Below are 60,948 nucleotides of genomic sequence, written 5' to 3'. Positions count from 1 at the left end.
ATGATAACCTACGACGAAGGGCTTCTGCATGGCGACTGGCTCAATCCACAAAGCAATTGAAATTCGCAGTGTAGTTCGCGCTACAGGACGGTATGCGGCAGCACATAGCAATGGAGCAAGAAGTGGTGCAGAGACGTTGCTGACTAACTCTAGTGTTTATGAGGCGCTTTGTTTATTGCTAAGGTAAACATGGTCCGAGTTATGGGAACAAGGTGAAATATGCAATTGAAACAAACACACAGTTGTTAACGTCTATACTTATGATGTTAAAATTCTTATAATGTACTAATCTCACTCACACAGAATGACACAAGAGCGTGGTCACTCGTCAGGACGAACGCTGTTTGCTGCGTTACAGCGGCTGACGAGTGGGTGTACACCAGTGTTGGAGAATATTTCAGTCGTATAATAAGCTTGCTGTGCGGGCAACATACGCAGAAAGCACACACTTGTGTCGAAGCAGATAACCATAGCTAGTAGCAGCGGAAATGAAACGCGATTATTTAATTCAAAGTATGAGGCGAGAGTATATAGCATATAAACCGATTCTATTTCTAAGAAAGCCTATACCAGTAGACGGAGGGGAAAAAACAACAATGTTTCAAAAACTCACTTACTATCTTATATACTTATACTCGTATCGTTATAATAAGTTGCTTCCGAATCTGCTACGAAAGGCTCGTGATTGATAAAAAAAAACAACAAAACATATAAGCGGAAAACAACAACAACAACAAAAAATAATGGACACAAGATGGAAAAGCCCAGAAAAAATATTTCATGCACCGAACATTACCAACATGCAACAACAACTTTCGGTAAATAGCCTTTATGACGGAAGGGCAAAACAACCAAATTGGTGCATTAGATAAAGCAAGTAAAAGTGAAAGCTTAAGCAAATATATAGTTACACAAAACAACAATCACACTGTGACCACAAAACCAGCAGAACGTTAACATAAAAACACACAACTCACCATGTAACAACTTCAGGTCGCCTCCACTGTTCTGTCACGCTGTTTTCTGTTTTTGTCACTAGCGTACTATTGAAAGCAATCTAAAAACGGTGCAGCATATCATCATTAGTTAGGTTTTAAGCAATTTGTACAGTGAAGGCTTTTTAATGGTTTGCAATTGTTTCTGTTAAGGTTGGCACGGGTGCGAATTGGTGGATTTGTTTACACGATCTTTCTAATCGGTCTGATTGTTCTTTCGCAAACACTTTCGATAAGTTTCCTCGAACAGTTTTAACCGCTCTCAGCACCTTCACGTACGAGCAAATCGGAAAATGCGACCGGGAAAATTAACAAACAAACAAACACACGCAGACAGACAAACACTCGACAGAATACTATTAAAAACCAATTGCTCACCCCGGGGCGTGCGTGCGTGCATTGGTGGACAAAATCGTGCTCATGTAAAGTTAAAAGTTTATATTTCTATCCGACCGATACCTACAGAAACCGAATTCAAGGGAAAACCCAAAGAACATGTTAAATAAGCTGATAAGCAAGCATACCTATATATATACGGCTAAGTGGCGGTGGTGATACAAGCTGATAGAAACGCAAAATCAAACGTAGCGAGCGATCGGAACGGAAAACCCGTTTTTTGCCAATCTCAGAATAGCCGAGCAATGCAGCCTAAAGTGATTTTTACAAGCATCAAGCTAAATGAGCCATAATATCGATTAGTTAGATAGATACAAAGTAGCGTTAAGAGGATGCGATCGAGGTGGCGCGATCGGATGGAGTTACGGGAGGGAAGTGGCCTAGTTGCGTTAGAGTTACTTATTTCCTTCTTTCTTGTGGAACGCGAGCCATCGTTCTGTGCGAGTCAACAGTACTTTGAAGTTTGATCGGGATTGTAAGGCAACAAGGAGGGATTGTTCGAGTGATTGTTCTACGACACGACAACCGGTAGCCCAACAATTGGTGCTTTATTGCTTATAAAGGCATACGAGTACGACGCTTCAGGCAAAGGCAACATAAGGTGCAGGTCAATAACGGCAACGCTATTTGCAGTAAAAGGTGCGTTTTTATTTTTGGTAATCGAGCCATGTAGCAATAAGTGAAACGATCGGCAAAATCAAGAACATTAACATTACAAAACAATGCATTTTATGCAGTGCAACATTCACACACACATACATACACACCAAGGCCAGTTCTTGCGCCAAGGGAAATCAAAACAGTGGAAATGCATCCGTCGTCAGCATAGCAACTGAAGAAAGTTGAACAAATATTCCATCCTGATCAAGCCGTAGCTCCTAATGCTCGATAATATGTAGCTAGAGTCGGGCTCAGTTTTTTTCCTCACTGTTTATAGCGTATGCACCAACAACAGTTTACTTAACCGTTTAGGGAATGGAAAAGGCAAGTAAAGGATAACTATTTCAGTACAATATAATTAAACAAAAGCGAAACAAAACCAACAACAAAAAAAGCAACATAGTACTAAGCAAGCACCCACAACTAAATCGAATCGTAGGTAGAGCAAGTTGCGCATAAACTTGAAGCTGGCCGCCTCGTAAGCGATGAACGCAGCATTGATGCACCGTATTAAACTACATATAAATGCAACTAAACGTACTATCTCATACGCTGGGAACTGCGCTATAGGGATTTGATGGAAGCCGGAAGAGGGCGGGTCACCGAAGTAGGGGTAACAATTTTTTGCAATATCATTCTAATAGCAATGTAGAATTAACTAAGTTTAAATGAATATCCCCCCCCCCCCCTCCCCCCCCCCCCTCCCTATTTGCCCTTCCCAAAAATCACCCTGTCCACTTGAGTGACAACAGGGATGGGAGCAGCAAAGTCGTTGCGAAACGAATTTCGACAAGCAGAACAAAACTCGAGAATTATATATTTAATGAATAGTGTATACATCTTATAACAAAAGAATGAAGAAGCAAATAACAAAAAAATTAAAGCAAACAAACAATAATTTTACTATCTTCAGCTCTGCCAAAAGTGCATCTTTTAGAATAATTATAAATCAAAACCAACTACCCAAAAGCGGAACCATAATGAATTCTATAATGGATGTGAACGGAACGGGAGTCTCCCTGGTGGGAACTTTAGAAAAGTTCCACCGAACCGTCGAGTGCAGGTATCGGCGTAACACAGTACACGAGCACAGCATCATACAAACACACAAACACACACACCCGGCAACACCATCTTAGGGCACTTACTAAGGCTGCTTTGGGTCACGATATGAATGACAAACAATAAGAAAAATCCGGAATCTTGCTCTACTAGGAAATGATTGTACTACTTTTGGTAAATTCATGTGGAAAACGGGATATGCATCCAGCACAGCACATTCACTCCTCAATAGGACGAGGGAGTGAAACCATCGATAAGCAAACGCAACACGCAAGTAGATAAAGCAACCGATTTAGTAAACGCTAACCTAAGTACAGGCACCTGTAGAGCAAAAGTGCGGCGATACGCGATCCGCAGCCGCATGCGTAGTAGTTTGTAAGGAGTTTGGCCGGCCGGGTGCAGTAATGGCACGTGATCATGCAAAAGCAAACGCAAAAGCAAAACCCAAACCACAAACAACAAATAAAGACACACTCACACGCATAAGCGATTAGTAGCAAAAAGTAAGTAAAAACAAAACTAACGACACCAATCGTAGCAATTCGAAGTGTTCGAACTCGGTTAAGATGAACACACGGTGTAGTATGCCGACGGAACAATATAGCAAGAGCAGTAAACAAGAGCAACTACAGAAAAAAAATATGCACACAAGGGACAGCATTACTGCATAGTAGGACAGCTAACAAGGCGGACAATTGTTTACTATGTTGCAAGCCTTCCTATAATGTAAAGTGGGCGGGTTCATGAAGCGGCCTGTTAGACGACGAAATCATCTATATACTAACTACTAATGTTTTGTTAAACATAAAACAAACAAACAAACAAAAACTACAACATTGTTACGACGGAGTCGCTAAATAGCTAGCTTTCTTTAGATAGCATATTTTATGAGTTTTGCTTTGAGCACTTCTACTACGAGCCTGTCGATATTAGTGATTTTTCAAAAACACGTTGCAACTATAAATTTAAAACAAATGATTCAATATTTTCTCACAGCCAAACCCGGCTGTAAACATAGATGGTAGCGAGATTATCTATACAAATAATGTGCAAAATAACACACACACAAAAGGAAAGAAACAACACGAAAAGAATTATGGGAGGCTTGTCCCGTGCTTGTCTCTCACGGATTAGTAGGATCGCCAAGCTACATCCACAAAGATCCTGCAGCCAGCAGGTGTGGACTAACGAATAACGTTTTGACTAGCTAATGCCAATGCAAATTTTCAAACATCCATACTTATTACACGAACATCGCTGGACGACAACAAAAAAGCAAAACCAGCGAAAAAAAAAACACTCAAAGAACCGCTAGTTACATACCATTTCAAATTTTTCTTCTCATGTATAAGAGGGTTTAAATCTTCGCAACAATGCGTACTAATAAACAACACTTAACAATTGTGATAAAGAAACAAAAAGAACACTACAAACTTGCTTGTACATCGTAATATAACATTTACTAATTATTGCACACCAAGAAACAACAAAACACAACCAAGAATATACGCGGGAGAAGCAATACAAACCAACAAACAAACAAAAAAAGACACCTAACTCGTTAGTATATTTCTAACAAAACTTCAACGAATGAAAGCAGACCATTTGGTAAACCTTTTCCCGGGGAGTTGCTCCTATCTTCTCCACACACTAGTTTTGGTAGATTTCCTTTTTGCGTTTCCATCTCCTCTGCATCTAAGCGGCTTAGCACGACGAGTAAGTGCTTATGTGAGTGTGTGTGTGTGCATGCGTGTGAACAAAATAAAAAAAAGCTGAGGAAAAATGGAAAAAACTTCAAACCAAATTGTAATGTACATACACGCTACATGTCCATCTGACCAACGATAAAAATGTTTGAATATTGGCAACCAATCACGTGCAATAGAGCGTTACGGAGCGTTACGAAACCCAATCCTCCGGACCGTTACGTTCCTACGGCTTGATTCGCTCGTGCACTACACAGTGACACACACGTACACTCCAAAGCCTTCTTTCTTCTAAGCCCTTCTTTTTCAACAGATATTGCTTTTCATGCATGACTTCGATCAAGTAAAACAAAAAAAAAATGAAACAAAAACACAGCCATTAAACTATTGTAGTGCGAACTGTTCAGCACGTAGATCGGAACCGACGAGGAAAAAGGATCGCTAGTAACTAAATTCGGTATCCATAGTAACGATAAAGAAACGAAAGAATCCTGACGATTGTAAACCAGAGTCAAGGTAGGATATTTATCAAAAAAAAAAACAAACAAACAAACAAACAAAAGTGTATATGTATACAATCGCATATATACCTATGCATATATAAATTCCAGATATAGAAAGTTTCTTCTTGAATCCGAGTTTTCTAAGTTGAACGAAAAAGTTTTAGAATACCAATTATGACATCCTATTACTGCTTTAAACTTGTTGAAAATAATAAAAACCCACTTAAATGATAAAACTGCTTATATCAGTACTTGGACTATATATGTGTGTGTTTGTTGATATTATATGTTCTTCTTCTTGGCCGAACCACATCGACAGGTTCGACAGGGATGTCTCCCTTTAATCCAGGCTTCACGCGGTCACTGTGCTTCTTTACACCTTGTGCCGAACTGTTCGATGACGATCACCTTCTTGATAAGGTCATGAGTTTAGCATCTTCAACACGTGCGTATCAACATCAGCTCAGCTCAGCGAATTCTTAGGTCTCCATAATTTTCCACATGTCCTACTCACAAATACCTCCCAAAATAGTCCGAAAATAGCCAAAACGTTTGGAGTTTGTAATGCGTATAATAAGCAGGATTCTTCATAACAATGTGCCTCCGCGATTCGCATAACGATCGTACCAAGATAACAAAACTCCTCTCATACCTCGAGATTGTCGCCTAATATTCTGCGCGAGCCGTATGACGGCCATATTAGAGTCTCGGGCAAACTGGTAGTTTGTTTTTGTCACGTTCACCATAAATCCAATCGTCATAGTCCCTTGTTTTGTCGGGTGTACACTTCATACAGCGGGCGGCCCGGTTGCATGATGGTAGCGTCGCTGGTCTTCACACGAAAGTAACGGACCAAAATCCCATCCGGACCAATCCATGGTACGTGGTAAAATAAGTCTAGTAAGCCAGAAATGGCATACATGACCTAGTAGGTCGTTTATGCCAAAAAGAGAGATAGAAAGAGAGAGAGTGAGAGAGAGAGAGAAAGAGAGAGAGAGAGAGAGAGAGAGAGAGAGAGAGAGACTTCATACACCGCCACAGATATACTTATTCTTATTTGTATTGAATCTGAATCGATCGAAATTTCCGGCACACCAGAGACACCTAGGCAAGCCCTAGAAGCAGTTAGAGTCCGATTTAAAGAAGCGTTCCAACACCTATAGCAGAACACCTGCTTAACTTCAACAGGAACGTATAGACTGCTCTTGCACAAGTGAAAACGCAGGTCACGACATCGAATTATACAATTTATCGCAAGCAAAGGCGTATGAGTCTCTTCATAATCACAATTATATCTGCTCAGAAAGATGCGTGGAATGCATCTCATCTTATCCAACTTGTTCAACAGTCATACTGTTGCATGAAGTGGCTCTGGAAGAGCTCAAAGACCATGAACAATACGGGCGGCACATTTTGCCACAATTTTCCTTGTTGCCATGAATCGCACCCACTTCATGCAGATAGATTCTAGTTGCAAGCCATATAGTAAGGCATTTCGATGATGTCAATTTCGTCCACGAAACCAAGGATTTGTTGAGAGCGAATTAGAATCAAGCCTCCAATTTTGGCGACCGCACTTTGCATGACACCTTCCAGAGCTATGTTGAACAACAAGCAGGAGTATGCCTCGAGAAATACGAACGGTTCCGACAGCATGAACGAAACTCTAGCTTTGCGCCCTGATATTGTATGTATTGTTGACTATTTATTTCACAGTGGCTACCTGTTGCTTGGGTTGGTTTGGATCGTATTGCACGTGTTCTACATTGTGAGCACACACGTGATCATCAACCAACCATCGCCATTGCTCTAGTCAGCCGCCATAGGTTCTATCGAACCCACCACTCGAATGACAGCATCTCACACGTCATGTCAAAAACACACGCACAACTACTAAATTTGCTCACCTCTATGCAACAGTTTCACTACAATAGAAAAAAAAACAGCTGAGACGAGTGGACGGCATGCGATTGATGAGCAAATAAAAAAAGAACCCCACGCGTACGTTCACACGAGTTTGTCGCTGGTATCACGTTTATTTTTATCTCTACGGGACATGCACCTACGTCATCAAAATCATTCAAAACAAATCACAACTACCTTTGCCACTGGTAGCTATCGTAGCAACCATGTCCGATGTATCCTTCAAATTTGCACAGCGTTGGCAAAGAAAACGAGTGAGTCTTTCCGGTTGGGTTAGTAATTGGCGTGGTCGTCGTGTGCACGGCTTCACCATTAAGAGATGGTATTATCTCGCATGATCGCCCCTTTGCCAAAACGATCGTTTTCAATGTTTAAGTTCACGGTTTACGGTTTGGACAGTCACCGTAGTGCTGATGATCCTCACAACGATCGTGTCGACTTTCTGGTGCGGGAACGAGCGAATGCGATGAACCGTGATTGTTGTGCTTGTTGGTGAAATTATACTCGATACCTCAATTATTGCGCTTAATAGAGTGAACTCGGGTTTGTTATAAGCCGCCGTCATAATTTTGGCAAAATATTTCCCTTTCGCGCGTATTTCCTCGAAAAAACGAGCGAAACTCAAATGTCGGCATTTGCGCAATGGATTAAACGTTATCCTGTCGCTCGGGGCATGATCACGTACAGTTTGCTATGGCCAACGGGATGTTTTATTCAGCAAAAGCTGTCTGGTAAAAAGTTAAGTAAGTGATCGTATTGATTAGTGAAAACGGACGATCCCTAATTCTTGAATTTGTCCGTCAAATGTCCCAGGTGAAATCGATTGGAAAAAGTGTTGGCGATTCTTCTTTTACGGTGGTTTCATTGTTGCACCGTCGCTGTACTGTTGGATACGGGTGGCTTCCATCATGTGGCCAAGGCAGAATCTAAAATCAGCCATTGCCAAGGTCAGTAGCTTTCCTCGCAGTGGTGCTCGCGAACACTGTCGATCATCGTGCGATCTTGCGTTGTGTGAATTCCGTTCCATTCCCTGTTATCTGACTATCCACTCTTATCTTATAGGCGTTAACGGAGCAAATAAGCTACACACCAATGGCGATGACGGCGTTCTACTTCAGCATGAGCCTTCTGGAGGCAAAATCGGTCGAAGAATCACTGAACGAAGTGCGAGTGAAGCTGTTTCCAACGTACAAGGTTAGTTAGCTGCATTTATCACGGTTATACAGTATTTCAAATAAGTCTATCTTGTACCACCTCGTAGGTTGCATTGTGTATCTGGCCATTCGTACAAACATTCAACTTTTCCGTGGTGCCGGAGAAAAATCGCGTGCCCTTCGTCAGTATGTGCAGTCTACTGTGGACCATATTTTTAGCATACATGAAGCAAAAAGAACAAAAAGAGCTCGAGGGTGGAATATTTGTAAAATAAATTTTAAGTACGTTATTCATAGCGATATACATAGAAATATTTTGATAGCAAAGTATATATTACAAAGCATAGTAGTATATTTCAGAGTAGAGCTATTTGAAATGTAGAGTTCTGCGGAAAGATCTATGAGAATTTATTAATTGTTAGCGTCTTTCAATTTGTTAGCGGTAGTGTAACAATGTCCCACCACAACTTTTACATATTATGATACAATAAAATTCAAGAAGAATGACAGTAAGCATGAAGGAATAACCCCACGGGCAAAAGCTTCGTTAAGCATGGTTGCTTTGAGGCTGCTTAGTGTTGTTAAGCAGCCTTAAAGCAACCATCCTACCACACACGCATTTTGCGTATGTGTTAGTGCGATGCTTGTGTCATGCACATGTGTGTGTGTATGTTTTATGCATAGCACAGTGGGATTTCTCAATGCATCAAAAAGGACACGAAATAAAATTTAATTTTATAATTTATTGAAGTCATTCATGTTATAATGTACTTACTCCCGTATATGTCTTTTTAATTGTCACGTGTACGAATGCATTTTGATACTGCTGGAGCAATATATATAATGAATGAATTTATTCCTCCCAAATTGCTGTATTTGTCATGCCCCTCAGATGATCTTGCACCATCGAAATTAGTACTATCATCTGAATCTTCAACACAATCCTGTACTCTAAACTGCACTTCTTCTACACTAATACTGCTACTGAATTCCGCATTCCCTCCAGCTATGTTAGTATTATTAGATATTAATTTACTTACATGAACATCACCGTCACTACATGCTACCATACCGTAATCTATATTTCCACCACCAACGTTAATTGTATTAGATGCAGCAGTATCTAAAAATAAAAAGCATAACAGAATCATAAGGATTACATTCACCCTTAATGAAACTGTACTTACCGAAGTGTCTAAGAGGCCAAGGGAAATTTTCAGCACCTCCGTCCTCATACAACGTAGGCCCCAAAATTCGCCACTCTTCTTCAATAGCTTGATCCAATTCCCTTTCAAGTTGATCATTTCGTTCGGAAAATTGATGATCGTTTGAATTGAAAGCCATTTTAATTAATTTAATGGTCACAAATAAAAATCTGTTTGGTTCGATCGAAATCAAAACAACAAATGAAAGCCACAACATCGGGCTGTCAAGATGATTTTGTACACACACAAACACAAAGCAATCGAAGAGCTGCGTGTACATACAGCATGCAGAATGAGATAACTATATTTGAAGCATGGAAAAAACAAAGAAGGCTATACTTTGGCACCGCGTACGTCACGAAGTATAGGCCAACCAGGGTTGGAAGTGAGTGAAACGCAGGGAACTTTCGTTAAATTTGCCCGCGGGGAATATTTGTGATTTTACGAGCGGTAAACTATTAACTGCATGAGATATCCGTGTGATGGGTGTGCATTTACTGCCATCTATGTGTGACATTAAAAAACTAGCGCAATCCATTGAACTCTCAAGGGTTAACATCGTGACGTGACCGTACCGGAAGTGTAGTTGTTGCTGTCAGCGCTCGTTTTGACAGTGCGCAAGCTGTCAGTGTTTCTGTTCCCTACACTCTCTCTTTCCGGCATCTATACGATCCGTGCGTGAACACACTTTTTGGAGTGTTCAATAATTTTGATTTCGTCGCGTTTCTGAACCTTCCAAAATGCCGCCGAAGTTTGATCCGAACGAGATTAAGCACGGTACGTGTTGTGAAGTATTATTCAATGGGGTATATCGACCGCAAGGCAGGATTTTAAAGAACTCTTCTGGAGGCATTGTGTATACCCGTGTGCGGTGAAATACCACGTATCAGCAGCTTCTATTTGTGAAAATTGTTGTATATTCCCGATTGTGAACTGAAGCGAGCTCGTCTAGTGAAACAATTTACGTTCCGCAAGCACGCTGTTAATTGTGTCTCTTTCTGTTTCTACGTCTGTTTACAGTCTACCTCCGATGCGTTGGTGGAGAAGTAGGTGCTACTTCGTCCCTCGCCCCCAAGATTGGTCCGCTGGGTCTGGTAAGTAGATGTGATGGGTCTTGCATGCATATCAATAGCTGCTATGGTACTAACATTGATGTTAATTATGTTTAAATATTTGCAGTCTCCGAAGAAGATTGGTGACGATATTGCCAAGGCAACCGGCGACTGGAAGGGTCTGAAGATCACCGTTTGTCTGACGATTCAGAATCGACAGGCTGCAATTTCGGTTGTACCATCGGCTGCATCTCTCATTGTAAAAGCCCTGAAGGAACCGCCACGAGACCGCAAGAAGGTGAAGAACAGTAAGTATCCCTTGGTAGTGTACAAACATATTGCACAGGCATATTGAGAGATCGGTATTAATGCGGATGTGGTTGTTTGTTTATCTTTTGCGCAACAGTTAAACACAATGGTAACATCACCTTCGACGAAGTGATCAGCATCGCTCGCGTCATGAGACCCCGATCGATGGCCCGGGAGCTGTCCGGAACGTGCAAGGAAGTGCTAGGAACGGCACAGAGCGTTGGCTGCACCATCGATGGACGTTCTCCGCACGACGTGATCGATGACATCACGAGCGGTGCTATTGAGGTCCCTTCGGAGTAAGCCTGCCCTGTGCGTCGTCGTTAAATACGCGCATCGTGTCTACAGTCGCGACACACGATGGTTCATCTTTCGGCGAACGTGTTAAATAAAACATTAATATGTAACAACAAACAAACAGAGTGGCAAATTTTCGAGCTACGATTCCGATTTATTAGAGCAATTTATGATGCTACTCGGCTTCAGCACACCAAGCGATAGGAGATGTAGCGACCGGCAGTTTCCGATGGGCGAATAATTTTTACGACCTGGCCACGCTTTAGTCCGAAATATCGTGCAACCGGATCGCCCGCCTGTATCCTCATCAGCATGTTTTCCTTCAGCTTGTAACGAGCCAGCAGCTCCTGTTTCTCTTCTGGTGTCATCACGACGTGTTCCGGGACTAGCTCGTGCTCGGTTATGTTGATCAGCAGCTCGGACTCGAGGAACTGCTCGAGAATGTATTTCGGTGCCATATCGACGAGCGATTGCTTTGCCGACGGAGTCATACCGGCTTGCACAACGACAATAGCACGGTGAATGTTTTCCTCCTGCATTCGGGTACAGTACGTTTTGATTGTCTTGATGCCAATCTTGGGTTCGTCCGGGAAAAACACAAACATTTGATCGGTTGGATCATCGTTATGCGCTACCAATACGATAAGGTCGGACCGTGCAGGTCGTTTTTCGCTGCAAATAACATAAGACAACGTAAGCGATGGTACGGTAAAGTAAACACATATAACATACAACGCGGCATTGTGCTACCAACCTGGGTTTGTCTCCGAATTGTTCCTTGAATTGCTCTAGCGTTTGATCCAGTTCATCCTGCGTCACCAAGTAGCCTCGATCGTGGCTTAGTTGCATTACCGTTTTACGAATGCGCCACAATTTGTACGTTTCAGCATCGTCATCCATCGTTTTTCGATAGTTTGGTAGTTGTTCCTTGCTCTACAACACAATGCTCAACAACGCCGCACGCGCCCTTAGCGGCCTAAACAAAACTCCCTGTCGAAATATGAGCGAGCAAGAGGCTGTGCCATCTCACGAAAACTGACAGCTTAACAAAATCAATCGACCGATTGACAGATGAGGGACGAATAACTTCAACTGTGGTAATTGTTTCGTCTCGGACGCCAGTCTGTCATTATTTCGTTTTCCGTGGAACTTTGTTTACGCAAAGCATCAACAAAGGTTTTGCGTTTGGCAAGTTGTCTCCGATATTCTCCCTCCCGAATAGTGGGTTGCTGTGTAGTGTAGCTACTTCCGAATCGGAAATACTTCTAAAAATGGTCAGCACGCAGTCCCTATCACTGCGATGGAACGATTATTCATCATACATTGCAGGTGCATTCGAATCGCTTCGGTATGAAGAGGATCTTGTAGATGTAACGCTTTGTTGCGAGGGTCGCAAAATACGCGCCCACAAAATGCTGTTATCGGCTTGCAGCAACTACTTTAAGGACGTTTTTAAAGAAAATCCAAGCCAACATCCCATTATCATCTTTAATAACGTCAAGTTTACGGATCTGCACTTATTGATAGAATTCATGTACAAGGGAGAGGTGAATGTGCTGCAGGAATCCTTGCCATCCTTTCTCCAAACGGCAAATATACTGTCGATTCGTGGTCTATCTGAACCATTTTCCGATCAGCAGAATCTACCCACAATTGTGCAGGATCTACCAAGGTCTATGCTGGCACAGAAAATACTTCAAACGCAATCGCAAAACATGAACAGTGCAACGATCACAACGGATGAAGTTTACTATGCGCTAACGACACCAGAATCGACCTTCTCGCCACAGATAAAGACAGAACTACAGCCTACCATGTCGCAACAGTTTATCGGGAAAGTGGTGCTAAAACCAACCAACGAGCTCACCGTTCCGAACGATCTTGGTGACTCGATTATCCCCCAGATGCAGCCACAACAACAGCAAAACAACTCGATTACAAATCTACCACATCAATCAACTGCCGCCTCCCAAGCTCCAAAGAAACGTGGAAAACAACGGCGTTGGCAAACAAATGGATCGAAGCCAGCTATGACATCTATGGATGACCAAATCATTGCGCAGAGTTCAACTTCCAAACCAGATGAAAGCAAGCAATCACTTCAAGAGCTGGTTAATTGCGTATTACCCACGTCACGACCGTTAAGAATAGCGCACATACTCCAGCAAAACGATGCAACTAACAAAGAAGCGGTAACGACGAAAACGACATCACCGACGGTTCCAGAGACACCAACCAACGGTTCGGAAATGTACAACGCGACGACGGCGCAAAGTGAAGACATATCCGAGTTCATCAACGTTGGCGAAAGTTTGGGTACGACCTGCGGCGATAGTAGTGCATACACGCAACCAGCAGACTTCAAAATAGTGTGTGAAAACATTACAAATCAGTCGCAATCGGAGGAACCCATGGAACAACAGAGCGGCTTCGAAATGCATATCGTCGATATGGGTGTGGATAACGCGTTTATGGACGAAGACAAGGCTGTGGTCTTGCATACGGCCATGGACGATACTGGAAAAACACAGATGAAACTGTACAAGTGTAACTCGTGTGACAAAAGCTTCGTCACTTGGAAATCACTCGCCATGCATAGACACATTCATAGTGGCCGCACCAAATGTAACATCTGCGGCGCGGTCCTGTCGCGCACTGCCAATTTGAAGAGGCACATGAAGCTAAAGCATGAACCATAAACGCAACGGCGAATATCCATTAACCGCTAGTACATAAGACGCTGGCATCTTTCAGATATATATATTTATCTGAAACCTGCATGCCAACATAGTTACTAGTTCCGTATTCATAGATTGTCCCATTGTTGAATCTATTTGCATTTAAACATAAAACTTTGTTTTTTTACTACTAACTCCATGTTGTCACCTATTGGGAAAGCCCCATAGCAAATTAATTACATGGCGTAGTTTTGTTTATGCGAAAAAAGTACAAAAACGACGTTTGAATCTACTTGCTGTTGTACATATTCGTTACTTTAAACATAAGCGAGATATAATAAACTGAATTTAGATGTGGAACAATTGAATGTATGTTAATAACTTTGTTTGTTTGAATTGTTTCATTCACGTTGGACGTTGTTTAGCGAGTTTTATTTTTTTTCAGAAGATTTAAAAGAAGTATACTGAACTACGTAACTACAAACTATGTACATTGATAATCTAGATTGATGTTCGACAAACAAGGTGTAATCAAGAGTAATTCCTTACCTACTTACTTGTGAGGCACTGCAACCTTGGTCTTACCCTGCAACAGGCGCAGTCCTCCAAACCACCCACTGTGAGCGCCGTGGGCGTATCCAGTTTTCCGATCTTTGTGGCGTATGCATCAACATTGCACCGACTCCTCTATTATCTTACTTTGACATAGTTAACAGGAGCAGGAAGGACATGGGACACCGGACGACCTTGCCCGTAAAGTCCTTTTAGGTCGTCCACATGGATTTGAGTTGGAATAATGGCGTTAAAGCGTCCGCCAGCGCGCAAGACCGAGAGTGAGAGGTTTAGAGGACTTCTGCAGCAGGCACAAAACCGACAGGCACCTGATAAGTAAGTCATACATATATCAGTTTTTGCTTTAGAGATCGCAACTTTCGGTAATAAGTCGTTGAAAAAAAAACAGGTACGATATTGTTGTATGCATTTATTTTAATCATTTATTTATTCCTGTTTGTTTGACTTATTTGGCTGTATAGGTGTTCGCCGTGCAGTCTTCTCTGTTTCGTAACACGCGCCAGAACACACAAGCTTTTGAATATTTTCTATTATGCAGCCACGATACATATTCTACTAGTTTTCCATAAGTTTCCTAATTTGTTAATTCAAGTATGTTTTACCAGTCCTGAGATTTTCTTACACTCTCAACATTTAAGCCACAAACTTCTTCCCGCATCTATCGTCTAGCTTTTTAGTTGTTGACCGCTGCTCTGTATTGGCGTATTTTACGGTTTGTTGGGTTGTCTTTCTGTCTGGTTGGGAACAGGGAAGAGACCTCATAGTTGCGGTTTGACTTTCGCACACTTTCGCTGTACCACAAAAACACACGGCGCGGCCTTATCATTATGTTCTACGTTAGGATCAAATTTCTTAGCCTTAGTTAAGCCAAGTTCAAGCTTTTACTGATGTATTTATCGTTATCATATTATCATTATATTACTGCGTGATTATTACCATCATTGCTATTTGTTAGTTAGTTACTTTTTTAGACCACGTTGTTGTGGAAAGCAGGAAACGATATTCACCATCATCACACACACCACCCTTTGCAGAACTCGGTTTACGCCGAATTCTGGCGAAACGCGCTACGCAGCAGCAGCAAACGATGCATTAAAATTAGAGTTAGAAGCAAAACTTTTCGCAAGTATTGCGATGTGTGTGTGTATAGAATGTTGCTTTAGTCTTTCTTGATTGCAGCCGCGTTTGCAAATGTTTGTAATCTATTACACCGCCACTGCTTTCTGCTTTCGTATTAACAAGTTTAAATAACTTTGCCTGCGGTTTGTGTTAACTGATAAGCCAATTCTTCTATTGTCTATCTATACTAGTTGCGTCTTTGCGTAATACTGATAAAAAACATGTTTAGTATACAATGTTGTTGCTTAAACAATACATTTTGCACGAAAAAAAGGAATATAAAAGGTCGTGGTTTGAATTATTTCTTTATCATAGACTTTTGCAAATGGCTCTGGTTTGAAAACCGTTGCCTCATTTTATAGCCTTTCTTATGCTTGTTTTAAATGAATTAATAATTTTAAGCTAATCGAATGACACTGCATATGTTTTCGCGTAAAGGGTTTTGCTTATAATGATTCTTTGCCGGGAGCCTTATGCTTATATGCTATAATTGTTTTCTCTTTTTGTTTGACTACGGAACGGATTTAGTTTTTAATAAGATTTGTTACAAATGCTTCTATATCACTAGGAGGTAGATACAAAATCATAATATTAATTTCACACCAGTGAAACGCATACACTAAAAACAATAGAAAACTACAAACCAATACCAAGTACAAAGGGCCAACGAAAAAAATATCAAAAAACAGCACCCTGCATACATTTAACGTTCATTACTAATTTTATAACAAAATCTCACTGCATTAATCTCTCTGAATCCTTGTCTTTCCATTCATTCCCGTGCTCAAATATCATCTCGCTCTTTCCTTTTATACAAAATCATTCAAAGCCGTCCTATACACAATATTGTTTTACTGGGATTGTTTTCTTTGTGGCACGTAAACATAAATGCGATATATTTGGGATTAATCGTCTAACTTGCGTACCTCTTATCGGTTCGCTAAACATATGTATGTGTTAGTTTTGTTTTGTCTGTGTCTAACTGTCCTAACTGATGTCTTCCCGTTTTTATTACACTTTCCTATTGGGACTTTTAAAGGATGTGATTAATTTGAAGTGTGGATTAATGTAGGCAACTGGCACATTTCAGTTGCAACACAACCAGCCGACTGCTTCTTGTTGCGCTATTATTTGCGCCTTATTGTTTATTTGGTTTTTTGGCAATCCTGTTTCGGTTCACTAGTTGCTATTCAACTGTTCGCTCTTTCTATTATTATTTCCTATCGAATTGGCATATATATATATATTGTTTCATTCACTCGATTCACAAAGATTCGCGAATGGTGGTAGAATAATTATCTATTTCTTTGTATCTGTAGTTTGGGAAAATTGTAGCTTCTTCATTAAACAAGCTATAAAGCCCGTGCATTAAAATTTTTATACACATTTTAACCAATCGGCAATCAAGAACGGGTCTTACCAACGGCGATCGGACACTGGGGAACATTGCTTAAACTGTGGCGTTTTATGCAATAAGTTGAGATCGATTCCGAAAAGAGTTCAATTTGTGCGTATAAATCATTGTGTGACAAAATTCGGACGAAAAGTAATGGTTTATACCATAAAGATAGCCTTTCGGTGTCGGCGTGCATGGACCTATGCAACCCGATAGTGAGCTAATGAAATGCAGAGCATGACCAGAAGAAGACATAGTCAGAAACCCAGATGAAATAAAAAGAGAGCATACAACGAGAGAGAAACAGGAAACATAATGGAGCCAAAAGCTCAAAGCCACTATACAAATAAACAACGTACATAATGTGAAAAACTGACAAAGTAAAAGCATACGTTTTGTGTGGAACAAAACGATTTTGGAAGAAAAGCTAACATTTACATAACAAAATAAACCAACACGAAAGCACAATAAGCACAAGATTACAAAACATAAAGAACAATATACGAGGAGCTGTAGAAGAGCAAAGCAAAAAAAAAAGATAATCATTTAACATTATAATACTGCTATAATCATTGTCTCATTGTCTAGTCTTATCGCCTACTAACATCGGGAACTAGTTAGGTAATATGTGGGGCAGGAAGATTGGTTTACACACGAAATCTACTTTAAATCCAACACAACGGTACGGTGGATCGACCTTGCTCACATTGCAAAATGGAAATTATGGTATTACTAAAGAATGCTAACGCAAAACGAAGCGCAAGATGCAACAAAAGATGCATCGTAATTCATTACCCTAGCTAATAGAATATTAATCACTTGATATTGAAAGTTGCCGAAAACGAACCAAAATGATGATGGCGCATTTGTTTGCGTGGTGTCAACGCACGCTCGGTATTTGTTTGTTTCGTTTTAGACAAACTGAAAGCGTTGTCGAACTTGCCGAACCAGCTTTTTCTTGCCCTTGTAGGCTATTGTAATGTTTTCGATTAGCCGCGAAAAATGGGCCGGTCCATCGCGCGCTAGCATAAATGTGTCGCGCGCTTTGCTGAGGAAGTCAATGAAATCACTATAATGGCGCGGTGAGATGTGGGATAATCTGTGGAAAAGAAAAAGAATGTATGCATTAATGACGCCACCCATTTCTAATTTCGTTTCCCACAAGTACCTTGAATGCGTAGTATTGACATATGCCGAAACGGCTGCTTCCAGTAACTGATTTAACGGCTCACGATCATAGCTTAACTTGATGCATTGTCTCAAATTATTACCTGCAGATTGAAGATCGATAATATTTTATCTTCCCCTTGTTGAACAAATCGAAAATCCGCTTTGATTCCATTCTTACCTCTAGCTCCGTGTGCGCCAAAATTGTGCAACCCAGGTGTGGGAACGCTACAGCGTCTCAGTATATCCGATAGCACTGTTGCACATTGCACGTTCTTTATCACTAGCGGTATCATCTTCGATAGTTCTGTCTTGCCAAGCGAATGAGATAATGCGCACGCCCAGTGTATATCGTTGATAGCGGGATGCGTGTCTTGATTATATGCTAGTTGAACGTTTTTCATGGCTAGCATAGCCAAATTGTATGCGCGTGCTGGATATCCCCGGTGTTCCATATATCTGTATCCACAAACGAGCAAGCGAATGAAATTGTTATGAATAAAAGTTGTGAAATGAAAATGATCGGTAGCTGATCGTTACATACCGTGCAATAGTGAACAGTTGACTAGAGGTCATGATGTGAGTCGCTGCATCTATTACTATATGATATGCTGTTTCGAAGGCTATTGCGTCGTTCTCGCATAACGTTAGCGCATTGAGGGCACAGTTCGGTGGATCTTTTGTGGCACACTGTAGTGCCAACGTACGGGCACAGTTAGACAAATCGTCCTGCTGGCGGAAGCTAAGATTCAGTCTCATGATCGTCGAATGTGACATGATAGTTGTTGCAACTGGCCCCGTTGCTTCCGTTGGCGTAAATAGGTGAAACCTAGTTTGCAGAACAAAACGAGAAAAAGGGAAAAGCGTAATTTTAAAACATATACAAAACGAAACGAGCCGGACAAGTCTTTGCGATTGCTTACCAATTTTGCATGATGGACATTAGCGCGTCAATGCCGACATGCGACGCACAGGTTACCAACCACCGAACCATTTCACGGCGGCGCCAATTTAGGCACGTGAGTGTCATGCGCATTACCTGAAGGCCCAATTCAAATGCCACACCGAGCAGAGTTTGACTGCGTGGACCGTTTTCTGGTGTAGCAAAGCGGAACGCATCTTGAGCGAGCTAAATAAAAGACAAAAAAAAACGAGTTCACAGAGGCCATTCCATTCACGCATTGAAATTAAGACTGCTTACTTTAAACAGATGGGACGAACTGTGTATGTTTCGTCGGGCATTCTGTAGCACAGCAGATAGACGCTTCGTATCACCCTTAGCCGCACTCAGCATCGTTGAACTGAGCGAACACTGTTGCGTCTCCAAGTGTCCCAGGGTCCACCAACGCGGATACGGTGAATGCATAAAGTTGTTATGCTGTAGCTCTATACCGTTCACAGAAGCACCTTCGTTGATATTCTCCAGTATTGGGAAGCGCATTGCGCGCAGTCCTATCTCGAACGCCAATTCTGAATGTTGATTCAGCAACGAGGCAAACAGAAAGCGGGCCAACGTGTGCATCGGCACCGACTCGGGATGTATCATCTCGCCCAAACCACTCGTGGGACCACCATCTAGCAGTTGTACGCTAAGTTTTCGCAGTATGCCTACTAACACTGAATCCAGATCGATGCTTCGTAGGCGCTGTATCAGCTGATCCTGCTGCTTACAGATCACATGCTGCGCATACAGTCCGTGTGGCATAATACGTTGCTTACTTAACGCCAAAATGGCCGCTTCAAATGCGAGTGTTAAATATGTCTCGTGTCTGTCGGCTGAATCCGCTATAGGAAGGTGCCGATACTTCGGAGCGATGATGTTAACATCCTCCGGTGCAGCAGTTCCAGCACCATTGCCACCGGGACCACCGGCTACACCACCGTTACCGGCATCATACGCCATGCGGCTCATTTCATTCATCTGGACAGTACCCGCCTCCGGTATTAGAGATGCCTCCGTCAGACAATCGAAAATGCACGCAATGGCGTCAAGCGGAAACTCTACCTCACATCCCACGCTGCAATCGATGCATTTCGAAAGACAGTTTGGCTTACGGTTCACTTTTATCGGCTCCAGTAAAGCAGATGATGTTATCGTGGAACTTGAAGATCCGCCCGAAGCACTTGATCGGCTCGGACCAGCCGGTGAAGCATTAACAGAGCTGTTGGTACAGCTACTATGACTTCCTGAACCGGTACCACCTGCTCCACCAGCAGCGGGTATGGCATTTTTATGCTTTCCAAGCGCCATAGGACAATCGTCCTTATGTTGATGATGCTGAACGGACATCATATCGCAATCGGTACCACTGAACGAACCCATGATTGATCGATCAAAGGATTTCGTCATCGAACTTGAAGCCATCGGTTGTGCATGATGACCGTGTCCGGATGAAACAGACGACGAAGAGGAAGGTCCGGGCATACCATACATTGCATTGTTATATATAGCGGATTGTGGTCCACTGGCATGCATTGCACATCCGCCACACGTCGATGACATTCCCGTAGACGGAACGTAGGATGGTCCAGGTAATGGGGGTTGCGGTTTATGTTGGGAATGATGCTGAGCCATTGCCAAAGAGCAACACATGGGCTTCACGCAGCATGACACCGATGTACTCATAGACGGTAGTCCAACATTGGCATCCTGCGGTGGATGACATGGTGGTGGTGCTTTGGAGTGGCTTTGGGTCGGTGGTGGTGGTGGTGGTGGCAATGTATCCTCCTTGTGAATTGGACAATTGCACTTTGCTTGAAATGATGAAGACGAAGCAGCGGAGGAAGACTTCGATGTTGAAGCAGATGTCGAAGCAGATGTCGAAGCAGAGGTTACAATTGAACCAGCAGCATTGGAGCTACCGGATATGGTGTGTGAGGAGACCGTCGTCACTGTTACCGATGACTGTGTGCTCGTGGCGGACATCGATGAATCTGAAGGCACGACTGCGCCGTGCGCTCGAGATGTCGATGGGCCCGGTACTGGACATGCAGGAGGAGGAGGATGACGAATCCCCACAGGAACGATCATTCCTGCTCCCGTAGATGCGTGGTGCTGGTTTTGAAGTTGTTGCTGCTGGTGATGATGATGATGATGGTGTTGCTGATGATGATGGTTGTGATGGTGGTGTTGATGGTTTGGTGGAACATTTGGGAACTTCATGTACCGAAAATCGCGACTGCAGTGAGGTTGTTGGGCCTGTTGCGAAGAGCTTGTAGAGCAATGCGGTATTTTACGATATAGGTCATGTGGAGCTGGCTGAATTATACCAGGACCATTCGGACCAGTGGCAATGAAATGATTGCATTTCGCCGAGCTGCATATCATCCCACTTGAGTTACGATGCATTCGTTGCTGCTGGGAAACCGCACTCGATGCCGAAGACATTGGCGGTGCTGGAGGAGCCGGAGGATGATGGCTGTGATGGGTATTGTTGACACTGGCGTGCGAGGGACCAGCCATCGGTGGACCATTATGCTTCAGTGAAGATCCACCAGAACCCACCGATTCGTAGTAACATTTAATTTGAATGCACTTGGAACAATCCTTTTTCATTGCCGGCACTGGGGGCGCATGGGATGCATGTAGATCTGGCGGCATCATTGGCGCAGGCGGTGGAAGCGGAAAGTGGGGTGTTGAGCTTTGTGACTGATGACGGTGTGACTGGCACTGGCATCCAGCCTTTATTCCAGAGGATGTGGATGCCTGTGGTTGGTGTTGCTGTTGCAACAAATGCTGATGCTGATGATGATGCTGACTTGGATGTTGCTGGTGCTGTTGATGTTGCTGCATAATTTGCTGCTGCTGAATTGAAGCGGATGAAGATGATGGTAACGGTGGCGGAGGCGGAGGTAACAGGGAATGGTGCATATGTTTCGTGGCGCTGGACTCTTTTCTGCACGATGACGACTCTGCTGGTGTAACCTTCGAAGGCCCACAATTACAGCGAGGCCCTGCCGCGTTTGAAGAACCTGCACCGGAATTGGAAGGTCCCGGAACGGGCTGTTCCACATTGCTTGCTTGAGTGGGAGGTAACTTTGGTTTGTGACGAAGCCATAGTGCTTGCGCTTCGCGCTGAATTTCACGCATCGTTCGTACAACGCTGACCGACAGTCTGAGTGCGGCTTCCATGTGACCATGCGAACGCAACGAATCGATTCTAGCTGCCGTCATAGAAATCTTCTCGTGCCATAACGGCTGACCGTTTGCATTGAAGTTAGACTTTACGCTCGGGTGGTTCGCTACCGGGGCCTTACTAGAACCGGCAATTTGCACCGAATTGCGACTGGAAAGCTTATAACTGTCGGACTCTAGGATGCGTTTCAGGTGTTCATTTTCCCACGACATGTTCACTGCATCGAGCGCTTTATGGAAAATGGTACGAGGTGTTTTGTTTCCATTTTTGCTCACCCACGAACCATTGTTTAGCTTGAGACGCTTACATGGACGTCCGCTACCAGCCGCGTTTCCATCACCAACATTTACCGGCTTAACGCGCGCTTCCACGGATGCATTGCCGTTCAAACCCGAACCACCGGCCACCGCTGATCCGTCGTCCGTGCTAATGCGCCTTGAGCTGGGTCCAGCTTCCGGGTCCAGATCCATTTCATCCACATCATCCTTTGCTGTTGATTCCTTTGCTTTCTTAACCGCATGGGAAGAAGAAATCGTGCTGGGTCCCGCTTCATAATCGTCTTCGGTTGCTTTTTTGCACACGGGTTTGTTTTTGTCTTGTTCTTCACATTCATCGCAATCATCGTGTGCCAGACGGGTAGCATCGTTATTTAAAGCTGAGTTGGAAGACATTCCAGAAGGGGGATTCGTTTCTACCTCTAAAGGATCGATACGGCGATGATTCAATCCCGATGGTCCGGGTTTCTCAAAGTCCAGCTCTACCTCTTTCTGGTGATCATCAACCATCGACGAATTGGAGGAGGAAGAGGATGAGGACGAGGACGAGAAAGAAGTTCCGGCAATCGTTTCGATTGCTTCATCGCTCGACCGCAGCTTCAATGTACCAACGGTAGACGTTCCACTCGTTACCGCCATATCGATATCCTTCGATAGCTCAATGCAATCCTGATTGGCATCTTCGTTCACATCGAAATTACGCGCACCGACACTGGTCGCTATTGATACACTGCTACCACCAGCCGCTGCGACACAGTCGAAGAATTTCTTCGGCTTGATATCGTCCAAAAATACTGGCCGATTGCATTCGCATTTATCCTCCCCACAGATGCACGGACTCTGGAAGAAACCCACATTTCCTGTTCCAGATTTGGAGCTACCACCAGCACCACCACTACTGACGGTTCCAGTTACTCTACCGACGACGCCACTGGACGACGAAGTACCGATACCAGCCCCATCAACATCCATCGATTCTCGTGAGCTATCGTCATTTTCTGGCATCATTTCTGGCAACCGATGTTCTTCTTCCTGAACATTCATCAGGTTGAGGTTCATGAAATCGCGTACCTCTCTATCTTCGTCCCGATGCTCCCTACTCGGACCCGGCTCCGCTCCATCGGCAAAGTTAATGTCCTGTAGAATATTATGCACTTGATCGACTACATCTTCCTCCATACCGTTTTCGTCTTCTCTGCGCCTATCCGCTTCGTCATCCTCATGATGGTGGTCGTCTTCGTCATCATGATCATTGATTGCCCCGCCATTCTCATTGCCGTCTTCCTCTTCGTCCTGCCCATTGTTACCAGCACCCTCATCCTCGTTCGCATCATCCATCTCATCATCGGAATCGGAATCCGTCTCGGAGCTATCGTACTGGTCGTTGTGATGATTATTGCCACCTCGGTTCGCATTATCTCCATTGCGATGCTTCATGGCACCGTAGCGATGATTGTAGTGATTGCGATTCGGATTGTCGTGACCACCTCCACCGTTAGGTTGATTATTGTGCTGCTGTTGGTGCTGGTGTGGCTGATGGTGGTGATTGTAGTACATCATATTGCGTAGATTATTCTCGCGAAAGAATCTGTTTCGATCGCGCTCCCTTTCTCGATTCGATCTATCGCGTACGCTCTCACGGCTGGATGAGGGAGACGTCCGCAAGTCCGGGTCCTCTTGTGGGCACACATCACTTTTGGACCACTTCTCTAGCAGCGATTTCCAGTGCATTCGTTCTCCGTGTGATGATTTCGGGTTCAACACTATGCACACCCACAAGGCACCGAGTTGATCCCACAGTTGGCGACATTTTTCCGTCATTGGTGTGCCATGGTTTTTCCACAACACCAGTCGTGGATCGCTTAGGAACTGCTCCGTAATCAGTGTCAGCATACGGGCACCATTCGAGTCTTGCGCACGTAACATTTCTCGTACCTTGCCGAACAATGAATTCAAATGCTTGCTGCTGTAGTAGTAGCTACCCTGGCCAAGATACGTCTTGACCGCTTCGCAAACCTGCGTTTCATCCAGATGCCACGAATGGTCATCATCCTTGGAAGCACCGGCGGTAGGGTCTGGTGCACCACAGATGGAATTGATTTCCGAGCGTTGCTGCAAAATCTCGTCCGCCAACCGCTGTGCCGTCGGCAACACCTCCGTGTGATGTTCGGCGATCAGGTATTGGATGAACTTTTGTAACTGTTGCCGGTTCATCTGGAGCAGCGTCTCGGAAATAGGAACTCGTAGTTTCACCGAATCAGCGTTTCGTATTCGGTACAGGGCTAAGGCGACCACGTGATGGCACCAAAATATATCCTTTGTATCGCAGCTGCATGTCACGGATGTTATTTTGCATCTGTAATAGATAATGGAAATTTTAATCTAAACTCAATGAATGATTTGTGTGCGCTAACATCGCTCATAATACCTACCGATCGAAACTAACGGATACTTTGAATTTCTTATTTTCTTCCATTCCTGTCCCATTGGAAGCTCCCTGTCCACCGATCGTGATGTTATTAAATGCATCGCGATGATCCATATTGGCACCGTTGAAAGGCTGCTGCCCATTTGGAGGCAGTTGCTGAGCGGCAGCCATACCGATTGGCGGTTGTGCTACCACCACCATATGTGCGCCACCCGGGGGCGGTGGCACGCCAGCAGCCGCGGCCGCGGCTGCCGCAGCTGCTACAGCTGCAGCAGCCGCCACCTGGATACCAACACCCGGTCCCGGCCCACCACCCCCCGCTGCACCACCCTGTGGTTGCACTTGATGCACCATAGCCGGTGCCGGCGGTGGTGGGGACAGTGGCGGAGCATGATGGTTTGGGTGTGGATGGTGCTGTTGCTGCTGGTGGTGATGGTGGGCAGGATGATGCTGATGTGCATGATGATGATGCGGCTGCTGATGATGATTATGATGATGGTAATTGTTGTATATATTCTGGTTTGCCGGTGGCAGTGGATAGCCTAGCTCATTATTGCGGCTTCCGGAAGACGAGCCGGCTACGTTGTGTCCGCTGATGTGACGTTCGATTTGGTTCGGTGGGTGTGACCACACGATTCCGCTTAGATGGAAGCCCACCTGAAGGACGTTCTCCACACAGCCCGTTTCAACCAACTTCAATCCGGTACAGAAGCTAAGGCTTTGCGATTCCACCGAGTTAATGGAAGAAACCCTACAGAGAAAAGCAATTAGTTGATCGTCACCCTATGTTCATTTGCAACAATCTCACCTTGACAGGGAACTGTACATGCAGATGTCCTTTTCATTGCGTGGAAAGGACCAAAACACAATGCGCCTTTGAACCGGTTCCGGGATCCGGTCGTACCGTTCCTCGATCTTCTGGAATGGTTCATTCTGGGCGACGATTCGGGCAGTAATGTCCAGTAGCGAGTATGGTTGGTGATAGGGTCCATGAGACTTTGCCGAAGTGCTGCTACTTTTACTACAGTTGGACGCTTTGGCAGGATCTCGGCTGCAGTAAAACATTATTTAGCTCCTGTTTTGTAGCGGCACCACGACACGGAACGAAACAGCAGAGGTTTCGGGCAGGATTTTCACTGATTTTAAGTGTCGCTTCTGCACCGAATGCGTTCTACTAGAACCACACCAAAATGATGCCAATCTTCGAAATCTGCAACTTCTAGGTACTTGACCTATACAACCTCGAAGACCAACGGTCTAACGGGTACCGGGCGATCTTCATCCTGTTGGTACGTATTCTTGTTTAATCGACTCCAAGAGAGTGTTGATCTTACTTTCCCCCGTATAATTTGATCTGTTCACGGTAGAGGAAAGAAAGAAAAGGTTGATTAGTACAAATATTCCATATGATAATTAAATACATATAATCAATCAAACAGTCTTCAATGGTTCAGCTACACGGACGGATTTGGGGTAATACGTTTATTTGAATCACTCATTTCAACTTCGCCAAGGCAACACTAATTCAAAACTTCTCTAAAAGAGGATTAAAAAAAACTAACGAAACGTCCGGCTGTAGTATTTTGGTAGTATTCAATGTTCGATTAACCATTAGGCCATCGATTTGATTCATGAGAAAATGTAAAATCTCATACTTGCCGGGGCATTGTATCAGCAGAAATGTTTGATTAGAAAAGAACGAATAAATGGTTGATATAAATCCCATTATGTACAACATTTCCCAGGCATTATGTCCGTATTCCAAGGCAAATTATGGCTACACCACACCGTTCCGAGCGTCTTTCAGAATGCGAATTGAACATTTGGAGTGTTCCGAAGCAATGTTCAACACATTTCAATATTCACTTTCAGTTTGTTCGTACAAGTCAAATTTGTTCATACCTTTTTGCCGGGTTTTCTTTCCTCCCAAAAAACTACAAAGTATATCCGCCTGAACACACCGATACCTGATCCTACAGGGGGGGGGTATATATATTGGTAAGCTAAAATCGATCTACTAAAAACCGAGACCAGCTGAAAGTGGAGGAAATTGAGCACTGTGAGATATGATTATCGTCGTTTTTACTGCCACCCAGACCCCGGCATGTGTTGGTGGTGTCGCGTGACGAGGTCCACTCACTATCTGGAGTGTCATTTCGGAGCAGAAAACGGGTATGGAGGAAAACAACACTTCGGCACTTGGACGGCTCCCACCCCGACCGTCGAGAATTGGTTGTGGGAGAGGGTTTTCAAATTTTATTGATAGTCACAGGGTACAGCACAAGCCATTTCCATCTGTTGGGGCCACTCCAATCTCCTCTGGGAACGAGGTGTATGTGTGCGGACCAGGCAACCAAAAATGTCACTCTCCACGTGCCACGAAGAAGAAGGGCATTATATTCGAATGGTGTCGGTGCGCACATGTAATACTATTATGGTTTTTAATTGTAATAAAGCACGTACATTTATAACGCAATGAACTGAATGGTCTGTCCGATTGCGTGTTCCTGCGACACGCGTTGCAACACGGGTTCGCCCTGCTAGTAAAGCTGCCACCAGAAGGTACCTCCCCAGCAAAGTATTCTCTCCATGCAAGACAGTCCAACTGACTGACTATAGGCAGGCATGCACGGGTTCGAGAAAAAACCCCATGTGAGCCATAATCGAGCAGCAGCCATGCCACACAAAAATAATAATCCCGGTCGGTTCGGTTCTTCCCATCATCCTACGGAAACACACATCTAAAGTAGTCATCGTAATCGTTCAAGTCCAGTGGTGGTCTCTTCTCTTTCACTCGTGCTTTGATTACTCTTCCCATCCAACACATCAGATGAGTCTGTACGCCGTCGTATTCGGAAGGGGCTTCTTTTTTATGCTCGATTCTGCCGATTCAATTTCCACTTGTACCGTCGTAGCGCCTATGTAGTTGTGCGAACACCGTCGAACCGTCATCGTCATCATCAGCATCATCATCATCCTTTCGCCAGTTGGAATGCTGGCATCCATGGTGTGTGCGGCGCGCACAGGACCATCGCGGTAAGAATCCCCTCCTGGACGATATATGTGTGCGAGCTACACATAGCTTCTTCCGCTGTCATTCATTCTAGGCACTCACCACAGCAGCCTTTGGGCTTTGCCGTACACCCCTGAACCTCTGTAGGCTAGGAGGCATATTACTTTTTATGAGCTCTCGTGAGGTTGAGGAAGAAGTTGAGCCGAAATCCGGCTCCTGAGGCGGCTCTGCCTGCACATCGAGTAGGCGGCGACGTGAGCATTGGGAGACGCATTCACACACGTTCTCCTTCCCTTTTTGGCCATATGGTTCGAGGCGGACGGTAAGTGGAATAAGGAAAGCGAAATAGCCCGCCGTGCGGTGGGAAGGATGGATCGAAAAGAATCGGTACGGATGGATCCGCGAGAGCATTTATAGACGGCGTTCAAATTGCATTGCGACGGCGCAGTTGATGTTTACATGGGAAACTTAGTGAAAACAAGCGCGTTGTTTCTTTTTTCGTCTTTGGTCGGTACCACGCTACAGAGTGCGAAGAGAGTTGGCACACTACGGAGCAACGTAAAACCCATTTAAGCCAACAAATGTTATTTGATGAACAATCGATTTGGATGTTGCTTTAGGACTCGGTGGCGTACCCTTGTTCTTCGTCCAAATATCCAAGCAGAATATCCAATTGTTTGGTTTTGCCCAGGGATTTTACTTTCGTACGGAAAACTTAACGCATTCGTTTGATTAACTTAGGCCACAGTTTGTTATTCTATATTGGATCGAATGTTACTAACTTTAATATTGCGACCAACATCATTCCGCTCGAGAGCGGTAGCAAAAGAAAAGGTAAACGTCAGTTTTCGATGATTCGGCTAATCGACATAAATACCGACCAGTCCCCGACGGGCTGGAGAAATAAGGAAAGAAAAAAAGGTGATGGCAGGAAAGAACCTATCATCATCGTCATCTTCATCTACGAGGGCTTTTCCCTACCGTCCGCAGGATCATGCTGGGCACTACTTTTTTATGCTCTTCCTGCTGATCCCAAACCTTACGCGAACGGCTGTTGTTAGCCACGGAGCGATGGAGGTTCGTTCGTTCGTGGGCATTGTAAACACATGTTCTTCTCATCCCCTTCCTCGTCCGCAACCCCTTCCCCTGCCCTATCGTTCCACTTTTCCGACTGTTTGCACTAGGCCGTCTCGCTGTTGTAGAGCCTTCGAGAGTTTTGTTCTGAAAAAAAGCAATCGGTGAGCGAAAGAAGGAGAGCTAAGGTATACAGCCGCGCATTATTGCGAGCGAGAAAATCCATCGCAGCATGCTGCTAACTAAACAACCAACATCGCCCTGTAACCAAGGGTGTGTGCGTGTGTGTGTTTGTGTGTAGCGAAAGGGAAATAAAAACCCATTTGTGTATGTCAAAGATTAAAAGCTATCATTTGATCGCACCACAAAACCTTGCGCCGTTTGCGAGAGAGTGAGGTGTGTGGAAATTGAGTCGATTCTTTACCGTTCAAGAAGAACTAACTTGAAATAAAATGTTTCATTTATGCGTTTAGAACGGTTCAATATCCCAGACACCAAAAGGAACATCTCATCGACAATCCTGATACGAATTTTGGGTGGTTCGTATCCAATTCCTTTTTGGTGACGTCCAGATAAACGCAATGCTGGAAGTATCCAATGGTGGCACCATAAAAGAACTACGTACTGCATAAGCGTATGTGCTATCCTCTTTGCTGGACAAGGGCAAGCCGTCCGACTAGCAACAACATAGCATAACATAGGAGCCCAAAAAGTATGCAATACAAGCCGGGGTCTGCTGCGCGATAATAGATTCCCCGTCGCAGCCTTCAAATGTTCTTAGCCAGCTTCCTCCGTCCACAGATGGCACCAAACAACAGACTTTGGAGGTAAGGTACACCACCGGTGAAACAGTTGTCGAATGCGTCGATGTGTTGGTGAAAAGCATAAGAGCAAACATTGCTCTCTCACGCTCTCTCTCTCTCGCACTCTCTTTCTCTCTTTCTTAATCTGTCTCATTCTAACGCTCGAGTGGTTTGGTCGCTATCACCTGCGACTGGCGATGGACCCATCGGTTTTTGGGACGCAGGTGGCTTTCCAGACCGTGTGCGCCGATCGTTATTCTTGAATTTATCTCAATCATTGCATGAAATGGGTTTGGTCGAGAAATGGAACCAAAATGGTCGACCGAAACCCCGGTATATCTGGTCAGAGGGGGGAAGGTTTGAGATCGTTAAATTAACGTACCGTGTATTATTAAAAAATAAATCCTCATGCAATCGGTTACAGCCACTTTTTTCGGGTGCGTTCGTTCGTTCGTTCGTTAGTCTTTGCAGGAGATGTGCCTTTGGATCATGTTCCACAAGCAGAAAGAAAAAAGAGTCATTTGGCCGTTTCACAAAACATTTTCCAAAAGTCCACCCGGGGAATTGAAGGCTTTCCGTTTTCGTCTTCCAGTTCGTTCACTGAGACCTGAGAAGCAAACGAATCAGTCTCCACACGCCATGCTTACGAGGGTATAACACTCCCAGACACGCCTAGGAAAAAGCATACATAATTGAATTTGAAATTTTGAATTCAATTTATTCTCTATTGTTGGCCAACTTCAAAGCAATTAATATCTGTCAAGTCGGATATTATTGGGACATGCGCAGTGCGGCCCGGTGAACGTTATTGGGACATAATAACACGGTTGCTGCGGTAGGACCTTTTTTTTGCTTGTTAATGCCAAAACTGGGGAAGAAAAATAGGTTGCGATAGCTCCGGTGCAACGAATCCAGGTTTTTCGATGGCCACACCAACTACAGATCGACCCTCGTTGGGGATCGAGTGGGATGGGGTAAAAGGGGATGGGGGGTAGTTGCATCTGACTCTGGTCTTAATCATTGACAAACAAACAAATGAAAACAACCCGCTGGTTGACAGACAATCGAGAAAAGTGACATTCGACGCATCCACACACGCATAGAATAGTATCCGTCGGGTTTTTTGAGCATAGGAAATTCTCTCATATTTCATTGTGCTGTGTGCGTTGGTATGGGTACAAAATTAATGCTCTCTACCCATCTCGTTCCGCTCGTTAAGCTTGAAACCGACAGAAGGAAAGAAAGAAAAAACAACGAGATACCATTTCATTCTTCTGCTCTCTCATTCTAACCGCATGAAAAGAGCCGAGCCCGGTGTGTTATTTTACTATCGCAAGTCACGCATACCACACACCATCCCATCTCAACCATGCGCTACGTTTTCGCCCCCGTCCTTTTCGCACTAACCGAAAACGAGACCTGTGTTTATGTCACCTACACCAGTGCAAGCGGTATTATACGATTATAGCCGTCCCCAGCGCAGGCCAGTGTGTACGGTGCGCTAATAAAACCTTCCTTTTTATACACGCATTCGTTTACCTGACGCAGGAACGAACGAGACGTCTGCCCCACATCACGGACAGGCGCGCTCGCTCGCACACACGCATCCCAAGTGCTTTGAAACGTGCAATAAAGAATTATTTACATAAATTAAAAAATAAAACACTGATCAAATAATCATAAATTTTTCCCCATTGCTACGCTGCTCGAACATTCGGGAAAGGATCTATTTTTCGAAACGGGATATATGCATAGAGACGGGACCGAAGCAGACACAAGCCGGAGAACATAATAATGAACGGAAAGGCGAGTTTCCTTTCCAGAAAAGCAAAACGAGGAGAAAAAAATGCGTTTAACAAATTCTTCACGTTCGCCAACACAGCCGAAACAATCGAGCTGGTACGTCGGTTGACGGCGAAATAGAATATCAATTGAGCTCCAGAGAGAGCCAAAAGGGAAAAAGTTTTCATCCATTTTATCCACACTGCATTCATTAGTTTTTGGGAGAGATGGGTGTTTTTTTTCTTTGGCCTCACTTTCCGGGCTGTACCAAAAACGATTGCGTCCTCATTCTGAAAAGGACCGACGGCTTCGGGTGTGTACTGCGGGGAGGGGCGGTTTTACGAGGCTACAGGGCCATTTATCAAGTGTTTTTACGGCAATTGGTATCCTTTGCCGGAGCAGCAGCGGTCGGTGTGTGCGAAGAGGCGCAGCATTTGCCCACTTGGATAAATTATAGTCGTATATATCTCGCAAGTCGTACGTACCTGGGACTTTGGCGTGATTGTTTGCAGAATGTACAACCTGCTTGGAGTTCGTGTTTTACTAACTTTTTGTGTCAGCAAATGCACCAGAGAATTAACGAATTCTGTTCACCGCACTACGCAGAGCGGCCCGGAATCATGACATAATCAATAACATTTTCTTTCGAATCCCATTAATCGTCGGGGTACTTAAATAGCCTGCGATTAATCTCTTCCAGATGAATAATGCACCGACAGCTCCATTTGTTGTCGTTTTTTTGCACTATCTATTTCACACCACACAATCGCGGGGGTCTCACTCATGCATTCACCTTGCATACACACAATACGCGTGTGGTACGGTGCGCGTATTCTTTACCATCGAGGTACCGTGGGTTTGGGTCCGGAAACTATTCTCGGCCCATCGTACCATTCTTTCCCGAACACATACCACCACAATACACTAAACGGAATATTTACGACACAATGAGATAACAACGAGACTGATTGAATCGATTCACGGGGTTTTTTTTATTTCTTCACCAAACCACTGATTTGTAGCCAATCTGCATTTTGACTGCAGAGAAGTCCTTCTTCGTTCTTGCTCTCCGATTGAATCACTACTACTGCGTTCTCCCACTTGGAACTTCGCTGCAAGCTGTGTGCGTACTGCGTGCGTATGGCGGTGTGTTTGCCTTGATGTTTTGAATGTTTATTTTCCTTTCTTGTCAGAGTGTTTTCATTGCCTTGTTGAATACTGTGTTGGATCATTTTGTTTCGCTCTTCGCCCAAAATATTCACGATGTAAAAGTGAAATTATAACGTTAAATATACCAATTCATCGGTATGGTGTGTTTTTTATTATTTTGCGCAGGTAACCAAGTGTATAAATAATCCTTGATTTTTCTACTTGGAGAAGGTTTATTAAAAAAAGACAAACCAAAAAATGCCACTCTTGCGGTCATAACATATGATTCAAAAATGTTAATATTCCGTTCGTTACAATACATACATGCAATGCATTATTTCAACAAGATAAATTATTCTAGTTTTCTAATTAATTACGAAACGAAATTCTCGTTGTTTGAAATGTCGTCGAAAGATCCACACCAAAACAAGGCGTCCTAACGTTGTGCATTGTTGTCATTTTCTACTGACGTCTTCCTTTTCTGCCTGTTTTTGTACATTTTGTGAACGAGAAATTCACGGATTTTACGAACTAAAACAGTAGTTCGTAGCAGGAAAATGTATCGCCAATGTCGATAAAGTTTGCTTCGTTTCGTTACCGTTACCATCGTTTGTTCTAAGGAATTGCGGATTCAGTGAGCTATTCTTTTGACCAATCAGCCTCTCAAAGATGTACTTCTCAATAGGCTGGCCACGGGTGCTCAATAGTGGACCGCATCGCACTATTTGCAAAGTTGTATGTGATCGGGTGAAAATTTTGTTTGCTGTCCTGGCAGAAGATGCCATCGCTATCTGGTACTCGAAGGTAAGCAGTTCATTCCATGTGCTGATGATGATGAACTTAATACGAGTTATGATTTGTGTGTTGCAGCCCTGTGTTCTAATTACGTCCAAACTAAGAAACTCGGAATGTTTGGAAAAGTACGGTACGAACACGAATGTGGAATGGAAACCAGATTCCAGTATGCTGTTAGTGACTACTGGCGGAACGACGCAAGGTGGTACCTTGTTTATGTACACGCTTATCGTGAACGATACCCCAAAAGGTGTCTACAACCAAAATGATTCACCGTTTGCCAACTTGCGCCGGGACAGTGCCGAGTTGTTTTTAAAAGAAACCATTCCTTGCTTGAAGCTTTCTTTGGTAAGAAAAGGAACTATGTAATTTCCTTTGGAACTATTTTATAACATCTTAACCCATTTCTTGTTGTATTTCGCAGACACACCGTATTTGTCTTTACGTTCCCATTTGTTGTGTGTCGTGCATTAATGTAAATCAAATTGTGATTGCCACTCAAGAAGGTCGAATCATCCGCCTTAACTGGGAGGGCGTTGAAGAACGTGATTATGCGCTCGACCTTAAACGAATCCCGTTTAGCGTTAACCAGCAAGTTAGTTATGGTAAGCAAGCACTTTCATTCATTTAAGGATATGATATTAAGCAATGATGATTCTCTTTCAGCCGTCCCAATCTTGGAGAAGAATGTGTATGTTTCCTCGATTGATTATTCACCTCTGCTGTGCGGATTCGGCATTACTTTAAATGATGGTCGTGCCGCATTTCTCACCGCAAACAACACAAAGTTTGACCCCAACGTAAGTAACAGCTCTAGCTTATTCGCATTGCAGAGATGCAAAATTTTGTTTGCTTCCTTATTCATTCAGCAAGTACAAGGAATCTGGTGCCAAAATGTGGATGATGCGACGTGTACCGTCATCAATCACAAGTATCGTCTGATAGCGTTCGGGCGAAGGAACTCTCAAACTAACATGTACGTTATCGATGATCTAACCGGTGGACTGGAGCTGTCACATAAACTCTCATTGAGTGCTAAAGACTTCCCGGGATCGCCAGGGTACGTGCGTGACATGAAGTGGACTCCCGATGGGTGTGCTATCATAGTGGCCTGGGGCAACGGAGGAATATCCTTGTGGAGCACCTTTGGTTCACTGTTGCTCTGCTCACTAGCCTGGGACTATGGGCTTCATGTGGATTTGTCCAAGAACGATCCCTTTAACGTAATTAGTATGGTAAGTTTATTGCAGAACCAAATATACTTAGTGTCGCGAAGAAAATTGGTAACCGAACGTGGATTTGTTACAGGATTGGTCTACTGAAGGTTATCAACTTCTCATGGTACGACAGACAAACGAACACACTGCTACACTAAATAATGGAACAAACGAGGCTGCTGAAACATCCAACGTGCCAATATCCATTCCGGCCACAGTATTGGTACAATTAGACTTTGTCAAGAGCATTCTAACGATCAATCCCTGCATGGTGTGTAGTGCTAGTGTCGTCGCATGACGTATAAATCTTGATCTACTGTATTCTTAATGTTACAGAGCAATAATTCGTTCTTGTTACTGCAAGGCGATGATAAGCTGTACATCAACCACGGTGACGTACTTCAAAACATTTATCCTGTCCATAAATCTAGCTATGATTCAACCAATGAAGGGGACACTTCCTATTCCGGAAAAACGGACGAATTTGGCAAAGGTTTACAATTCATAGTAATAACAATAGCGACGTACTTTTCATACATAATATATATTCGGCAGATTCGGCATACATACCATCGGGAGAACCTGATCCAGTGAACGTCGGAGGTGACACCTACCTTAAATTCAACAGCGTGCTATCGGAGAGCAAACATTGGGTTGTGTTGAATCTTCCTACTGCTTACATCTCTTCCAACTGGCCGATTCGAGTGAGTGTAACAGAGAAAGGTGGACGAAAAAAAACTAACACTATCGATTGTTCACCCTCCACCGTTTACAGTACAGCGCAATAGATCATTTGGGCACTAATGTGGCAGTAGCTGGCCGAACCGGAGTAGCATTGTATTCCTTCAACACTCGTAAATGGAAACTGTTTGGCAATGAAACACAGGAGAAAGATTTTGTTATCACCGGCGGTTTGCTTTGGTGGAAGGAATTCATCATCATGGGTAATTTGCATTTCTCGATAGAGGTGTTTGTAGAGGACATTTTCAAACCAGATGTACGTTATATTTGCAGGTTGTTATTCGCTAATCGGTTTCCACGACGAACTACGTATATACTCAAGGGAAAACAAGCTGGACAACCGATTTGCGGAGATTACAAAAAGTGCCAGCCCAGTGATGTTGATCAACCTTTTCAAAGATCAGTTGGTAAGTGGGATTGTGGTGCGATAATGTTATCTGAATATATTTTCTCCATTTCGTGATTTTAAATGTTTTTAGGTTGTCTTCACTTCCGACGGTCACGTATCAGTATTTGCTCTTAAACAAACCGAAGAAGATTATAATGGAAGTGATCATCACCGGGTGGAACTAGTAAAGATGCACATTTATGATATCAAAAATGTGTGCATTCATCCAGCGTGCGTTATATCGGTGTTGATGACGAGCCTTAAACATGAAGGTGCAGGCACTGGAGGCATGACGAAACCAAGCAACTACGAAAACTCTCTTTCGGAAACGTTGATCATGAACGTGTCCGGAAGGGTGCTGATGGTGCAGACGGATCACCAACAACATCACCACGGCACTGGCAGTGCCAATAATCAGCTGACGTCCACCTGTTTGGCTTCATCGGTAGAGTGCATCTGGGTGTCGGAATCGAACAAGACGCACATTAAGGAATCTCTTTGGTTGTATTGTGGTGGGTATGGCATGCGCGTGTGGCTTCCGGTATTTCCTCGTACGGGCGAAACTGGCTCCCGCAGTCTACGGCATACGTTTATGAGCAAAAGGATAATGCTATCGTTTACGCTGAAGATTTACCCGTTGGTGATACTGTTCGAGGATGCAATCATACTTGGCGCCGAAAATGACACGCTGCTTTATACCAGCGATCCATCAGTCTATTTTTCGCTACCATACAATGCGCTTAAGCGAACGGTATTGTACTTTTCCAAAAGCTAATGTCCTGACACCAAAACCTGACACTAACGTTTCGAATTTTCTTTTCTAGAGCCAAGTATATTTGCATCAAATATTGCGCCAGCTCATTCGTCGTAATCTTGGCTACAATGCGTGGGAAATTGCACGATGTTGCACAAATCTTCCGTACTTTCCTCACTCTCTCGAGCTGCTGCTACATGAGGTTTTAGAGGAGGAAGCGACCAGCAAGGAACCCATACCGGATGCACTATTACCGAGCGTGCTCGAGTTTATTCAGGAATTTCCCGTTTATCTGCAAACGGTGGTACAGTGTGCCCGCAAGACAGAAATTGCACTGTGGCCATACCTGTTTTCCAGCGCCGGCAAACCTAAGGAACTGTTTCAGAAGTGTATGGCAGCACGGCAGCTGCATACTGCCGCGAGCTATTTAATAATACTGCAAAACCTCGAACCCTCCTCTGTCAGTCGACAGTATGCGACGGTTCTGCTGGACACGGCACTGGAACAGTTGGATTGGCCGCTTGCAAAAGATCTGGTGCGGTTCTTGCGAGCGATCGATCCGAATGATGTTGAATCTCCACGTTCATCATACGTGTTTGGCAACAAGTTCGGTGGACTGATTGCAGCCGGACCGCCGGCACCAAATGCCGAAGACTTGAGTCTTATCTTAGGAAGCAGCATGGCGAGAGGGCGCAGCTTCTCAACCACCATTCCGTACCCCAAGTCGAACGATGGTGCCGCAACAGTGGTAAACAAAGAGAAAAATATAATGTTCAACAATCCTGCAGCGGCAGCTGCGCAGCAAACCGGCGGAGGACTATTGAACTCGGGCAATGATACGTCTGGTGAGCGACAAATCTTGCGCAGAAAGAAAAGTGTGCCAAATACTCAGAAAGAATGGTAAGTGCGTTAGTCGCTTCTCGACACACAGTACTAATGGCAGTAATGGTGAAGCATGAATGAAATTCCTTTCCATTCCAGTGACTCATCAACGGCGGAAGAATTCTTCATCGATGTGGTTCTGCAGCGTCACGCACGTAGATTTTTACAGTTGCGAAAGCTGGAAGATCTCGGATACATGAGCGCTACCCTAGATTTTCATCTAGTTGGTTGGCTTAATCGCGAAAAGGATCGTGCTGCACGGATAGAGGATTTCGTAATTGCACTAAAATCATTGCACGATGAACTCGATTGGCCAAAACCATGTTTGGATCTAACACTGCTACCAAATCCAAAAGCTCAACCACACTTGCACAGTGAATCGTCCCCGTCGCCCTCTTCGAATCTATCGAACAAATCGCCTCTTTCCGAGTTAAATACAGGACGCACCGTCGATTCGGGGTATAATAGTTTGTCGTTTGTTCGTCCGATGGCCACCAATGGTTCGGTAACTGTTGCTGGAACAACAGTGGAAGAAAGGCAGGTGGAACCGATACAAGGGCAAAGGGAACAGCGACAGGACAATGTGCTTGCGTCTCCGGTCGGTGATCCGTTACTGGGTACAACAGCCGAGGCGAACCTTATGCCACTGAACGATACGGCAAGTGTGCTGTCGGAAGCTGCTCAACCTAACTGGCCGGATGAAGTATCGACGGTATGCGGTACAACTGGCATGATGAGCCTAACACTAGGTGAACAAAGCTTCAGTCAAGCCATGGAAAAAAATATTTCCAAACAGAGCAAATCGAACCGACGCAAGCAGCATAAGCTTGAAATTCGCATGCGTTACTTGCTGCAGATTTTCTCCGAAGCGAACTGTTACGAATTTGCACTTCTCCTCTCGGTGCTACTACTTGATGTGGCCTCTGTTGGGAGGATAACGAATGCCGCAATTCGATCGAAATCGCTCGTAGTTTGCCGGCAGCTACGCAACGGTCTGAAAGATATGACTCGCTGGAGCTTTAACGAGTGTCTTGCATATCGGCCGTTCATGATTGCCTTGCAGCCTCAGCTGGCGGTGTTGGATAAATTTGTCATCCAGCAGGAATCCATTCCATCGCTGATGCATACGACCACCGTGACCGGTGTGTCAGCGTTTTCACCGCTTGTGATGGGTAGCCTGCACACATTCCGTGACTCAGAAGCACCCGCGTCGGGTGTTAGCTCTGGAAGCAATAAAGGCATCAATCAAACGCAAGGCGAAACCAGACACCTTGGCAACTCTAGCGCAAATAGCAACACTCAACGCATGGGCTCGACAGGTACATTGGGAAGTGTACCACATTCAACTGGTAGCGGTGGTCCAATCAGTGCAAGCAGTCGAATTATCGTGGACGGATCCGCAAGTTTGCGCAGTGGCAGTGTACAACGCGATACGCTCGGGGCAAAGTATTCCACGCCGCACGCTTTCGCACGATCTGTATCGGACTTGGAAGTGGCCAATATACGAAAAATAGCGCAAGGAAAGTCAATCAGCGATAGCCGCTCAGTTACATCGACCGCAATTTCGGAAGAACCGGAACGAACGTGCAATGTTATGTAAAATGTACTCAAGTCGGATGGCGGGAGCAGACCTATGGAAAGGTGCTATAGCAAATTATAATCTACTTTAGGAGCGTAAGGGAAGAATGCAACGAGATATTTAATATATATGAAGCGCATATTTAAACTAATCGTAGTTACGCCACGGTAATAATTACTAGTTCCGTCCATTGGCGGTGCAATTTGCAATTCTCGTACTGTTTTTTTCATAACTAAATATAGGAAATAAAATTATAACTCTAACGGAAAGGAAATGTCTCTAGCTATTTGACGAATTTCCGCCTTGGGTTTCGTACACCAAGCGAAGCTTGGGACGAATTATGGATATTGATTTTTAAGAAAATTTGATTGCCATTACATTCCCTTAATATTATAATAAAATATTTGGCATTACAAGAAAATTGTTATTTCGATTATTTCTTTACTAATGACCTTTGCTTATAGACTAGAAATTATGTGGTATGGTACCGCCAAACGAATTTTTTGGAAGTTCTGGCGATGAAATAGCATTTTGCATAGTAAAAGCAATGAGACAGTTGTAGTAAATGCTTTAATTTCAGGTTTTAAAATTTCGTACGAAACTATCGATTCAAAATTGGTAGTATTGTATTAAACTTACTTGAATTCCATCACATGTTTTCATGTTCTCCACTTTCATATCAGTTTCAATTTTACGTAGCTTTTTTTTCTTTTCATTTTCTATCTCTGATTATCCATGTAACAATATTCATTATCACATTTCTGCAATATTGTTGATTGCGCTATAAATATTGTATATATTTACTGTTCGGTGTTGTTGGAACAGTTTGAAATGTTCCTTTGAGAAAAAAAGGCGCTTGAAAATAATTCCAATTGTGTATTACAGAATATAAACTAAATTGATAATTGGTAACGATACTATTTAAATGCCTAAGATCCGTCTGGTATTTCTCGATCGATAGTTAGGATCGGACTTTTCAAACGATATTGTTGTACAGCACCCTAAGGATGTACGAAATACAAAGCGATAGAATATCGATGATAGTATTTAGTTAGGTTTTAACTCACTTACCTTCCATTTGGAAATGTTCAAGGATAATACTGCCTGCACATTGTCTTCATTTCTCTTGTTCTGCTTCTTTTCGTTGTCGGTAGTGGGACGTACGCTTAACACATCGTTAACGTTTTCCAAAGCCACAGCCCCGTCGCGAATAAGAAAGGACAACTGAAACGCTGTGTCGATGGTATTCATGTAATCACTTGGATCCGTAATGAGCTGAAGGTAAGGTACGGGTGAACCTCTTTTCTCGTATATCTGGGAATCAAAAGCCGGGGAATGTGTTGAGCTATGAATATCAAATAAGTCGCGAAAACATCTACCTGTTTTAGCTGCTCCATTATCCCTTGAAGCTTACGGGCATCTGCCTCCTCTTGGTGTAGTGTTTTAACTGTTTCCGGTTTGCGTGCATCGCCCAAATCCAGGCGTTGGCGGCGACGACGCTCCTTCACGTTCCTTTCTACCGGTACGGATTGAAATTCAAAACGTCCCAGCATGCAGGGCGAGTGTTTCGACATACGGAAAGCCTTAATACCATGACTTCCTACAGTTTCCCACTGCAAATGACTACCGGAATCGCCAGTAATAGAGTTCTAGAATGAAAATCCCCGTTAAAGGTTTGTTTATTTACGCCCTGCTGCCCACACCATACTATTGCCGCTGCTAGTTCTTCGTCACAAAACTGTGAGCTTTCACTTTTCTGCAATGCTGCTCCTACTAAATCGTGACCCATTTTCACAATTTGTACATTGATACGCATTTCCGACGCATTTTCCAACCGCTGGTTAGTTAAGTCCTGATGAAGGCTGTCTGTTTGTCTCAGGATCGATGAAACGCCTTGAAATATACTGATCGCATCTTCCGTTTGCGTTCGGAGCGCTGCAAAAGATGATGGTGTTTAGTTGATAAGGTAGTGCCTGGCTTTATCGAGTTTTCCAAAAGTACCGAGATCATGCCCTTGATCCAGCAGCTCATTATATTGTCTTCTGCGTTGTAATATAACACTAGAGCTGTTGAGATTGTCTGCTGAGGTCTGCTCCATTTCGACTTGAATGAAACACACTTTCGTTACTGCGCGAGGAAATATATTGGCCTACGAAGGAAGAACGCAACCTGAGGCGAATAGCTTGTTGCTGCTTCGGTATTAACAATCGGAATTACCGCTCTTTTGCTTCGCCGTTTGTTTGCTTGTCAACATCTGTCAATACAGCGAATCTGCTAAGAAGCGTCTACACTGCGTATTATTTTTGAATGCACGTTTACATGAACCAGAAGACGAAAACATTCCCGACCAACCTAATCTTACCGAGTGCCTGGGCGGTTAGCAGGATTCGCGTTTGCGACATATTTATACTTGAACCGGAATAATACTGTTTTATTCACTATTTTATTCACAGCTTATTTTTTCGTATTCACTAGCTATTAGTGTGTATTGATTTTGATAAAATGTCCATCATCACATGCACGCGTGAAGCGGATCGCGCAGCAAGAGCATGCCCATCTCTAGGCAGGAAAAGAATGACACACGAGTACTCAGAACACAGCAGTAGAAGAACAATGGAGGGCACGTAACCACAACGAGCAAGGCCATATAAGCCTTGCTGCCCACACCAAGCTATAGTTAAAACTGAAATTGTTGGTCGCAGTAAATCTGGTGTCTTTAATCTTAAGTAGATTAAAATGCGGAAAAGTACGCGGTCGACAATAAAGTTGAAGTGAAGTGATGTAGTAAGAAACAGTAGAAGGAATACCGGGTGTCGCCGCTTTGACTGTACAATGCAAGAGAAGGAAGCTTAGTACGGTGTTCCAGCGTGAAATTAACCAAAAATGAGCCGTGTTTGTAAAGTTCACATGAACGCGTTATGTTTTCCGTATAATGTGTAGTAGTCTTGTGAATATCGTTATGATTGAAAACATTTCTCAAACGGTCATCAAACGTTGAAACGCGATGGTAATCGTACATAATGCGGTGGTTATTTGCTAAGCTCTCGTAGACCCAGGCGCAGTGCCGAGCTTTGTACGCTACCACAATTGACAGCGGTGAGTTCGTTAACTTTTGTTATACCTTTCCATGAAATGCAGGAAATAGGAAAACACTACTTTCCGGAAAACATTACGGGAATCACACAGGTAAGTGGTAGGAGTTGGACTTATATTAACTGCTACTGATTTTTGTCTCCGCGTGAGCCTCAATAATACCAACTTGTGTCTGAAATTCAAGTTGCATTATTGCTTAACCTGCTTTATTTTTTTTATTTATCTTAGCTCCTTAAAATGTTTCGCCATACTAATCAATGGTGTTGAATCTACGAACGAATTAAAGTTGTTACAAATTCAACCACCTCATCAAATCTAACTACAGAAATGCATGATTTGTTCGGTTGTATCATGTTTTTCAGTACCTTTAGTTTCAGGTTCAGCGGATTTTTCATTATTAAACCAGTCAATATTTAAGTCACCGATGATATCATTTACTTTCCTGAAGTCCAAAAACCTATCTAGCCAGTCTTCTAAAATATCGACAAACCTAGAACCACTTGCACTAGGAGAGTGATATAAAATACCATAATTTCCTACTGACCCCGAGAAACTGCTACGTCAAGGAACCAATTACCTTGCAATGATTCATTGAAAATCATTCTTAGCGCTATATCGTTTCCAGTAGAGATGGGTAGATCCGCACTTTTGCCGGCTCGGATCAACCCGGATTGCTCCGGAGCCGGAGTGCGCTCCGGATCATGATTCCGCGCTCCGAATTTTTGTACTAAGCGTCAATGGTTAGTTGGTACATTAGTGCAAGCATTCCATTTCACGCTTCGTGGAGCGTGGAATGTAAAAATGTAGAAATAAAATGTATGGAATAACATAAAAATACTCTTCAGGAAAAAAGTCTTTGTTATAATTGAATCAAGCAAAATAATGTTTTTAATTGTTTAACAAATGTACACAATATATCTTTATTTCCAAAAAAAAAAAAATCCTATGTTTTTTTAATGCATATAATTTTGTTGAACAAACAGCATTTCTTTAAATTTCTTTGGGTGTAACCTATTTCTACTTTCCGTATAAATTGCACCAGCTTTGGAAAATATTCTCACACACGGAACTGATGTTGCCGGAATACAGAGCCGTTGTCTCGCTATATTGCACAATTTTGGGAAACTATGCTTTTCCTGATTCCACCATACCAACGGATCATCGCTAAAAGATTGGGGCTTAGCTGCAAGGTAACGGTCTAGTTCGTCTTTGGCTACAATTGCTGGATCCATGCTTTCTTGAAAACGACTCATTTGATTTATGAAATCACCAAATATTGAATCTTTAGCTACGGTAACCGTTTGCTGTTCTTGCACTTCTATAGTCGCTGTTGTAATTTCTTCTTCTTCTCTATACAAATTTGTAAGCAATTCTAGGATAGATGAGTATAGTTGGCGGTATCTAGATTCATTTGTATCGAATGCATGTTGCTTAATTCGAGGATCCAACAGCATCGCCTGTGTAACTAGTTCTGATTTTCGAATGGGAGCAAACCTATCTAACAAACCTTTGATAAGTTGAGCTATTAGTTTACGAACTTCTTCAATGCGCTGTTCATGTTGATATGATCTTGTTTTATCAATAAGAATTTTAACTAGTAATCCCATTTTGGAGAGTGTCACAGTTTTTTCTGCCGACATGTTTCTAGTTGCTTCTTCGAAATGGGCAAGTATTTTAATTGATTGCTCGATTACATCCCAGTTTCTGTTTTCTAGGTAGGAGTTGATTTTCAATTCGTCTATGCAAGCAGCAATTGCTATCTTACTTTTAAAAAATCTTTCTAACATTTCATACGTTGAGTTCCAACGAGTAGGAACGTCCTGTTTTAATTTGAGAATTGGAAGATTAAACTTAGTTTGCACATCAGTTAGAGCTTGCGTAGCCTTGGCACTTTTTTTTTTAAATGTCTCACTATGTGCTTAACTTTATCTACAGTGTCTTTGATTGATTTTTATATTGCATTTTGAACCATCAAATTTAAACAATGAGCAAAGCATGGAAGATGAGGAATGCGCATTTCTGATGCAGCATTTATCATGTTCGGGGCATTATCGGTAATAATTGCTACCGGAGGATTTGAAATTTCAAATTTCCCTAACACTGTTTTTATCCATGCTGCGATATTTATACTGCTATGATTTCCCACAAAATCAGAACATTCTAATAAAAAAGATACTAGTTTGAAATCGTCATTAATGAAATGTGCTGTGACCGCGAAAAATCCTACATTATTTAAATTAGTCCAGCCGTCCGCGGTTAAAGCAATTGCCTTTGCATTACAAATTTTTCTTTTTACTTCAGCTAACGTGTCGTTGTATAATCTAGACAACATTGCATTAGAAAGAGTTTTACGACTTGGTAATTCGTAATTTGAATTCAATTTATACACAAATTCCCTGAAATGCTGTCCTTCTACCATAGTAAAGGGGTAACACTCTCTACACAAGATCAGTAAGAAGGATCTGTCTAAACTTTCTTTTTCCGAATTAGATAGAGGCTTTCTTACATTTATGTAAGCCTTCATATCGCGCATTACTGGACACGGCTTAACTGACCCTACCCCTCCCCTGAGTATCCTTTGTTTGATTAATAACAATGTTACCTGCTGTTTCTTCAGGTAAATGGGATGAAGTTGATGCAGTAATGTCCATCGTGTTTGTGCGGCTGATGGGAATTGTATGATGTTTACGTTTTAAATGCCGCTTTAGATTTGATGATGAGCCCTTGCTTGCAATTCCTTCAAAACAATAACGACATTTTCCTCCCGATGACGTCTTTTCGAAATGTTGCCAAATATCCGACGTCTTATGAAACCTATGGTAGGATATACGTAAATAAATATATTATACTTTTTGTCAAATTCGCAATTATGGTCTAAGCTGAATGCATTCATTTACGAATACCATATATGTTCTATATGTATATAAATGAATGTAATCTCTGCTTGTGTGGGTAGTTAAATTATTTTTATTACCTTTTCAATTTTCTGCTGCAGTGTTCCGTTCTATGTATCCTCTATATCCTTTTGGCACAACCTTTATGGTCCTTTATATCATTAGGAGGTTCACATTCACGTTCACGAGTGGCGTTCCGTTGTTTTGAACTAATCGAAATAATCAATATGTTCGAACTATGATTTAGTATGAATTATCTCACGTAAAATTTATTCACAAAATTCTCTATCAATTGTGACTAGCACATATTGCGGTATACTTTAGATACTTACGCGATATTCAACACAATTTCACAATTTTTTCACTATTAGCACTGAAAGATTTAGATTCAAGCAGCAGGACAGTTCACACAGTGTTTTTATCACCAAATAATCTTGAACTAAGTTTTGATCCTATATATATTCCTTAAAACAAAAGGCACTATTTCTAAGAAATCAGTGTCGGAGCACTGTCGGGTAACTGACTTCGGTACGTTAAGGTAGCACGAGAAAGCATTAAAGGAGTGCGGTCACTGCAGAGAAAGTATTTGTCATCCGACTACAAGTCGGTACTATACTTCCTGCTGAAGAATATATGATACACAATAGATCGAAACAAACATGATCACAATAACCAGGTTTTATTTATTCATACCAATACCAGACTATTGAAATTTAAAAATAAGTTATCAGAGGAAACCTAAAATTGAACTTAAACCAAAACTACGTAGTGATTATCATTGATTTTTTCTTTCTTAAAGTATTTTGATCATGTTATTTGAATCATATTAATTTTATTAGTAATCATTGCGTTATAAGAGAAAAAGTTAAAATTATCATTGTGTAAGCTTAATCTTATGGAACAAATTATGATTTCACGCATGCCTTTACTTTACACTCACCACCAGCTTTTATCATCTATTTTTGTGCACGTAAGGGATAAGATGAGCGGGAACTCAATAATTTGAGAATAGAACAGCACGAGTAAATGAAGCGATCACATGACGTACTGAGTATAAGCGAGAAAACCATATAATGAGAGATAAGAGACGATTTCTCACGATCACACATGCAACCTTCGTGTGCTCTCACTTAGTTCATCTCACATGGGAAACATTCTCACTATAGGCGCTCCGACTGATCCACGAAATTTCATACAAAATTAGATGATGACTCAAAAAATCCGGACCTACCGGAATCATTCTCACTATAGAAACTCCGGCTGCTCCGGATCTTCATACAAAAGCCGGACGTAAAACAGCCGGACCTAGTGGAATTATTCTCACTATAGAAACTCCGGCTGATCCGGATCTTCATACAAAAGCCGGACTCAAAACAGCCGGACCTAGTGGAATTATTCTCACTATGAAAACTCCGGCTAATCCGGATCGCCGGATCTATCATGTGTGCGTTGCTTTGCGGCGTTGTGTCGTAATTTTACTTTGAATGTTATTATTTGGTTTTACTTATTGGCGGTAATTATCGATTTTATTAATGTTTTATATGAAAATTAAACGGTTTTTAAGGGGGATGAGCAAAAAATTTTAAAATTCTTTCCAAGTGGCAAAAATTTCCATGTAATTAAAAAAAAAAGTCTCAGTGATTTATAATCAAAATTGAACGAATTTTAGTTCGCCAAACTAATTTCAGCAATATTTTCTTGGGATAATTTGACTTTTTTTGTATTGTTGAGTATGTTTGCTGAGCAGTTTTGGCAGTATGCGAGATCCATCAGTTTTCTTCGAGGTTTATGTTATAAATTATCTTTAAATCAACTTTCTTGGAGTAGTTGTGCTAAATCGCATGATCTTCAGTTTTGTTATATAAAAATAGTCCAGTAGTTCCAGTGATTTAAAAAAAAATCCTATGGATTTCTTGTCGTTTTCACATGTTTTCAATGCATTTAAATCCCTTTTTAGCTTATTATAATTCTGATCGAAATCGTTCTCACTATAAAAAAAATTCCTGAACTATTATTGCAAGCATATTATTTGAAACCGGATCCCTCGGACTCAATCGGAATCACTTTTATGGATCGGATCGGACTCAGTACTGCATCGGATCGGATCGGAATCATGATTCCGGCCCGGAGCGCTCATCGCTAGTTTCCAGCATAGACAGCAACTCCTCCTGTGTGACGTGACTGTAGGGATACTAAAAGGGTACTACTACCAATTTTCATATTAGAAATTAGACTGTAAGCTTTGTTAATTTTAGATTTGTAAAAACTTTTTTTTTCACTTTACATGAGTTTATAAATAAATTTTATAAATTGGTTAGATTAATTTAGGTTTGATTAGACAATTACCATCTAAATACCAGGAATTTTTCGAAGTATCCCCAAAGGTGAGAAATTTGAATCACTCACCCCGTTACTTACCAACTATAAAAATCACGTAAATTACTACTATAAAAACGTAGCATGGTTTGTGTACATATATTTTGCACTATTTCGAAACAAATCCTTTGTAGTAGTGACGGGAAAACGCGGAAAGATGGTGTGGAAAACTTTGTTTTGGATTGGTATTGCATTGTATCGTTAAATATGGTACTTAAACGCATTTACGATAAGCTAAAAATTTTTTATACACCGCTCTATGTACAGCACATACGTGTACGTGAGACCGCTGTGCTGCACGCACACCACGCCCGATTGATTCGGATAGTACCGCAAGAGGAATTCGGCTAGAAAACGACCTTGCACGTTTGAATGTATTCTTCCTAATTCCAATATCAATGTGACACCGATCAATCTTGCCGAAACAAGCGAGGGGTGTAGGAGGAAAACGACAACCACATATTTATGACATGACAGACATGTGATCAGACACACAAACACAACAACATTATCTAGCAAATCGAACTCCACAAAGTAAATTCGCATCACTTGCACGCATAGTTGATACACACGTACAGATTTAAAATGTCCTGACATCCACGGCACGTCCGTCTCAGACTTAGCGTACAGCACACCCTGTAACCCTTAACATGGAATTGTTGGTATGCTTCTTCCTCGGTCACATGAGTTTCAGAGATTAAGACCAATAATGGTTGGACTCTTTCTACTGTCTCACCAAACATAGCGTAGTTAGATGAAAGTCCGGCTACATTGAAATATAAAATCTCTCTGTATCGTCCTAACTCCATCCCTCCCTGCTATTGAGTCAGTTGCATCCTTCTTTCAATCGGTTTTTTTTAAACAGGGGGCAATTAGAACTGTTGGCCGCGTGTTCTACTTCTAGTTTAGACTTTTTGGTAGCATTGGCCAACGCACAATGTATACATTTTAGGGTAGACGATTTGCAATCCGACGTTCTGTGTCGACGTATTTTTACAATCGGTGTTCTTATGGTTGTATTGACCCAAAATCCTAAGATCAACATCAACATCGGAAGCAACGCAAAACATGAATGGTCCGGGGTATTTGACAACGATCGAATCTAACATTGATCGTATCTAACTTTGCCAGATCATTATGACTTTCGTAATCGATTTCCAAAATCGCATTTTATTTTGTTTCCAGGAAACCTGTTTCCAGGAAATTCCTTCGTTTTGGGATTTCAAAAGATCTACCAAATTTTTATATTTCTCACTGATTCGAATAATTTTTATGCGTGCTAGAGGCAAAGATGTAGAATACCCATCTCCCAAAATGTTTTGTACATCTTTCCTAATCACATCAAAATCAACCTGAGCAGGACATTGAACATAAACCAGACTGTCCTTGCCATTGCAGAATTCAGATACTTGCTGTTTCCTCGGATTCAATTTAACGCGTAGATCAGATCTTGTTTTCTCACAAGATTGAGCCACTTTAAGGACAATAACCAGAGTTCCTTTTGTTATTTTTTAACCTTGGGTTCCTTTGCAAAGTACTTTTTCTTAATTTCGGGTGTTGATTTAACAAAACCCTCGTCAAATCTACTAATAATAGTTTGAACATTATTGTCCCCACTATTCGTCCTTTCTCTTTTTTTTTGCAACCCAAGTTTCGTTCAGCACTGTAATGCTGTTTTTCGAAGAGTTAACCCTGACTCTTCGAACTTTGTTCGAGTTAACCCTGACCCAGCCCCTGACTCTTCGAAAAACAGCATTACAGTGCTGAACGAAACTTGGGTTGCAAAAAAAAAGAGAAAGGACGAATAGTGGGGACAATAATGTTCAAACTATTATTAGTAGATTTGACGAGGGTTTTGTTAAATCAACACCCGAAATTAAGAAAAAGTACTTTGCAAAGGAACCCAAGGTTAAAAAATCAACTTAACGCAAGAGTTAACGCAAGGCTACCTTTGCCGTATGGTGTTAATTTGAAAAGGAAGCACTCAGACACTTAGCGATGAGCGTTTCGAGAGCGCGAATGTTGTAAGGTGTCGTTTTTTTTAATGCATTACAACGCTTTTCACCTTATCTAAAATGGATTTAATCTTGTGGAGCGCTTGTTGCACTATTAAATTTAACGTGTGAGCACGGAAAATGAGAAAGATTTAAAATCGCTGAAGCTGATTTCATGTTAGCAGCGTTATCTGTAACTAACGTAAGTAATTCAAGTTTCCCTACTCCCATCTCACAACCTTTCCCCTGTGTAAGTACTCTTATGGGCAGCCACTAGGAAGAGGTGCGCTCATATTTGAGCTATCTCTTTATCTGCAGTTCCACTTCAGGTGCAGAAGCAGATGCGTCGCAAATACACAATTTCTGCAGTGGATGTCAACTATCTCAAATTTGTGAAGTGCGGTTTTCCATACCTTCCGTACCGCCATGCATACGCCGTTGAGAATTACTGCTCGTAGCAGTCCGTTGTGCACGATGCTGGCTATTTTGGACCGTCGTCGTATCATTTGCTGTTATAGCAGATGTTAACGCTTCCGCTATCTGTTGCTGCCTCCATTCTTGCTGCAACGTCCGGAGAAAAGGAGTGCATGCTTTCACTATATCCAGCGGTTTGCACTACTAAGTAGTTCATCCTCTAGATTATCCGGTGTAACGGGATGATCGCTACCCTATGAAAACGCGGACAGTGAAAAATAGCATGTTCTACTGTTTCAATGATTCCAGGGCAATACGTACATTGGTTTGAATCACAAAACTGCATCACGTTCAAATATTCTCTAAAGAACCCGTGACCCGTCAGTACCTGGCTCAGTTAGAAGTTAACTTCTCCATGTCTTCTATTGTACCACTGTGCGATTTTAGACAAAACACGATGAGTCCACCTCAGAAATCTGCTCGCTTCTGGCTTTGCTGCCTCATTGTCGTACTGTTCCTGCAACTGCCGAATAGTTTCGCACCGCTCTTCTTTCCGGATCGAAGACATAGTCATACTTTCCCGCATTTCATGTTTCCGTCGATAGCACTTAGCGTCTTTTACTATTTGTAATACGATAGGCACGAGGGGACTGACAATCACTGCTACTTTACCACTCGTTGTCCGGAATGCACTGCAAACACGAATTGCCAACAAACGCTGCACTCGTTCTAGCTTGCGCCGGTTCTCCTGAATTTGCACTGCCTCATACCACACAGGTGCTGCATAGCGTATCATTGAGAAGACGACGCTTGCCAGAATTCTACGTTTACTGCTATGAGGCCCACTATGATTATGCATCAAGGAAGCCAGAGCGCAAGTAACGCGGTACGCTTTCTGTGTGATACATTCTACATGGTCCCTCCACGAAAGATGATCTTGCAGATATACCCCGAGATAACACATGCTACGTTTTGAGGACACCACAGTATCGCCAACATTCAACACGATGTTTTGATTTCCTTGTCTTAGGCTACTGATCAAAACGACCTCCGTCTTCTCTGGTGCGAGGCTTAGAGAATTACAAACCAGCCATAGTCTGATCTTCTCAATCGCCCTATGTGCATGAAGCGCTGCTGTTTGTGGTGTCATACCTGCTGCGAGAAGGACAATATCATCAGCAAATCCAATGATTTGCGCTTCTGCGGAGGTACATTCTTCCAGAATCCCATCGTACATTGTATATCCAAGATGCGCCTGGTAGTGACCCAATGTTGGACTCACCATTCACCATGATGGAGCTATCTCTGGGTCTTCTTTCATGTATAAAATCGACTCTAGGTCTGGACCAGGACGAGGACGAAGGGGGCGGGAAGGAACATAAAAAGAAACCTGGGACAGGAGGACAGAAGAGTCTATCCCCCCAAAGGAGGAGGCTGGTAACAAAGCTAGCTTGGGGTCCTTTGCGCCGAGATGCCAAGGAGTTCAAGCCAAGTATTTGGCATCGAGAAGGGTAAGAAGGGATTAGGAAACGAGATTTCCGGAAATGGCTTCGAAATATAAGTCTCGTGAAGAGTTTTTGGATCCGTTCTAGTCTAGTCGGGCTCCAAATGACAACACTAGATTCGAGGATGGAGCAAACAAGAGAAAAGTATAGGAACATCAGACAGCGAAGGTCGTTGAATTCACCGGTGAATGAGCCGGTGAAATGAATTCACAGAATGAGAGTTGCCGAGAACTAAGTCAAGATGATGACCTCTGTTATTAGCTACACCACTGAGGTGATAAAGCTCATGGAGGTGTAAAATGTCGCAGAAACCAGAACTGGAGCCAACGGTAAAAGTTGGACGGTAGTAGCAGGAATGAACTGCGGTAGTATTCCCATCGAAGTTGAAAGGTGAAGCCGACCCTGACTTTTAACCTCGGCGCGGCCTGTCCCTATTGGCCAGGGGTCACTCTGTACCTATTCGACCTCTCTTATACATTTATACAATATTTATAAAAACTAAACAACACTTGTAAAATATTTATTTTCATAAAACACTCACCTTGGACTGCAATCGAGAACACACACACTGAACGGCGGACTTGTAGCGGAACTACAGGTGCGATCAGTGACGAAAAACTGAACAATAGTGGTCGGAAAATGCTAGTGTACGGAAATTGGTGCGAAAATTTGAAGAGCGGTCAGAAACGCGTCAGAACAGTGCCGAGTGCAATTGCACAAATCATTGACAAAATGAACCAGTATTGCACTGATGGGTCATCCTGTCTGGCAGAGCATGTGAGAGGTGGATGAACTCGGGCGATTCCTTTTCTCGGTCTCTCCGAAAGTGTCCCCGCGGCTTTGGTCCTTTGGGCTGCCTGTAGATCTTGCATTCATTCGGATGATGTCCCGCCGCATGTCGGATCATTTCGCATTGGATGCACATCTACAGCGTATCATTCTGGCTGAGTCAAAACTGTGTAGCTGTGGGGTCGGATTCCATGATGTGGACCATCTTCTATGGCACTGCGTGGAATTCGAAACCGGCAGACCCTCCTTGAAGAGTGCAGTCGTTGACATCGTTGATTCCCGGATACACCGGTACGAGATGTTTTGGCTGGCAGGGACCTGAAATACACGAAGCTTATCTTCCGCTTCGCCAGAGACAACGGTCTTCTCTTTTGAATCCCATCCTTATCCCCACGTGAAACCTTTCATTCTCCATCGTTTGGTATTCGTTGTGTGGTCCTTGTAAATAAATGTTTTTCATTGTGCCATTTTCAAGCCGTTGAGGAAACAATCGTCTTTGAGGACAGCACCAAAGCCGCAAAAGGAAGGCAGACTTATAGGTGTATGCTAGTCATCCGTCTAAACCATTTGTTGTGTGTTTTGTTTCGGCCAATGACCAACACAGAATGTTGTTTACGTAAAAAGCGATGCAGTCACCTGTTAGCCACTCCCCGAGCCTCCATGTGGCTGCCAAACCACACGAACATGCATCACAACAACCACAATATCACCTACAACGATAACTCCGGACCAAAACCATCACACAAAACAATAGAACAGACATTACGATTACAACAACGATAAACAAACGAAAAACAGCATAGAAATACGTCAACAACCAATACAACCGAGTATGCCCGGGATAAGGCAAATTGCAAGGAGGAAATGCCTTGTAAAATTGTACACCACTCAACACTACGGTGTCGATAATACGACGAAAGCCGTCATAATTGAATTAAAAATAAAGTTAATGGATCCTCAAAGATTCATGAATCCTCTAGATTCATGAACCCTCGAGATGCATGAACCCTCGAAGTTCATGAACCCTCGAGTTTCATGGGTCCTCGAGATTCATGAATCTCGATTCATTAAATTAACCCTCGAGATTCATGAATCTTCGGGGTTTCGAGATTTTCTGTTTGGGGTCGTAATGTGTGAATAATTCATTTATTCGTGTAATTAAGTTATCTAGCATAGATTGTCTATATAACACTAAAAGAAATAAGTCATAGAGATCGTCAGAAAACTTGTCTTAAACAATTCATACTTTGATTACCCGTCAAAATCAAATCAATTAAATTTCTTATGTTATTATTTGTCGCTGTCATTTGAATTATAGGGGTTACAGTATATACCTGTTGTCAGTACCATTTTAAACCTATCGAAGGCTTGCTGGCACTCAGTTGTCCATCGAAATACATCACCGTTTTTACAGTATATTGTCTAGAAGATAGTGCAAGGTTCGCGTGTTAGAGATAAATTTGCCATAGTAGTAAGTAAGTAAGTAAGAGTACTAGCTAATGGCACTTTTGCTAAAAACACTTTTGCAGGGTCTGGACGCAATCCTTGGCGATCAATTATATGTCCAAGGTAGCGTATTTGTGTTTTGTTGAACGAACACTTTTCGATTCGAATGGTTATTACAAAAACTGGTATGTGTTGGAGTGTCGCTTGTAGACTTTCATCCTGGTATTTCTTGGTGCGACCACCGACAATATTGTCGTCCATATAACTCGTACGCCATCATTCCCACATGGTGCGCATTAGCTGTTGGAATGCACCTGGTGCTACTTTTATGCCTGAAGGCAGACGCTTAGAATGGTAAATAACACGTATTGATCCGTAAACCACTGGAAGAAGGCAATCCGCATCCCATTTGTAAAAATCATTTGAATTTTGATTTCCTGCTAATTTTTTTAGCTTTCTCCATTCTATCGAACTCTTTTTTTACAGTGTCTTGCATCGCATAGGGACAAAACACTGGTTTGCTATGCTGCTTTAATTTGAGAGTTAACTTCGTCCAGATATGCATAGTCCAGCCAAAGATTAGTCTTTTGTACACTTTATTACATCGCTATTCGTACTGCCGTAACTAATCTAGTTCACTCATGGTGTCGGATGGTGGTAATTACAGTCTCTGTCATCCGATCTGTCATTCTTCCTTCTGCTTCTTCGCAGTTGTAACACTATCCGATGCAGCACCAAGCCGTAGCTTGCCTGAAAATCTTCTTCTATGCAACGAGCAACGGTTCCATGCAATTCCATTCCGGTGATCACAATCCTCATAAATGGGATCACTTTTTCCATGCAATAGTGATCGCGGATCGTTAGAAATCATAATCCTCATACAAGAGATCATTTTTTCCATGCAATGGTGATCCTCGGTCGTCATGGATCAACAGCGCTATTCAACAGTAATCTCGGATCATTTGATCCCATATTATAGGATTGGATCAGCTTTCGCGCTTTCGCGGAAGCTGTTCGTTGGCAATAACAACGATGTCATCCACTTCCAGCGGTTTAGTAGGCGTGTTCCATTTAGAGCGTAGAGTAATCTGTGGGAGGTGATCATGAACCTATTGTTGCTGTCGGGAACAAATTCGGAACCCTGGTTCCGCCGTCGTTGGATGATCACGCGAAGTATGATCGTCCAGGAGACTCTAGCGTTAGTCTCTGTAGAAGAGAAAGCGCTCAAATCGTTCGGGTCAGGCAAATAGGTTGTTGTTTCTGGTGTCTTCCTTTTGTTGAAACATATTTACGAAGTTGGTTTCTTCGTTCGTTTCATTGATTGCGTATTGCGGCCAATCCTATTCTAGCTTGTTCAGGAACATTTACATTTTAAGGTATGAGTTCCACAATTCAAACAACTTTTGCGATATAGGAACGTCCCATTCACTGGTTTCCTTATGTAGTTCCTGCATCAGGATCTTTCCAAGTATTGTGATATGATAATCCTAATGGATCCATGCATCCATAGATTCATGCAAAGGCGGTTGAGTTTCTTTTGTTCTCGTAGTTGCGTTTTGGGTCAACTCGAATTCGAGTAGACCACCGATAGGAAGACGAAAGCGACCTTCACGCACACACTTTCGCTACGCCGTGTCGTAGCAAAAATATGATTCTATGCAAAAAAAAGAAGGGTGGGGGAGCAAGAACCACTCTCTGGCTCTGAGAGCCGTTATCAGAGAATGATACTCTTTTTCCCCATACTATTTGCGTGGCGATAGTGCTGTAATGAAAGAGAAAATTGGATTAAATCGGATAAGCAGCAGCAATAGGTAGATCCTTCAGGGTCGCGCGAGTAGCTTGACTCACGTGCATTGCCTACGGTTTATAAACAAAGCGTAACGGGAAGGATTTTTGTCATTGAAAATATTGAAAAACATTCAAATTGCTTGGCGATTGATTGTTTTTAAATAAAACATAAAAATTTAGGTATTTTGAAATATTTTTCCATTGAAAATTAATGAAAAAACTATTTCGTAGTTAAAATTGTTGAATTGCTGGGCTCTATGTTTAACAAGGCGTTCAGAATATCGCTAATCTGGGTTCCTTCGGATTGTGGAATTCCCGGCAATCAGAAAGCAGATTTCCTGGCCAAAACAGGCGTCAGAGAAGGATTTTTTTACGATCGATCCATCTCCTACCAAGAGTTCTTACTCCACAGCAACTTTTCCTGTCTCGATGGCAGAGCATGTGGGAGACGGATGAACTCGGGCGATTCTTTTTTTCGGTCTCTTCGCAAGTGTCCCCGCGGTCGTGGTCCGGTGGGTTCCCTGTATATCTTGCATTCATTCGGATGATGTCCCGACGCATGTCGAATCATTTCGCATTAGATGCACATCTACAGCATATCAATCTGTCTGAGTCCTCCATGTGGCTGCCAAACCACACGAACATGCATCACAACAACCACAATATCACCTACAACGATAACTTCGGACCAAAACCATCACACAAAACAATAGAACAGACATTACGATTACAACAACGATAAACAAACGACAAACAGCATAGAAATACGTCAACAACCAATACAACCGAGTATGCCCGGGATAAGGCAAATTGCAAGGAGGAAATGCCTTGTAAAATTGTACACCACTCAACACTACGGTGTCGATAATACGGCGAAAGCCGTCATAATTGAATTGTAAATAAAATTCATGAATCCTCAAAGATTCATGAACCCTCGAGATTCATGAATCCTCTAGGTTCATGAACCCTCGAGATGCATGAACCCTCTAGGTTTATGAACCCTCGTGGTTCATGAACCCTCGAGATTCATGAACCCTCGCGTTTCATGGCTTAACCCTCGAGATTCATGAATCTACGGGTTTTCGAGATTTTCTGTTTGGGGTCGTAATGCGTGAATAATTCGTTTATTCGTGTAATTAAGTTATCTAGCATAGATTGTCTACATAACACGAAATCAAATAAGTCATAGAGATGGTCAGAAAACTTGTCTTAAACAATTCATACTTTGATTACCTTCAAAATCAAATCAATTAAATTTCTTATGTTATTATTTGTCGCTGTCATTTGAATTATAGGGGTTATAGTATATACCTGATGTCAGTACCATTTTAAACCTATCAAAGGCTTGCTGGCACTCAGTTGTCCATCGAAATACATCACCGTTTTTACAGCATATTGTCTAGAAGATAGTGCAAGGTTCGCGTGTTAGAGATAAATTTGCCATAGTAGTAAGTAAGTAAGTAAGAGTACTAGCTATCCTTGGCGATCAACTATATGTCCGAGGTAGCGTATTTGTGTTTTGTTGAACGAACACTTTTCGATTCGAATGGTTATTACAAAAACTGGTATGTGTTGGAGTGTCGCTTGTAGACTTTCATCCTGGTATTTCTTGGTGCGACCACTGACAATAATGTGTCGTCCATATAACTCGCACGCCATCATTCCCACATGGTGCGCATTAGCTGTTGGAATGCACCTGGTGCTACTTTTATGCCTGAAGGCAGACGCTTAGAATGGTAAATAACACGTATTGATCCGTAAACCACTGGAAGAAGGCAATCCGCATCCCATTTGTAAAAATCATTTGAATTTTGATTTCCTGCTAATTTTTTTAGCTTTCTCCATTCTATCGAACTCTTTTTTTACAGTGTCTTGCATCGCATAGGGACAAAACACTGGTTTGCTATGCTGCTTTAATTTGAGAGTTAACTTCGTCCAGATATGCATAGTCCAGCCAAAGATTAGTCTTTTGTACACTTTATTACATCGCTATTCGTACTGCCGTAACTAATCTAGTTCACTCATGGTGTCGGATGGTGGTAATTACAGTCTCTGTCATCCGATCTGTCATTCTTCCTTCTGTTTCTTCGCAGTTGTAACACTATCCAATGCAGCACCAAGCCGTAGCTTGCCTGAAAATCTTCTTCTATGCAACGAGCAACGGTTCCATGCAATTCCATTCCGGTGATCACAATCCTCATAAATGGGATCACTTTTTCCATGCAATAGTGATCGCGGATCGTTAGAAATCATAATCCTCATACAAGAGATCATTTTTTCCATGCAATGGTGATCCTCGGTCGTCATGGATCAACAGCGCTATTCAACAGTAATCTCGGATCATTTGATCCCATATTATAGGATTGGATCAGCTTTCGCGCTTTCGCGGAAGCTGTTCGTTGGCAATAACAACGATGTCATCCACTTCCAGCGGTTTAGTAGGCGTGTTCCATTTAGAGCGTAGAGTAATCTGTGGGAGGTGATCATGAACCTATTGTTGCTGTCGGGAACAAATTCGGAACCCTGGTTCCGCCGTCGTTGGATGATCACGCGAAGTATGATCGTCCAGGAGACTCTAGCGTTAGTCTCTGTAGAAGAGAAAGCGCTCAAATCGTTCGGGTCAGGCAAATAGGCTGTTGTTTCTGGTATCTTCCTTTTGTTGAAACATATTTACGAAGTTGGTTTCTTCGTTCGTTTCATTGATTGCGGATTGCGGCCAATTCTATTCTAGCTTGTTCAGGAACATTTACATTTTTAAGGTATGCGTTCCACAATTCAAACAACTTTCGCGATATAGGAACGTCCCATTCACTGGTTTCCTTATGTAGTTCCTGCATCAGGATCTTTCCAAGTATTGTGATATGCTAATCCTAATGGATCCATGCATCCATGGAGTCATGCAAAGGAGGTTGAGTTTCTTTTGTTCTCGTAGTTGCGTTTTGGGTCAACTCGAATTCGAGTAGACCGCCGATAGGAAAACGAAAGCGACCTTCACGCACACACTTTCGCTACGCCGTGTCGTGGCAAAAATATGATTCTAAAGATGATTCTAAAATTGAATGAAATCCGTCGAGCAGCGGCAATAGGTACATCCTTCAGGGTCGCGCGAGTAGCTTGGCTCACGTGCGTTGCCTACGGTTTATAAACAAAGCGTAACCCGCTGGTCTATGAAAAGTGTTTGCCAAACATAAAGTGTCAATCGTATGGAGAAACTGTCAAAATTTTGTTTGGCAAACTGCGGAAAACAAAATCATTTGTTTGCCGAAAAAATGTTTGGCATACAAATTGACACTCCTTTGACAAACTTTTGTTTGGCAAACACTTTTCATAGACCAGCGGGTAACGGGAAGGATTTTTGTCATTGAAAATATTGAAAAACATTCAAATTGCTTGGCGATTGATTGTTTTTAAATAAAATATAAAAATTTAGGCGTTTTGAAATATTTTTCCATTGAAAATTAATGAAAAAAAATGTTTTTATAAGTTTTAAAACTTTGCAAATTATGTAAAAAGATGTATTATTTTATTATTTACATTTTTGCGTGCGACACCACACCGTAAGTTCGATCTTATGGATTACTTTTAAACACACGCAAGTTATAGCAATCTTTTCTCTAGAGCCATCATTTGTTGCTGACGGAAACAAATCGGAACACCGTTCCGCCGTTGTAGGATGATCACGCGAAGTATGATCGTCCAGAAAGAAACTCTCGCGTTAGTTTCGGGATTTAGCCAGAATCGGACGTTTGGCTTGGCTCTGGAATTCCGGAGCTGGTTTCTAACGGTGGACCTTGCTGTTGAAAGCGCTCAAATCGTTCGGGTCGGGCAAGTAATTTTCGTAATTTTTGGAGATCATTCAATAACTCCAAACTCTAAACGGTTAATAATCTGCGGGAGATTTTCAGCTTCCATCATCAGTTGTTGAACAGTTCCTCTCTGGAGCCACCAGTTGTTACTGCGGGAAAAAATTCGGAATGCGAGTTCCGCCGCCGTAGGGTTGACCAAGCGAAGGTAGGTCAATCTTGAGATTCTCGCGCAAGTCTCGTTTGGCGTTTCAGATCAACTCGGTTAGGCTTTTTCCTGGATTCCCAGCGTTAGTTTTTTACGGTGGACCTTTGCTTTCACTGGAACGTCTACTAAAGTGAAGGCGCTCGGAATTGTTCGGGTCGGACAAGTAGCCTTCTGTTCTGAATAATCAGAATAAGTATCTAAATCTGGACCTCCGTTCAACTCGGTTGCCAACCCCGTGATTTGGAGATACCAAGTCAATGTTTGAAGTACAAGTGAAGCTTATAGACAATTTTTCCTGCTTATATACTGTGTCCTAAGATTGAAAGATTGAAGGGAGATAGAATAAATTTTCTCCCGTTTTACATGGCCTGGTGTACCCGCCCGTTGGTCGTTATTTTGTGTTAGAAGGCCATGTATTTCAATAACTTTTATTACACGTCCGTTGGGTATATTTCGTTTACCCTTTTTTTTCAATGTATCTTATGCATTTTTAGGCTGTTGCATTTTAGGACACCTGAGAGGGTCCGTACTGCTTATTCTACACGTGCGTTTTCACGCCTTCGCGTTGGGTGCCGAATTTTAATAGTTTTGTCGTAATGTTTCTTCGTGAATATTTTAGCCCGGCAACGCCCTTCTACCATTTACTTTCTGTTAATTTTGATGCATTTGTTTGCTTGGCCATATGGTAATCGTATTCCCTTTTTCCGATTTTCTTAACTTATGGTTACCTCTCCTGGATGCTAGCACGCTCGCTCAAGATTTCTGTTCGCGCTCGAAACAGTGATGTCGCACGTTCTACTTATTAAAAATTGATCATTGTGCCGACAAAAAGTGAAACATAAGAATAAATTTAATATTTGTGCTATTATATTAAATAACGGTTTTATTACTTAAAATTTTTACGTCCGCGACGTATCTACAAAAATCTTTTATCCAAAAATGTGTTACCCATTTGCATGCAATTGTGATCCAGTGTGTGACCCAAGTGTTGCGAACAGCGGGAAATGTCACTTCGGCTCTTTTGGCGTTTGTTTACTTGCTAAACATCGCTAACCAACATGACGCAGTTGACTTCCTCTGTTTGATCGTTCCCCCAACATCCAAAACTGCTATTTTTGTCGCCGGTCGTTGTAGTATTCCGTTTGTTGTTTGCATCCTCGCTCGCCTAACCTGACCGTCCTTTGTGCGGGTTACCTAAAGCACGCGTCCTATCGGTCAGGTATTCCGGTATAAGTTCCTTTCAACGATCAGCACCTCGTCCTTGATCGGCGGCACCGGGTCGAACCATTTTGTTCTGTGGGCGAGGGTTGGCAGATAGTTTGCAATGAACCGCTTAAAAAAAAAATCTCTGCGTTCATGTGTAGTGCACCCAACGGCGTCCGTATCGCTGTCGGTGAGTCATTGAAGTAGACAACTGACCTTACTAC

General features: G+C 42.7%; 7 protein-coding genes across 7 annotated transcripts; 4 read left to right on the top strand and 3 right to left on the bottom strand.

Moving 5' to 3' along the window:
• The first annotated feature begins 7,715 nt into the window (after positions 1–7,715).
• On the top strand, positions 7,716–8,898 carry LOC128304198 (mpv17-like protein). Its single transcript, XM_053041359.1, has 4 exons — positions 7,716–7,988; positions 8,059–8,192; positions 8,308–8,439; positions 8,507–8,898. Exons 1-4 carry the CDS (start codon positions 7,871–7,873, stop codon positions 8,672–8,674), a joined length of 552 nt encoding a protein of 183 aa, XP_052897319.1. The 5' UTR covers positions 7,716–7,870; the 3' UTR covers positions 8,675–8,898.
• Positions 8,899–10,233: 1,335 nt separating this feature from the next.
• On the top strand, positions 10,234–11,391 carry LOC128305580 (60S ribosomal protein L12). The gene is made up of 4 exons (XM_053043094.1): positions 10,234–10,381; positions 10,625–10,698; positions 10,784–10,964; positions 11,063–11,391. The coding sequence occupies exons 1-4, from the start codon at positions 10,345–10,347 to the stop codon at positions 11,266–11,268; spliced, it is 498 nt and encodes a 165-aa protein (XP_052899054.1). The 5' UTR covers positions 10,234–10,344; the 3' UTR covers positions 11,269–11,391.
• A 3-nt stretch (positions 11,392–11,394) lies between these two features.
• Positions 11,395–12,243, bottom strand: LOC128305579 (DNA-directed RNA polymerases I, II, and III subunit RPABC1). Its single transcript, XM_053043093.1, has 2 exons — positions 12,017–12,243; positions 11,395–11,934 (listed from the first exon to the last, which is right to left on the bottom strand). Exons 1-2 carry the CDS (start codon positions 12,160–12,162, stop codon positions 11,448–11,450), a joined length of 633 nt encoding a protein of 210 aa, XP_052899053.1. The 5' UTR covers positions 12,163–12,243; the 3' UTR covers positions 11,395–11,447.
• Positions 12,244–12,440: 197 nt separating this feature from the next.
• LOC128305578 (protein bric-a-brac 1-like) lies at positions 12,441–14,292 on the top strand. Its single transcript, XM_053043091.1, has one exon. The coding sequence runs from the start codon at positions 12,534–12,536 to the stop codon at positions 13,959–13,961; it is 1,428 nt and encodes a 475-aa protein (XP_052899051.1). The 5' UTR covers positions 12,441–12,533; the 3' UTR covers positions 13,962–14,292.
• Positions 14,293–14,922: 630 nt separating this feature from the next.
• Positions 14,923–26,099, bottom strand: LOC128303510 (uncharacterized). The gene is made up of 8 exons (XM_053040487.1): positions 25,843–26,099; positions 25,039–25,785; positions 19,397–24,962; positions 19,119–19,324; positions 18,740–19,024; positions 18,377–18,654; positions 18,197–18,299; positions 14,923–18,127 (listed from the first exon to the last, which is right to left on the bottom strand). The coding sequence occupies exons 1-8, from the start codon at positions 26,097–26,099 to the stop codon at positions 17,941–17,943; spliced, it is 7,629 nt and encodes a 2,542-aa protein (XP_052896447.1). The 3' UTR covers positions 14,923–17,940.
• A 7,425-nt stretch (positions 26,100–33,524) lies between these two features.
• On the top strand, positions 33,525–39,616 carry LOC128301182 (guanine nucleotide exchange factor subunit Rich). Its single transcript, XM_053037533.1, has 13 exons — positions 33,525–33,659; positions 33,726–33,998; positions 34,075–34,255; positions 34,317–34,450; positions 34,520–34,885; positions 34,959–35,138; positions 35,204–35,360; positions 35,423–35,571; positions 35,643–35,811; positions 35,882–36,015; positions 36,088–36,747; positions 36,821–37,650; positions 37,732–39,616. Exons 1-13 carry the CDS (start codon positions 33,525–33,527, stop codon positions 39,230–39,232), a joined length of 4,869 nt encoding a protein of 1,622 aa, XP_052893493.1. The 3' UTR covers positions 39,233–39,616.
• Positions 39,617–39,899: 283 nt separating this feature from the next.
• On the bottom strand, positions 39,900–41,403 carry LOC128304576 (EP300-interacting inhibitor of differentiation 3). The gene is made up of 5 exons (XM_053041777.1): positions 41,213–41,403; positions 40,920–41,146; positions 40,591–40,860; positions 40,283–40,525; positions 39,900–40,212 (listed from the first exon to the last, which is right to left on the bottom strand). The coding sequence occupies exons 1-5, from the start codon at positions 41,307–41,309 to the stop codon at positions 40,141–40,143; spliced, it is 909 nt and encodes a 302-aa protein (XP_052897737.1). The 5' UTR covers positions 41,310–41,403; the 3' UTR covers positions 39,900–40,140.
• Between the last annotated feature and the right edge of the window lie 19,545 nt (positions 41,404–60,948).

The sequence above is a fragment of the Anopheles moucheti genome, chromosome 3, assembly GCF_943734755.1.
Source record: "Anopheles moucheti chromosome 3, idAnoMoucSN_F20_07, whole genome shotgun sequence".
Taxonomy (NCBI): domain Eukaryota; kingdom Metazoa; phylum Arthropoda; class Insecta; order Diptera; family Culicidae; genus Anopheles; species Anopheles moucheti.
The sequence above is the reverse complement of the archived record's forward strand: the minus strand, read 5'-3'. Positions and strand labels throughout refer to the sequence as shown.

What these genes read in the sequence shown, in the direction of transcription:
- LOC128304198 (XM_053041359.1), top strand. Translation starts at nt 7,871, where the DNA reads ATGTCGGCATTTGCGCAATGGATTAAACGTTATCCTGTCGCTCGGGGC. An exon ending in TAAAATCAGCCATTGCCAAG is followed by an intron (nt 8,193 to 8,307) that starts GTCAGTAGCTTT and finishes CTTATCTTATAG; the next exon opens with GCGTTAACGGAGCAAATAAG. An exon ending in AGCTGTTTCCAACGTACAAG is followed by an intron (nt 8,440 to 8,506) that starts GTTAGTTAGCTG and finishes ACCACCTCGTAG; the next exon opens with GTTGCATTGTGTATCTGGCC.
- LOC128305580 (XM_053043094.1), top strand. Translation starts at nt 10,345, where the DNA reads ATGCCGCCGAAGTTTGATCCGAACGAGATTAAGCACG. An exon ending in AGATTGGTCCGCTGGGTCTG is followed by an intron (nt 10,699 to 10,783) that starts GTAAGTAGATGT and finishes AAATATTTGCAG; the next exon opens with TCTCCGAAGAAGATTGGTGA. An exon ending in CCGCAAGAAGGTGAAGAACA is followed by an intron (nt 10,965 to 11,062) that starts GTAAGTATCCCT and finishes TTTGCGCAACAG; the next exon opens with TTAAACACAATGGTAACATC.
- LOC128305579 (XM_053043093.1), bottom strand. Translation starts at nt 12,162, where the DNA reads ATGGATGACGATGCTGAAACGTACAAATTGTGGCGCATTCGTAAAACG. An exon ending in CAATTCGGAGACAAACCCAG is followed by an intron (nt 11,935 to 12,016) that starts GTTGGTAGCACA and finishes TGTTATTTGCAG; the next exon opens with CGAAAAACGACCTGCACGGT.
- LOC128305578 (XM_053043091.1), top strand. Translation starts at nt 12,534, where the DNA reads ATGGTCAGCACGCAGTCCCTATCACTGCGATGGAACGATTATTCATCA.
- LOC128303510 (XM_053040487.1), bottom strand. Translation starts at nt 26,099, where the DNA reads ATGTTTTACTGCAGCCGAGATCCTGCCAAAGCGTCCAACTGTAGTAAA. An exon ending in ATGTACAGTTCCCTGTCAAG is followed by an intron (nt 25,786 to 25,842) that starts GTGAGATTGTTG and finishes TTTTCTCTGTAG; the next exon opens with GGTTTCTTCCATTAACTCGG. An exon ending in ATGTCCATCATGCAAAATTG is followed by an intron (nt 19,025 to 19,118) that starts GTAAGCAATCGC and finishes TCTGCAAACTAG; the next exon opens with GTTTCACCTATTTACGCCAA.
- LOC128301182 (XM_053037533.1), top strand. Translation starts at nt 33,525, where the DNA reads ATGTACTTCTCAATAGGCTGGCCACGGGTGCTCAATAGTGGACCGCAT. An exon ending in CCTTTAACGTAATTAGTATG is followed by an intron (nt 34,886 to 34,958) that starts GTAAGTTTATTG and finishes GATTTGTTACAG; the next exon opens with GATTGGTCTACTGAAGGTTA. An exon ending in AACGGACGAATTTGGCAAAG is followed by an intron (nt 35,361 to 35,422) that starts GTTTACAATTCA and finishes TATATTCGGCAG; the next exon opens with ATTCGGCATACATACCATCG.
- LOC128304576 (XM_053041777.1), bottom strand. Translation starts at nt 41,309, where the DNA reads ATGGAGCAGACCTCAGCAGACAATCTCAACAGCTCTAGTGTTATATTA. An exon ending in AAGAACTAGCAGCGGCAATA is followed by an intron (nt 40,861 to 40,919) that starts GTATGGTGTGGG and finishes TTTTCATTCTAG; the next exon opens with AACTCTATTACTGGCGATTC. An exon ending in TAATGGAGCAGCTAAAACAG is followed by an intron (nt 40,526 to 40,590) that starts GTAGATGTTTTC and finishes TTTGATTCCCAG; the next exon opens with ATATACGAGAAAAGAGGTTC.